General features: G+C 43.8%; 1 protein-coding gene across 1 annotated transcript; it reads left to right on the plus strand.

The window, feature by feature from the left end:
- The first annotated feature begins 1,379 nt into the window (after nucleotides 1-1,379).
- LOC137373256 (ral guanine nucleotide dissociation stimulator-like 1) lies at nucleotides 1,380-59,818 on the plus strand. Its single transcript, XM_068038105.1, has 24 exons — nucleotides 1,380-1,506; nucleotides 2,060-2,141; nucleotides 2,377-2,452; nucleotides 2,948-3,153; nucleotides 5,336-5,392; nucleotides 12,303-12,496; nucleotides 15,598-15,731; nucleotides 18,897-19,112; nucleotides 23,223-23,326; nucleotides 23,416-23,520; nucleotides 26,286-26,358; nucleotides 39,407-39,490; nucleotides 40,107-40,139; nucleotides 42,087-42,208; nucleotides 46,358-46,447; nucleotides 52,191-52,290; nucleotides 53,699-54,022; nucleotides 54,799-54,969; nucleotides 56,394-56,472; nucleotides 57,100-57,126; nucleotides 57,868-58,045; nucleotides 59,002-59,139; nucleotides 59,294-59,415; nucleotides 59,805-59,818. Exons 1-24 carry the CDS (start codon nucleotides 1,380-1,382, stop codon nucleotides 59,816-59,818), a joined length of 2,856 nt encoding a protein of 951 aa, XP_067894206.1.
- Nucleotides 59,819-72,089: the final 12,271 nt, after the last annotated feature.

A 72,089-nucleotide genomic window follows, 5' to 3' on the forward strand; every position in this document is an offset into this window, starting at 1 on the left:
CTTACTGAGCCTTGATCAAAGAAGACTTACTGAACATTTCCTTCAGATTACCCAACTCCCCAAAGAAAGTTTCAGATATTCGGGTGCCAATTTTACCTCTGACAATGGAACTTGTTTAGCCATTGCTCGTGTCACGAAGTATGAAGGAAAAATTCCTGGAAACTTTTCCAGCAACTGTTCTGACATTTTAACTTCACTTGTTTTTTCTCTCCCTCCTGGAGAAGCTTCTACCTTTGCTCTGGCCAAATCATTCCCCAGGAGTAGGTCAACTCTGTCTGCAGGCAAACTATGGACAACACCTACAGTTAGCAGTCTAGACATGAAGTCACACTCCAGGTGCACCTGATATAAAGGTATGGGTATGCACGCCCCCCCCGATACCATTCACTCAAAACTTGGTATTCAATGCGCTCCCTGGTGGAAAAGTCATGCCTTTTTAAAATTCATTCATAGGATGTGGGTATTGTTGGCTAGGCCAGCATTTAATTGCCCATCCCTAATTGCCCATGAGAAGGTGGTGGTGAGCTGCCTTCTTGAACCACTGCAGTCCATGTGGGGTAGGTAGACCCACAGTGCTGTTAGGAAGGAAATTCCAGGATTTTTACCCAACGACCGTGAAGGAATGGCGATATAGTTCCAAATCAGGATGGTGTGTGGCTTGGAGGGGAATTTGCAGGTGGTGGTGTTCCCAAGCATTTGCTGCCCTTGTCCTTCCAGGTGATCAAGGTCACAGGTTTGGTAGGTGCTGGCTAAGGAGTCTTGGTGCATTGGTGCAGTGCATCTTCTAGATGGTGCACATTGCTGTCACTGTGCGTCGGTGGTGGAGGGAGTGAATGTTTGTGGATGATGTACCAATCAAGGGGGGCTGCTTTGTCCTAGATGGTGTTGAGCTTCTTAAGTGTTGTTGGAGATGCACCCATCCTGGCAAGTGGAGAGTATTCCATTACACTCCTGACTTGTGCCTTGTAGATGATGGACAGGCTTTGGGGAGTCAGGAGGTGAGTTACTTGCTGCAGGATTCCTAGCCTCTGTCCTGATCTTGTAGCCACGGTATTTATATCGCTACTCCAGTTCAGTTTCTGGTCAATGGTAACCCACAGGTTGTTGATAGTGGGGGATTCGACGATCATAATGCAGTTGAATGTCAAGGGGAGATGGTCATTGCCTGGTGCGAATGTTACTTGCCACTTATCAGCCTAAGCCTGGATATTGTCCAGGCTTGTCATTGACTGACCCACTGTGTGTTTGTGACATTTTCTGTTCTTACTCAAAATGCGTATAATTTTAGCCACATACCCAGTTGCACTTACTATAGAATAGGTAACAGTGGGGAGATCAGTGGTTTCCTGGAAGAAAAATTGCATGATCCTGACTTTTAGATGAGCCTGTATGAAAAAATAGTTTTAACAGAAACTGAGGCTGATTGCAAGTGCACTAAGAAATACAAGACTGATTACTCGAGAGTAAAAGAGCAAGCTGCAGGAATAAATATGTGCACGATTATTGGTAAGTAATGTGTGATTAATCTGGTGGTGTAAAGTGTTTATTGACTGAAGGAATAGATGTGATTTGACTAAAGCTGGTGTTTTGAGTTTGCAGAAGGCGAGCGACATTGCAATGCACATAACTCCACAATATCTGATTTAGTAAACTGCATAGAGCTCTCAGTACCAGTTCTCCTTCCTTTATGTTGAAGAAAAGACAAAAAAGCAAGGATGGATTTGAAATAAATCACAAATAAATTTTGAATTTTCTGTCTTTCTGTTGATTACTGACATTGAGGAGTCAGCCGGGAGAAGTCGGTGGACATTACTGTGTGAGAGCTAAACTGACACGGACAGTTCAAGTTGAAACATCCCAGGTTAATGGCTGGCTGACTCCAATGATCATTCCATTCCCACATTATCACCTGTAGTAACCCCCCTGAAGACCAATTCTCCTGAAATCACTGTTCAATGAAAAAAAAACTTCAAGGAAAATCATAAAATTGTGAAGATGATTGGAATTCAACGTTCAGTTTGATGTCAAAATTAAGTTCCCCTTTCTGGATGTACCACAGGCCAGCTACCCACTGGTACCACATCCAGGCGTCAGCCTGAATACGGCATTGACAGTCCATTCAACCAGGTGGGGGCGCAGGGGTATTGCAGCAGGTCCAATCCTGGACTTGTCTTATGAAAATGCATACTTTTCAGAGAGAATTGCTGGATTGCAATCACTATGATTCCAAGCTGCTCTTTCTCCCCCTCCCCTTCCCCCCGCCATTCCTGAAGTTAATTGTAATACTGCTATTACTGCTCCAACTGAACAGCTTTGAGCCTGGGATATTCTTGTTCTGTGTCAAGAGGGGAGCTGTTTGTTTTTTCTTTTCAAAAGCTTGGGAGTTAACCTAGAGCTGTTGGTGTACTTGAGTACAAAGGAATGCAATCACCTGAAAACCAGTCATGTGTCTGTAATGTTTCAACTTTAACTGTTAAAGGAGATCATTTCACTAATACATGAAATGACCAGTTCCTTTCCAGTAAGAGTGAAAGGGTCCATATTCTGATGGATTTCCTTCCTATCTCTGTATCCTCCTCCAGCTCTGAAACACACAGGTATGTGATGCTCCTCCAATTCTAGCCTCTTGTGCATCCCTGAATTTCATTGTTGGCGACCATGCTTTCAGCTGCCTTGTCCCAAAGCCCTGGAATTCCCTCACAAAACCTCTCTGCCTCTCCACCTCTCTTCTCCTGTCAGACACTCCTGAAAATAGATCTTTTTAACCAAGCTTTTGGTGATGTGTCCTATTACCTCTTCATGTGGCTTGCTGTCAATTTTTGCCTGTTTCCATTCCTGTGAAGTACCTTGGAATGTTTTTACTATGTCAGAGATGCTATAGAAATGCAAGTTGTTGTTGCGATATCTTTTGTTGCATTGCACTAATTTGTTTTTCAACACCCTGTAGGTGGAAGGAGACCAAGTTCCTCCAGGTCACACCAGCAGTCAGGCAACAAAAAAGATCCGTGCAATAAAGGCCGGCACATTACAACAGCTTGTAAACAATTTGTTGACAGCTTCTGGAGACGGTGATTCGAATTATACCAGAATCTTTTTGTCAACATACCGAGCATTTGCTTCTCCAGAAGCTGTATTGGATCTGCTGCTGGACAGGTGAGAGCAAATAATCTTTGTTTAATGGCAATGACAGGATTCTTCAGTCAGGTTATTTTCATATCATGAATCTACCAATCTGGATAGGAATTACTGAGGACCATCTATTGCAAGTGTCAAAGTTCACTGCTCATGGGCTGGGTGTCCCTCCCAGTTTTTGAGAAGAAGGGCAATGCTTTGCTGCTGGAAGCTCTCCTGGTACAATACCATCTAAACACTTCTGCTTTCAATGCCCTTTCGTGAAATGACGTACAGTCCATTCCTTACTGATGCCTTGCAACAAACATTGGTACATTCCAGGCTGTAGACTCAGTTAGACAGAAGTTATTTGAAGGCTAACAAAAGATTGTGCCCACTACATTTGGTCTTTGCACGTATTTACGTTTTTACCCGAATTCACAAGCAATACACGACTATTCTAGTGTTCAATATGGAAAAATGTTAAAATCTCATAGTCTGTGACTTTCTTTTATATTCTCAAGCATTTGTGTAAGATACTTTTTAAAGAGGAAAAATTTGTGACTGTTTTGGACCCATCGGGCTGAATTTTACTGACCACCGCCGCCCCCCCCCCCCCCCGCCCACCATGTCGGGGGTCATCGCAGGGAAGCTCAAAAAATCCTTCCGGGAGAGGCGCGACATAAACCTCGAATCCGGGAAGGCCCTGCGCCATTTTACCGGCAGCGACGAGGCCTCAGGACGGCCCTCCCTCACCGCTCAGCAAAAAAAACCGCATTAACATATGTAAATAAATTAGAACGGAAGAATAATTACTTACCTCATCGTGACAGCCATCCCACGCCGATATTCTGGTCAACTGACGGAAATCCCACGCCTTCGGATCTCCATTCGGAGATCCAAGGCGTAACACTGGTGTGGAGGAGGGGAGGAGTGAAATTTTCAGGGCAGGAGGGGGTTGGAGTGGGGAAACCTCCGACTATCGGCTGAGGGGATGGTGGGAATGGGATGAGGGTCAAAGGTAACAAAGTTCAGGGCGGAAAGTTTGGTATCAGAATAAAAGTTTGTTTAGGGGAGATCGGGCAATTTATATATTGCGTACTCGTTGGCGGGTGGAAGAGTGGATTCAAAGTGAGATTACAATTTTTATTTTTATTTTTCACACACTGGCACCTTTAAAAATGTAAATGATCTGTCAGGACTTTTTGGCCCTTGAAAAATGGCATTGGCGCCTGCACGGTGGCACCTGATGTCATTGCTGGGGACGGACCATGATATTTCGTGTGGAGGCTCATTAATATGGAGTGGGTGGACCATCCACCCCCTATGACGTAGAGGGTGTGGGCACTTCACCTCCAGCAACGGCATTAAAAACAATCATAAAATTCATTACCTGCCGTCTCCCCCCTCCTCACAAAACACTTACCTTGTGCTCCGACCTTCCCCCCTCCAAAGTTCATCAACTTTAAACTTTACCCCTTCCCGCCAACCACTAGACCAATGAAATTAGTTTTACCCCACTCCCCCCACCCCATCCCCGTCCCGCACTGAGTAACGTACCTGCTCCCACCTCCCCATCAGTGTCCCACCTTACATCACCGGATGGAGATCCGATGGCACCGGAATGGACGGTGGGAGAAAGTAAGTATTTAATTCATGAATTGTACAAAAATATTTAAATTTAGGTTCTATCGCCAATTGGCGGGGGGCAGGGGGGGAGTCGCCTCAAGACCTCGCCGCCAACAATGTCAGATCTATAGTTGAAAAGGAAAACATTGTCGATGTGTGGGAAAGAGTGAGACTAATTGGAAAAGCTGCCTCAAAGAGCCGAGCACAAGTACAGTCGGCTGAATGGCCTCATCCTATACTGTACGATTCAATAATTCTAAACTTGGAAATGATGTAACCATGCTACACCCCACTCCTCTCTCCCCACAAGGCTTTCCATAAATATGTTTTCATGAAGATTTGTGTATCATTGGGCAAACAGGTGCAGGCAGAGTAGGCACATAATCATGTAAAAACTGTGCAAAGGTAATGATATTTCAAGATAGTGTTGTAACATGCTAAGTCAGAGTTAAAGTGAAAAGTTTGAACAAAACTAGCTGATTAAGGTTTGAAATACTGAATCTGTATCTTCAGTGTTTTTTTAATGTTTGACAGCCAATTATGGATCAAATAGTTGTTTAAAATGACTTAATTTATCTTTTATGACCAATTGCAGGTATAGAGAGTGTGACTGGGAGGAAAATGATGAACAAAGGTCTCCTGAAACAAGAAAGTAAGTTCAGCCCGATGTGTGACTGAAGTATGCTTCATTCAGAATACAATAATGTGAAAGGAAATTGCTGGAGAGCCAGCAGTTCCTGTAAATTTATGTAGGAACTTCCTCATGAAGGCATCCCATAGCAGTACAGTGAACGCCCTGCCAGACCATAGCAATCACATTAAAGAAGCTGCTTGACTGCCTCTCTAATATTTACATTATTCTGAAAGATCATAGAGTTAAAAAAATATTGGATCAGCACAAAACATCCAAAACTCTTCAACAGAAAATTTCTTGCCCTTCAATATCAAGGTCTTGAGTTGATTACCTCAGATTGACAATTCTGGACTAAACACCCAGAGTAAAAGAAATGGCTTTCGCTCCTCCTGCCCCCTCGCTTTTTGCATCGCCCAACCCGCTCCCGCCAAGCCGCTCTCACTACGGTGTCCTGCGTACTTCCTGTGAAAGTTTGAAAAAATAAATCGCCATTTAGTGCAATCATATATCTAGAGTGTGACTTGTTCCTGGTATCATGGCTTTGGCAGAACTCCCATTCTGTTGCCATTGAATGTTTTGCATTGTGCCATAATCTAACTTGCCCATCTGGCTCCTGAATTCATGAAGTCAAGTACTTTGTCCAAGTAATGGTTACTCATGTTCAAATTGTGATAGTTAAAAGCTTTCAATGGTATTTGACAGCAGACAGCATCACATCCATGCAATTCTGCATAAATCATCAGAGATGAACAGGAACCCTGGTTAAGTTTTTGCACCCCACAAGATTGCTGTGATCATTTTAGTGCCCTGGATCTGGTCAGTTAACTGAGTAGAGGCCTGGGATTAAACCCAGGATTATTCTGGTCTGTACAGCTCATTAACTAAACTCAGAGCTATTAGAGAAACAGCCCATAATTGCAAATATGTATTCAGCTTCGGTGATAATTGGAGGATGTGCATTGTGAGAAATGCTTGATACATTGGTGTTCTCGATCAAACGTTAAGTTGTGTCTGCGATGCACGTTGCATGAGCAGTGCTCCATAATGAGCTTGATCAGTCATGATCTTATCAAATATGGAGCAGGCTCAAGGGGCCGAATACTCCTGCTACTAATTCGTATGTTTGTATGTATGCATTGGAGATGGAGACTTTAGTCCAGTGGGACTACAGAAGAGTGCTTTGGGCCAAATTTTCTAGACTTCACAGTACAGATTAAATTCTACACATTGTGAGTCAGCAGGGTAGAGCCTCTTTAACTTAGTAATTTATTGTCACCTGGGATGTTGTTCATAGGGTACCGTCTTGGAGTCGTGATCTTTTGAATTGATTTTTCTTTTAAAACTTTTTCTGGAGGGTTACTGGTTGAGTGTTTATTCAAGTCTATGTAATGTGTCCTCCTAAAGAAGTATGAAAATGGTTAAGATAGAGAGGCTTCCTTGACATAACAAATGAACCCTGGCTTCTTCTTCGGGTCATGTTTCCAGTGTGTTTTAACCTAGAGATGCTGTTTTCTTTAACAAAGTTAACTCGCCGCCCAAAAACTTTAAAATTTCCATGGCCTTGCCCTTCTATCTCTGCAGCCTCCTCAAGTCCAATACTGGAATTCCTGTGTTCCTCCAATTCTACCCTCTTGTGCATCTCCAGTTTCCTTTATCCTTCCGTTAGCAGCCATGCCTTCAGCTCTCTGGGCCCTAAGTTCTGAAATTCCCACTCTAAGCTTCTCTCCTTTTCTAAGACACTCTTTAAAACCTACGTCTTTGAACAAGCTTTTGGTAATGCAGCTGTCTTCACTGAAGTGCATACCAATGTTTGCAAGAATTATAGTACTTCATTTCATAATCTGTATGTTTTGATAGCCAACATGATTCAGCAACCTTAAAAATGTGGACCATCAAGGTTTTGGAACTGATGTAAAAGAGTTTTAATCCCTGAATTTAATCTGTGCCATCTGACTTCAATGCTGTTGCACTGAATTCAGATGATGTGAAGACAGTTCCTGCAGTGCAAAATATTTCGACAAATATGAGGCATCTTTTTCTTTGAACAGTGCCAGTCTTTTACTGCATGTGACACTGCAGACTACTGCACCCCCCACCCACCCCACAACATCCTCTGCCTGCTAGTTTAATAGGAATGGAATCAGTTAGTCTCAGTAGAGCCCATGTGCCTGTATGATGGTCCACAGAATATGGAATTGCTGTGTAATTAGAATAGATATGTTATATATGCAACTTTTAAAATACAATTTCATCTGTACCCAGTAGTGGCAAGAGTCTGTAGAAGTGAAACTATGTGTTACTGGAACAGCACTGTCAGTCTCACTAAGTCTCAATTGTTGCAAGTAAATTGTTTGCTAATTGCGTGAAGAATAGTTTGCTTTTGGAGCTTATTCTTGGCAAAATATGAAGTGCCTGTCACATACCCCATCCATAAACTTCATGTCATTTCGAACTCTGTCCATATCCTAGTTTGCATCAAGTCCCATCACTCCTGTGTTCACTGACCTACATTGTCTCCTGGTCCACCAATGCCTCAGTTTGATTTTTTATTGATAATTCTCACTTTTATGTTAAAATCCCTCCACGGCCTCACCCCTCCCCATCTCTGTAATCCCCTGAAGCTCCAAATCTCTCTTGGAAATCTATATTTTCCACCAACTCTGGCCTGTTGTATATTTCTCACTTCCTTTTCCCCACCATTGGTATGGTTTTCAGCTGATTAGGCCATAAATTGCATAATTCCCGTCCCCTGCAAACATCTCCACCTCTCTCCTTTAAGAAGCTCATGACAAATCATTCACTGGCCAAGCTTTTGGTCACCTATCCTAATATGTCCTCCTTTGGCTTGGTATCGGGTTTTGTGTGATTAACCTCCTGTGGGATGTTATATTATGTTAAAGGTGCTATTTCAGTGTTGTCATGGCTTCACTGTACAACTGATGTCCTCTTCTGCTCATTTTTTATGACAAGACCAATTAAACTGCCTGGTAAGTAATGCTATATGGTCACCAGTACTAAACAAGGAGCTGAAAGTGAGTGGCAAGCTGACCATATTGGAGCATCTCATTAGATATCCTTATATCTAATAGGGAGGAATAGGGAGAGAGAGGAGTTGAACACGTGGCTGCAGGGATGGTGCAGGAGGGAGGGTTTTGGTTTCCTGGATAATTGGGGCTCTTTCTGGGGTAGGTGGGACCTCTACAAACAGGATGGTCTTCACCTGAACCAGAGGGGTACCAATATCCTGGGGGGGAGGTTTGCTAGTGCTCTTCGGGGGGGGTTTAAACTAATTCAGCAGGGGAATGGGAACCTAAATTGTAGTGCCAGTGTACAGGATGTTGAGAGTAGTGAGGTCAGGGATATGGTTACAAGGACGCAAGAGGGCACTGGCAAGCAAGAACCTGGTTTAAAGTGTGTCTATTTCAACGCCAGGAGCATCCGGAATAAGGTGGGTGAGCTTGCAGCATGGGTTGGTACCTGGGATCTCGATGTAGTGGCCATTTCGGAGACATGGGTAGAGCGGGGCAGGAATGGATGTTGCAGATTCCGGGATTTAGATGTTTCAGTAAGAACAGAGAAGATGGTAAAAGAGGGGGGGGGTGTGGCATTGTTAATCAAGGAGAGTATTACAGCGACAGAAAGGACGTTTGAGGACTCGTCTACTGAGGTAGTATGGGCCGAGGTTAGAAACAGGAGAGGTGAGGTTACCCTGTTGGGAGTCTTTTATAGACCTCCGAATAGTTCCAGAGATGTAGAGGAAAGGATAGCGAAGATGATTCTCGACAGGGGCGAGAGTAACAGGGTAGTTGTTATGGGGGACTTTAACTTTCCAAATATCGACTGGAAATACTATAGTTCGAGTACTTTAGATGGGTCAGTTTTTGTCCAGTGTGTGCAGGAGGGTTTTCTGACACAGTATGTAGACAGGCCAACCAGGGGCGATGCCACATTGGATTTGGTACTGGGAAATGAACCCGGCCAGGTGTTAGATTTAGATGTAGGTGAGCACTTTGGTGATAGTGATCACAATTCGGTTAGGTTTACCTTAGCGATGGGCAGGGACAGGTATATACCGCAGGGCAAGAATTATAACTGGGGGAAAGGAAATTATGATGCGATTAGGCAAGATTTAGGATGCGTAGGATGGGGAAGGAAACTGCAGGGGATGGGAACAATCGAAATGTGGAGCTTATTCAAGGAGCAGCTACTGTGTGTCCTTGATAAGTATGTACCTGTGAGGCAGGGAGGAAGTTGTCGTGCGAGGGAGCCGTGGTTTACTAAAGAAGTTGAAGCGCTTGTCAAGAGGAAGAAGAAGGCCTATGTTAGGATGAGACGTGAAGGCTCAGTTAGGGCGCTTGAGAGCTACAAGCTAGCCACGAAGGATGTAAAGGGAGAGCTAAGAAGAGCAAGGAGAGGACACGAGAAGTCATTGGTGGATCGGATCAGGGAAAACCCTAAGGCTTTCTATAGGTATATCAGGAATAAAAGAATGACTAGAGTTAGATTAGGGCCAATCAAGGATAGTAGTGGGAAGTTGTGTGTGGAATCAGAGGAGATAGGGGAAGTGTTAAATGAATATTTTGCGTCAGTATTTACAGTAGAGAAAGAAAATGTTGTTGAGAATACTGAGATTCAGGCTACGAGGCTAGATGGGATTGAGGTTCACAAGGAGGAGGTGTTAGCAATTTTGGAAAGTGTGAAAATAGATAAGTCCCCTGGGCCAGATGGGATTTATCCTAGGATTCTCTGGGAAGCTAGGGAGGAGATTGCAGAGCCTTTGTCCTTGATCTTTATGTCGTCATTGTCGACAGGAATAGTGCCGGAAGACTGGAGGATAGCAAATGTTGTCCCCTTGTTCAAGAAGGGGAGTAGAGACAGCCCTGGTAATTATAGACCTGTGAGCCTTACTTCGGTTGTGGGTAAAATGTTGGAAAAGGTTATAAGAGACAGGATTTATAATCATCTTGAAAAGAATAAGTTCATTAGAGATAGTCAGCACGGTTTTGTGAAGGGTAGGTCGTGCCTCACAAACCTTGTTGAGTTTTTCGAGAAGGTGACCAAACAGGTGGATGAGGGTAAAGCAGTGGATGTGGTGTATATGGATTTCAGTAAGGCGTTTGATAAGGTTCCCCACGGTAGGCTATTGCAGAAAATATGGAAGTATGGGGTTGAAGGTGATTTAGAGCTTTGGATCAGAAATTGGCTAGCTGAAAGAAGACAGAGGGTGGTGGTTGATGGCAAATGTTCATCCTGGAGTTTAGTTACTAGTGGTGTACCGCAAGGATCTGTTTTGGGGCCACTGCTGTTTGTCATTTTTATAAATGACCTGGAAGAGGGTGTAGAAGGGTGGGTTAGTAAATTTGCAGATGACACTAAGGTCGGTGGAGTTGTGGATAGTGCCGAAGGATGTTGTCGGGTACAGAGGGACATAGATAGGCTGCAGAGCTGGGCTGAGAGATGGCAATTGGAGTTTAATGCGGAAAAGTGTGAGGTGATTCACTTTGGAAGGAGTAACAGGAATGCAGAGTACTGGGCTAATGGGAAGATTCTTGGTAGTGTAGATGAACAGAGAGATCTTGGTGTCCAGGTGCATAAATCCCTGAAGGTTGCTAACCAGGTTAATAGGGCTGTTAAGAAGGCATATGGTGTGTTAGCTTTTATTAGTAGGGGGGTCGAGTTTCGGAGCCACGAGGTCATGCTGCAGCTGTACAAAACTCTGGTGAGACCGCACCTGGAGTATTGCGTGCAGTTCTGGTCACCGCATTATAGGAAGGATGTGGAAGCTATGGAAAGGGTGCAGAGGAGATTTACTAGGATGTTGCCTGGTATGGAGGGAAGGTCTTACGAGGAAAGGCTGAGGGACTTGAGGTTGTTTTCGTTGGAGAGAAGGAGGAGGAGAGGTGACTTAATAGAGACATATAAGATAATCAGAGGGTTGGACAGTTTGGATAGTGAGAGCCTTTTTCCTCGGATGGTGATGGCAAACACGAGGGGACATAGCTTCAAGTTGAGGGGCGATAGATATAGGACAGATGTGAGAGGTAGTTTCTTTACTCAGAGAGTAGTAGGGGCGTGGAACGCCCTGCCTGCAGCAGTAGTAGATTCGCCAACTTTAAGGGCATTTAAGTGGTCATTGGATAGACATATGGATGAAAATGGAATAGTGTAGGTCAGATGGTTTCACAGGTCGGCGCAACATCGAGGGCCGAAGGGCCTGTACTGCGCTGTAATGTTCTAATAAAAAAAAAACTCGGCCTGACTGTCCTCTATTATAGGGGTGTCCAAGTCTTGGTGATCTAACCCTCAGAGCCCAAGCAACCAAGTTATTTTTATACTTATATTTTTTATTTGCTTGGTTTGTCCTGTTTGAATATTGTTGAAGGTTTATAAAGATCTTTTTGTAACCCACTTCTGCCTTACTGTTGGAGAAAGCCAAATCCGAACCCCAAGACCTGTTTCTATAAGTATCTTCAAATGCATGCAAAATAATTTTATATGAGCCCCAAGGCTCATATATGTAACCTCCAAAGATGAAAACTTGGGAACACCATTACCTCCAAGTCCCTTTCCAAGTCAAACTTCATCCTGACTTGGATTTATATTGCCGTTCCTTCAGCGTCATTGGGTCAAACTTCTGGAGCTCCCTACCTGATGGCACTGTGGGAGTATCTTCACCACATGAACTGCTGCAGTTCAAGAAAGTAGCTCAGCATCACCTTCTCAGGGCAACTAGGAATGGGCAATAAATACTGGCCTTGCTAGTGACACCCTTATCCCAAGAATAAATTAAAAAGAAACAGCCTTAATTTATTGAGTTTAAAATTACAGTATTAGAAGTTTCCAAATTGCCAATTAGAATTTTATTTCTAAACATTTTTGCTTCCCCTGAAAAACAGCTACTGACTCTATCTTGCATGTATATTTCTAGTGCAATCACCTCAGTTCTGCGAGCCTGGCTGGATCTGTGCTCTGAAGACTTCTGCGAGGTGCCAAATTACACGTGCCTGCAGAAGCTTCTTGAACACCTGAGGCAGACAATGCCAGGCTCGGACCTGGAGAAACGTGCCCACCAACTCCTCGAACAATTTCAGCAGCAAGATTTGGCAGCACAGGAGCTGGACAGTAAGATTAATCCTTGTGTAGCAATGAAAAAAGTTGTTTCAATTTTAAAAGCTATGGAGGTGGAGGGTGGGACTGGGGGAGATATGTTCCCCTTTTTTGATGATGGCTGCAATTGCAATTCTGGAGCTTATTTTCAATTCATCACTGAGAAGTTATATTACACCATGCAGGTAGAGTAACATAAGAGCCAGAAACACTCTTACTCCAAATTCCATTCCTTCAAAAGAGAATCTGTTTTTTTACTGTATTGCAAATCTCACCAGTCAGCTTTTGATGTAACATTTAAACTATTGCAGCAGGACAAAGGAACCAGTTAGAAGAGTTTTTTTAAATGACGAGTTATTATAGTGTGGAATGCTTTACCTCAAATAACATCATTTAAGAGTGAATTGGATCATCATTTGAACAATATAACAGGATCTGGGAAGCAGGACAGGAAAATGAAATTGCAGTTGATGGATCCAGTTGAGAGTTAAGGACCAGCACAGACAACTTTGGCCAACTGACTGCCTTCTGTGTTGTAATTTCTGTGTTTCAAAGTGAAGCATCTTTATAAATAGCTTGAATTGCTGCCAGTTGAATAGTTAATTCCATGGCTTAATGGCAATCAAAGGTATTGAGTATTTGAGTCACTATGAAAGATAAGATAATTTAATTATGCAATGGATTTTGATGAAATTAATGAAATTGGTATAATGACATTTTGCCACTAAATTCACCAATGATCTTTTAGATCAGTGTTGTCAAATGGAAATCACCAAGGTGCCAAACATGTGGCTACATCAGCACCATTTTAGCCATTTGTACTAATTATAGTAAAAACATCCCAGTGTTGCAGAATTACCAATTGAATATTGTAACGGCCGAGGTGGGAGGAGTGCACTGTTTATTCTAGTTCCCCTTCTCCACAGGTCACAACATATATTTACATTTTTTCCCACTTTCCGATACGGTCAATCATGGACTCCATTTTTATCCCAGAATAAAACACAGCAACCAGGTTTCTTTAATAAACAACAAAATGATTAGTTTATTATAAAACAAGTCTTAATTAGTAATGAATCAAAGCATAAACACACAGATCAAAATATAAATGCTCGCTTTTTTTATTAGTGCCACCCACCCACCTCCCTCTATCTCGCACACGCACACACACTCACACACTCACACACACACACACACACACACACTCACACACACACACACACACTCACACACACACACACACTCACACACACTCACACACACACACACACTCACACACACACACACACTCACACACACACACTCACACACACACACACACACTCACACACACACTCACACACACACACACACACACACACACACACACACACACACACACACACACACACACACACACACACACACACACACACACACACACACACACACACACCTCTTGTCCAAAAGAACAAAAAAGAATGCGTTGGCCAATAGACTTGCTAACCCTTGAAGAAAAACAGGGAAGATATGAAAAGTTGTCAGAAGTCCTTTTCTGGTTTGGCGTCCCAAATATGGGTAAACAGCTGTCACTGGGATCTTCCTAAAACAGTTCTTGTCAGGCAGCGTTGAAGATTAGTATGGGCAGGCTTTCCAGGGAAACTGCAGTCACAGGTTTCAGGAGGTTTCTTACACTTGCTTCTCAGCTTCTCAAGAGATGGAAAACTGGCATGCTTTTTCAAAGAGCTGGAACAGAGTGAACTGGGTGTTGCTTCCTTGGCAAGTTCCTTTACTCCAACTGCCTTTTCAAACCATTGTCCACATCCCAACTCACAGTCCAAAGTGAAAGCAAAACCAATGTCACAAGAATCAAGCTTCCTGACCCCTATCAATCTTGAGCTGTTCCTCCTTTGTGAATGTCTTTCTCCAAGTCAAAAACAACCCCTGCTGGGTAATTATTTGAAGATAATTCCAGTAACTTTTTATAATCCAGACCTCTCAGTGACCCTTGTTTTAAAAAAACCATACATGGACTCCTTTTCAGTTTTAAAACACAAATCGTCAAAATTTAACAAAAAAATGGAAGCACTCCGAATAATATGTCTGCACAAATGAAAGAATCAGTTCTGAATGGGATAGTGATGCAGCCAAGAGTTCATTTGGGCATGTTGTGTCAAACTTTTCATTTTGAACAGTAATCTGAAGTAAACTAATTCACGACACCCATGAGTTCATGCAGACTCTGTCCAATGGTTTTGAAGTTCAGTTGGGTTTCCTTTTGGATTTTTGAAATTACTTCAGAATTCATATTTCAGTTAATTTGATTAGAAATAAATCATGGAGTGAGTGCTGTGCTGATGTTGATTGGAAGAGGTTCCTTTTTGTCTTTTGTGCCAAATTCTTATTTTCCACTCAAATTTCAACTTTTTGTAAAGTCTAAATCTGTCCAAGTATCGCAGAGGCCCTTCCAACACATCACTGCACTTCTGGAAGGGACCCAAGAAAAGTTTACCTCTCCTTCTCCAAACCCCAACCTCAATTCAAGGGATTACCATTATTTAATACACAAGAGCAAATCCTGCGGAGTTCATCTTCCGCTTGAGGTTGCATTATCGTCTGATTCACAGAATTGTTACAGTGCTAAAGGAGACCATTCAGCCTATCGTGTCTGCACTGGCTCTCTGAAAAAGCAATTCCCTCAGTTCCATTCCCCTGCCTTCTCTTGTAACTTTCTGGGTAATTTCCTCTTCAGCTGTTGCTGTCAATGGTATTATTGTTATACTCTGTGACTTACTGTATTGCAAGGTTATTTTTGAAACAAGAACTGTTAAATCAGTTGGAAGATTTGATCAGGCAGAGATTACTTCCCCGTCCATTGTGTCTGCTTAATGGGGACGCATCAATAAACAAAATTGTTTTCTTGCCACTTCAGTGCTCTCATTAAGAGGCTTTGACTGAAATATTGTACAAGACTAATTTTACCAAATCTAGATTAAAAAATACAGAAGTAAGAACATTTTTAAAGCAGTGAACAATTTCCAATCACGCAAGTTTGAGCCAATTCTTTTGTTAGATGTTTTAGTTAAGTGCTGTGAACTTTGGGCACAAAATAAATGTTCTTTTTTCAATTTGCACAGATAGTTACCATGGAAAGATCATGTTCAACCGGGGTGAGGAGGGCGATGCAAAGGTTGAGGAAGTTGAAGATAAACAGGATATCTTCTCCTTCCCATCAGGCCTAGTTGCAGAACAACTGACATATATGGATGCTGTGAGTAAAGAAGAATTTGAGACCATTTTGTCGGTCCAGTTACTCAATTACTCTAACTGTGATGTTTCAGTCTGCAGTAAGCATTCTGATCTCTCTTCACATCATTAGTACTATTAGTGCTCCATTAGTCTCGATAACTCAGAGTTCACTTCACAATGCAGCGTTCTAAAACTTCAAAACATGTTTGACATGTGACTTCAGTATGAAGATTGGAATGTCTGTCAGTGAAAACTTCAACAGCCTTCTTCGTTTTTCTGAATATGAATGTCATGTGAAATAAGTAGCTTGGGAGAAGACTGAAAACCCCTTATTGTAACATGCAATACTGAGCTTCTGCACGATGGATAAGTAATAGTTCACGATTAAAGCGACAATGTTCAGAGTTGAGATAAAAATTGTAACAAATATGAGCAGGCCAGTGCATTTTTTTTTAAATTTGCAGATAAAACCTGATTCCAGCTTCTGTGAAAAAGCTTGGCAAACGTATCATTACAATGATATAACATGTTAAACATGTCGAAATGCAACCAATCAGTTTGAATGGGATATGATTGTGATGAGGTTGATCTGACAGATTTCAATGGACAGTACAACTGAGCAGGTTGCAAAACCAACCTTTCACCCCATCCCAGCAGTTTCCTATGGGCAGGTTGTTAAAGTCATCACCCATGATCTGCTTCTCAAAGAAAATTTTTTTAGAAATACTTTTCAACAAAACTTTTTATAATCTAAGTTAGAAATATAGTGTAACTGAAACTCTTACTTTATGCAAGTCTTTTCAGATTTCGAGAATTTTGGAAGAGGGGAATTTTTTTTCAATAAAAGCATTCTACAAATTGAGTTCCTTTAACCAAAGTTAGCTCTCCCCCAGATCAGGTAGCTAAGTATCTGCACGTTTATCACCCTTAACCCACTCCCTTTCCTCATCTACATGCTGCCCCATAGTGATATCATCTGCAGACATGAGGGTTAGCTTCTACATGTACGCTAACTCTACCTCCCTGCCATATCTCTTGACCTCTCCACTGCCATTGTGCTGCTAGACTGGTAGTTTATTATTCAGTTGTGCATGAACTGGAAATTTCCTGCCATTGAACATGGGGAAGATTGAAGGCATTGCCTTTCTTCAATAGCCACCTGAAACTGCCGCCTGGCGGAACCAAACTGTCCACATTCTAAGTGTCCCATTCAAACCCATCAAAAAGAGAATTTACTTCCACCTCTAACATTGCCTCCCTTCATTCATACTTCAGCCCATCTTCCACTAAGACCATCATCCATGCCTTTGTCATCTTCGTATTCAACTGTTACAAAGCTCTCCTGTCCAGCCTCCCAAGAATCCAAATTTCTGCTGTCTGTATCCTATCCTGCACAAGGTCTCATTCCCCTATCATCCCTGTCCTCATTGACCAACACTAGCCCTGTCTCCCAATGCCTAGTGTTTAAATTTCTCATCTTTGTGTTTAATTTCTTTCAGTTTGTCCCTTCCTATCCATCTGAGCTCTTTCAACCCCTCACCATTTCTCTAACTCTGGCCTTTACACTGATGTCCCATGCTCAAGTTTCCTCTCTAAACCTTTTTTGCCTCTTTGCCTCCCTCTGCCCCTTTATGACCCTCCTTAAAACCTGCCTCTTCGACCAAGCTTTTAGTCACCCATCCTAAAATATTTTTTTTTGGACGCATCATCCATTTTTTCTGATTATGTGTTTTTGAATCTATTTGAGAGGGTCTCCTATGTTGAAGGTGGAGCCACTGAAGTTCCCTCTTGCCTTATTTTTGGCCTTTCCCAAAGCTTCTGTTCAGACAGTGATCTTGGTTTTCATTTGAAGAGCATGTCTACCAAGTGTATGAAGGATGAGGTGTTCTTTTGCATCTGTTAATAAAGTGATTGTAGTTTGTACTACCAAACATTTTAATTTGTGCATTTGTGGTTTGTGAAGAGTAGGTAATCTGGTCAAAAATAATCTTTGATTTCCCTTTGTGCACATTCTGGGCAGAGATTTGTCTCGAATGGTGGCACAAAAGGTGTGGTATTGGATCGGCCACCCGTGATACATAGCACCCAATATTAGCGGGCAGCCAATCCAATAGTGCACATTTTGTGCCACCAGCCAAGGCAAATATCTCCTTCTATATCTATGTGGTCATCATAAACTTGGTCGCTGTTAAACCATGTCTTTTAGCTTTAACTATTATTATGACCCAGTGAGAAATGTCTCGGGGTCACTCTCAGCCTTCACCTGGTCTTACCGTAACAGGGTTTAATTTTAAAAACACTTTTTTTAGCTCCCCCTTGGTGAATCCTTGTTCACTGCTTTCCAATTATAAGGCAAAGAAACTAGCACAAACAGGCTTTCTCAGGTTTAAAGAAGAAAAGTTGAAATTTCTGAAACTTAAAAATGAACTCTAATTCAGTTAACGGCTATGGCTACATGACACACCCATGCTAACATGCATATGCGATACACACATGCAAATAGAGACAGAAAAGAGTAGAAGAAAAATAAAGTGGAAAAGTTTGAGGCAATATCTGAAGAGTTGTTGTTCTGGTTCGTTGAGCTCACTGCAGAGTCCTTGACTGTAGGCAGATCTTGCTTTTTGTTGAGGCCCAGTATTCTTCTTAAACCTTGTTCGCTGTCGGAGACTTTTCTCTTTTGGGGTTCATATGTCTTCAGTGGATTCAGAGGCTTGTGAGAAAGAGATGGGAGCAGATAGGAGAGAGATCTTCTCAGTCCAGGAACAAACAGACACTCTGCCTTCAAACTCTCTGTGGCCAGTTCAAAAGAACAAGCTGGAATAGCGAGAGAGTCACGTGACCAGCTGGTCTAACCAGTCCTGGCCCTTGTGGATTGCATCTTCCTTAGCAGGCCCTGGAATGCACTTCCTCACCTTCGATGTCTGTTAGTATGTAAATGTTTTTTTTCAGCCACGACTGATCTGTTTAACAAGTTATTTCCTTGCTCCAACAAGTTATAAATCAATGTTCTTGACAATATTGATGTACCTTATTCCTGGCAGGTGGGGGCCTAGTATGACATTATGTTATTGCAAAGCAGCATGGCTATTTGACCTTTAAATGGATAATTTTTGTTTGTACTGCAGTGTTTAAGTGGTCCATGGTACTGGAAACATCTTTAGTCTTTGTCTTTTTCACTTTTGATCAGGAACTGTTCAAGAAAGTAGTGATCCACCACTGCCTGGGCTGCATCTGGTCACAGCGCCACAAAAAACAAAATCAGCACCTGGCGACAACCATCCGGGCCACAATCACACAATTTAATAACATCACTAAATGTGTGATCAGCAGCATCCTAAAAGACCGAAATCTGAAGCCAGACCAGAGAGCCAGGTTGCTTGAGAAGTGGATCACTATTGCTGAGGTACTGCATTGTTTATCGATGAGACTATATGAAAGGCCAAAGACTACAGTAAGGGAAGCCACCAAGGTGGAAGAGAGCCTATAAGTCAAGACCAAGCAGCTCAGGAATCGGTGATTAGATGTTAAGCTCAGGTTTTGAAAGCCTATTAGTAGATTGTAGGAGAGGGAAGATCTGAGCAAGGGAGGTTTATGAGGAAGAAGAGTTTGAATGCTTCTGTAGAATGGTGAATCCTGGCACTATTTCCATTCTGCTAAACTTTGTCTTTGCCCTATACCTGAATATACGCACATTCCTACAGGTATGATTGGAAAGAGATAAAGAGTGGGAATTTTGACTGACTTATTTTTCTCTCTGCCTCCATTGGGCCAAGTGCATGGAGGACACTCTCGCTGCTGTCTTGGCTGAGATTAGCTAACTCAGTATCAACAGTTTTATTTTAGTCCAAACGTAGCAAATAGAAGTGCATTTGGTTTTCTGATTTTTGTATGCTTTTCTTTAGATGGTTGTCTTGTGCTGCCAGTCCTGCCCATCAGCTCGTTACACTAGACATTACAATTTATTATTCATCAGCCAAATACAATGAACAGGAAGGCTTCCCCCTCCCCTCTTCCCCCCCCACATTACGATGTCCCAGACACCGCCATCACCATCTCCGCGTATGTCCTGTTCCACCGGCATGACAGACCTAGCAGAGGTGGCGGCACAGTGGTATACAGTTGGGAGGGAATTGCCGTTGGAGTCTCATGGCATCAGGTCAAACATGGGCAAGGAAACGTCCTGCTGATTTCCACCTACCACCCTTCCTCAGCTGATGAATCAGTAGTCCTCCAGGTTGAACAGCACTTGGAGAACCACTGAAGATGGCAAGGGCACAGAATGTATTTTGGATAAGGGGCTTCAATGTCCATCAACAAGAGTGGCTTGATATCACCACTCCTGACCAAGCTGGCCGAGCCCTAAAGGACAAAGTTGCGATACTGGGTCTGGGGCAGGTGGTGAGGGAACCAACAAGAGGGAAAAACATACTTGACCTCGTCCTCACCAGTCTGCCTGCTGCAGATGCATCTGTCCATGACAGTAGGGTAGAAGTGACCACCGCACAGTCCTTGTGGAGATGAAGTCCCATCTTCGCGTTGAGGATACCCTCTATCGTGTTGTGTGGCACTCCCACTGTGCTAAATTAGATAGACTTCAAACAGATCTAGCAATGCCAAAGTGAGCAACCATGAGGCACTGTGGGCCATCAGTAACAGCAGAACTGTACTCAACCACAATCTGTAACCTCATGGCCCAGCATATCCTACACTCTACCATCAAGCCAGGAGACCAACTCTGGTTCAATGAGGAGTGCAGGAGGGCATGCTAGGAGCAGCACCAGGCATACCTCAAAATGAGGTATCGACTTGGTGAAGCTGGAACCCAGAACTACTTGTGTGCCAAACTTCGTAAGCAGCATGCAATAGACAGAGCTAAGCGATTCTATAACCTACGGATCAAATCTAAGCTCTGCAGTCCTGCCACATCCAGTCGTGAATGGTGGTGGACAATTAAACAAATTACTGGAGGAGGAGGCTCCACAAATATCCTTATCCTCAATAATGGGGGAGCCGAGCACAAGTGCAAAGCTAAGGCCCTTCAGCTGCTTGATCAATGTAGAAATGTGTAGAAATGCAGCAAGACCTGGACAGTATCCAGGCTTGGGCTGATAAGTGGCAAATCACATTTGTAATAATCTTCAGCCAGAAGTGCCGAGTTGATGATCTATTTTGGCCTCCTCTTGAAGTCCCCAGCATCACAGATGCCAGTCTTCAGCCAATTCAATTCACTCCGCATGATATCAAGAAATGACTGAAGGCACTGGATACTGCAAAGGCTATGAGCCCTGACAACATTCTGGCAACAGTACTGAAGACCTGTGCGCCCAAGCCAAGCTGTTCCAGTACAGCTATAACACTGGTATCTACCCGACAATGTGGAAAATTGCTCAGGTATGTCCTATACACAAAAAGCACGACAAGTTCAACCCGGCCAATTACTGCCCCATCAGTCTACTCACAGTCATCAGTAACGTGATGGAAGGTGTCATTGACAGTGCTATCAAGCAGCGCTTGCTTAGCAATAATCTGCTCACTGACGCTCAGTTTGTGTTCCGCCAGAGCCACTCAGTTTCTGACCTCATTACAGCCTTGGTTCAAACTTGGACAAAAGAGCTGACCTCAAGAGGTGAGGTGAGAATGACTGCACTTGACATCAAGGCAGCATTTGACCGTGTATGGCATCAAGGAGCCCTCGCAAAACTGGAGTCAATGGGAATCGGGGGGAAAACTCTCCACTTTTTTTTTATTAATTCATGGGATGTGGGCATCATTGGCCAGGCCAGCATTTATTGCCCATCCCTAATTGCCCTTGAGAAGGTGGTGGTGAACTGCCTTCTTGAACCGCTGCTGTCCCTTTGGGGTAGGTATACCCACAGTGCTGTTAGGAAGGGAGTTCCAGGATTTTGACCCAGCGACAGTGAAGAAATGGCGATATAGTTCCATGTCAGGATGGTGTGTGACTTGGAGGGGAACTTGCAGGTAGTGGTGGTGTTCCCATGTATTTGCTGCCCTTGTCCTTCTAGTTGGTAGAGGTCACGGGTTTGGAAGGTACTGTCTAAGGAGCCTTGGTGCATTGCTGCAGTACATCTTGTAGATGGTACACACTGCTGCCACTGTGCGTCGGTGGTGGAGGGAGTCATACTTAGCGTAAAGGAAGATGGTAGTGGTTGTTGGAGGCCAATCATCTCAGCTTTAGAACATCATTGCAGGAGTCCCTCGGGGTAGTGTCCGAGGCCCAACCATCTACAGCTAGTTCATCAATGACCTTCCTTCAATCATAAGGTCAGAGGTGGGGATGTTTGCTGATGATTGCACCATGTTCAGCATCATTTGTTACTCTGCAGATACTGAAGCTGTCTGTGTAGAAATGCAGCAAGACCTGGACAATATCCAGGCTTGGGCTGATAAATGGCAAATCACATTTGAGCCACGTAAGTGCCAGACAATGACCATCTCCAACAAGAGAGAAACCAACCATCTCCCCTTGACATTCAATGGCATTACGATCGCTGAAACCCCACTATCAACATCCTAGGGGTTACCATTGGCTAAAAACTGAACTGGAGTAGCCATGTAAATACCATGGCTGCAAGAACAAGTCAGAGACTGGGAATCCTGCGGCGAATAACTCATCTCCTGATTCCCCAAAGACTGTCCACCATCTACAAGGCAAAAATCAGGAGTATGATGGAATACTCTCCCCTTGCCTGGATGGGTGCAGTTCCAACAACACTCAAGAAGCCCAACACCATCCAGGACAAAGCAGCCCACTTGATTGGCACGCCATCCGCAAACATTCACTTCCTCAACCACCGACGCACAATGGCAGCAGCGTGTGCCATCTACAGGGTGTACTGCAGCAACGCATCAAGACTCCTTAGACAGCACCTTCCAAGCCCGCGTCCTCTACCACCTAGAAGGACAAGGACAGCAGATGCTTGGGAACACCACCACCTGCAAGTTCCCCTCCAATCCACACACCATCCTGACTTGGAATTATACTGTCATTCCTTCACTGTCGCTGGGTCAAAATCCTGGAACTCCCTTCTTAACAGCACTGTGGGTGTGCCTACCCCACATGGACTGCAGCAGTTCAAGAAGGCAGCTCACCACCACCTTCTCAAGGGCAATCAGAGATGGGCAATAAATGCTGGCCAAGCCAGCGATGCCCACATCTCATGAATGAACAAAAAGAACACCCCACCACTCCCTAAAAGAGTCTGTGTCTGGGTCATGCTCATTCTGAAGTCTCCTTTGGTGTCAATCACCATAGCTGTAGACCACCCATCAAAAATTGACAGATGATGAACTGAAGAGGTTGTTATAGCATCAAAATAAGTGAATAGCAAACTGTGAGTTGTCAAGAAGTGTGAAAATGTTTTTTTCCATGAATCTGATTTTAATGCTGTTATTTTCACAGCTGACCTTTTTGGTAGAACAGTTCAAAGGTCTGAGGTATCAGGAAACTAGCAGGCACTGATATTTACAAAGAACTCTCTTGTTGTCCTTCTAGAAATCCAGAACAATTAACAATTACTCCTCACTCCGGGCCATTGTTGCAGCCCTGCAGTCCAGCCCAATTTATAAATTGAGGAAGACTTGGGCTGCTGTGTCAAAGTAAGTTCCTTTTCCAAAGTAGCCATGTAATGTTTGTCATAAAAATGTGGTGATGAGTTGCAGATTCTACCCTGAGCTTCCTTGCACAGTGAGCTTCAGATTCTAGATGTGTTGGCAGGGCTACCAGAGACACTATGGTGCACCTCTAACAACTGGCTCATTGCCAGAAGTCTGTCTTCCTTTTGCTCGAGAATGTGAGTTACTGAGCAGTTTTCTTCAGTCGAATAATAAAACTGTTCAGCAACTTAAACTTTAAAGTACTGTGTTCCAAAATTGATCTGCTGTTAGATGTAACTGGCCATAAAATACTCCCTCTGTGGATATGTTGTGTCCAGTAAAGGGCTGCTACCTGACCTGAACCCAACAGGACCCGACGACATGTGTCGGTTTCGGGTCGGGTCGGGCTCCTCTTCCAGGTCCGGCTTTCAGGCTCGGGTCGGGTGGAGCCAGGCCGAGTCCAGGTCGGGCTCGGCTCGGGTCGGGTCGGGTCGGACACAGGCGGTAAGTGCTCTGCAGGTAAGTATTGAAATTAAAAAACTTACCTAAGCTGGGAGATCGGGACGAAACTGAGTCTGCGCAGTGAGCGAGTGACGTCACCATGACATCATCACGCATGCGCTGCAGCTTCCTGAATTAAGTAAAGGGATGGTCAGGTTGGGCTCGGGGGGGGTCGAGTTGAGGTCAGGCTTGGGTCGGGTCGGGCTCGGGTCGGCTGTGGTTCGGTCGGGTTCAGGTCGGGTTCTTTTTCCTCACCTGAGTAGGCCTTTAATGTCCAGTGATGTACGATGGTGGTTTGACACAATCTTTTATCTCCTGAGGAAGTGCACTAAATCCTTTAAAGCACGTTGCCTCAGACAATTTGATCCTGTCTGAATTTTTAGGTTTCTTGAAAGTTCTGCCAGGAGATTTACAAAAAGCTAGCTAATGCCCTGCATTGCATTTAGTTCTGAGAAATACTTAAACCCTTTTCAACCCCCCATTATCTCTGATTAAGAAGGGGAAAATAGAGTACGAGAGCAAGCTTGCAGGGAACATAAAAACTGACTGTAAAAGTTTCTATAGGTATGTGAAGAGAAAAAGATTAGTGAAGACAAATAAAGGTCCCTTACGGTCAGAAACAGGGGGATTTATTATGGGGAACAAAGAAATGGCTGACCAACTAAATGCATACTTTGGTTCTGTCTTCACAAATATCATACCAGAAATGTTAGGGAACACAGGGTTTAGTGAGAGAGAAGAACTGCAGGAAATCAGTATTAGTAGAGAAATGGTGTTGGGGAAATTGATGGGATTGAAGGCCGATAAACCCCCAGGGCCTGATGGTCTGCATCCCAGAGTACTTAAGGAAGTGGCCCCAGAAATAGTGGATGCATTGGTGGTCATCTTCCAAGATTCTATCGACTCTGGAACAGTTCCTACAGATTGGAGGATAGCTAATGTAACCCCACTATTTAAAAGGGAGATAGAGAGAAAGCAGGGAATTATTGACCAGTCAGCCTGACGTTGGTAGTGGGGAAAATTCTAGAGTCCATTATCAAAGATTTTATAGCAGAGCACTTGGAGAACAGTGGTAGAATCGGACAGAGTCAGCATGGATTTACGAAAGGGAAATCATGCTTGACAAATCTACTAGAATTCTTCGAGGATAAAACGAGTAGAATTGATGAGGGGGAGCCAGTGGATGTGTTTTGTTTGGACTTTCAGAAGGCTTTCGACAAAATCTCACATAAGAGATTAGCATGTAAAATTAAAGCGCATGGGATTGTGAGGGATAGAAAATTGGTTGGCAGACAGGAAACAAAGAGTAGGGAACAATGGGTCTTTTTCCGAATGGCAGGCAATGACTAGTGTGGTACCACGGGGATCGATGCGAGGACCCCATCTATTCAGAATATATATTCATGATTTAGATGAGGGAACTAAATGTAATATCTCCAAATTTGCAGCTGACACAAAACTGGGAGGGAGGGTAACTAGTGAGGAGGATGCAGAGAGGCTTCAGGGTGATTTGGACAAGTTGAGTGAGTGGGTAAATGCAAGGCAGATGCAGTATAATGTGGATAAATGTGAGGTTATTCACTTTGGTGGCAAAAACAGGAAGGCAGATTATTATCTGAATGGCTATAAACTGAGAGAGGAAAATATGCAACGAGACCTGGGTGTTCTCGTACACCAGTCGCTGAAGATTAGCATGCAGGTCCAACAGGCGGTAAAAAAGGCAAGTGGTATGTTGGCCTTCATAGTGAGAGGATTCGAGTACAGGAGCAGGGATGTCTTGCTGCAATTATACAGGACCTTGGTCGTGCCACACCTGGAATATTGTGTACAGTTTTGGTCTCCTTATCTGAGGAAGGATGTTCTTGCTATAGAGGGAGTGCAGCAAAGGTTTACCAGACTGATTCCTGGGATGGCGGGACTGACGTATGAGGAGAGATTGAGTCGGTTAGGATTATATTCGCTGGAGTTCAGAAGAGTGAGGTGGGAATCTCAGAGAAACCTATAAAATTCTAACAGGACTTGACAGTGTAGATGCAGGAAGGATGTTCCCAATGGTGGGGGAGTCCAGAACCAGGGGTCATAGTCTAAGGATACAGGGTAAACCATTCAGGACTGAGATGAGGAGAAATTTCTTCACCCAAAGAGTGGTGAACCTATGAAATTCATTATCACAGAAAGCAGTTGAGGCCAAAACATTGTATGTCTTCAAGAAGGAGTTAGATATAGCTCTTGGGGCGAAAGGGATCAAAGGTTATGGGGCGAAAGCAGAAACAGGTTACTGAGTTGGATGATCAGCCATGATCATAATGAATGGTGGAGCAGGCTCGAAGGGCCGAATGGCTTACTCCTGCTCCTATTTTCTATGTTTCTATGTTTGCTGCTACATGTCTGAGTCTTTGACAGCCATTGATTAATCTGCCTCTATTCTCTCATGATTAATTTGTCTCATTCTCTTGATTAGGAGCAGCATGGGATTGTTCGAGGAGCTTGAGGAACAATGCTGCCATCGAATTAATTATCATCTGGGTGAAGAGGTAAGATGTTGCACTTGGTCCAGTTTATCCATATTCATCGGGTGTTCAGTGTTTAAAAATAATACCTGCAATGTGTTAAACTGGTGGCTGACTGCATATGGGTGTTGTCAATCGATCAGGCAGCTGGCGAAATGTAAACTGTGTACTCGGTGGTCTGGCTTGGCTCAAGTCTTCAAAGCTTCTGTCAGTCTCGATACATATAATGGAGGTAGATATTATAATTAACTATTTAAATAAACATACTTCTAACAAGGGTATGTTGACAATGATGTAAACTCAGTAATAAACACAGAAAGAGAATCTACCTTTAAAATTTGAACTCTTCAACAAAGTTTAAAGTGGGATTTGTGCCAATGATTTTTCCTTTTGCTTTGTGCAGTGGGAGGGCCTTTTAAATGCAAGGTGGGGCACTTACACATTTAATTGGTTCCCATAAGTAATTATTAGTTGAATGATCACCTGTTTTTCTTCCTTTTCCTGTTTGTTCTGTATAATAAGGATAAGTAACTGCATGGGAACTGGGACATATTTAGAATATTGCTTTGTTCGTTGAATACTTCAGGCTATGATTATCTAATTTCAAATAGTTTGTGCCAAAACAGACACAAATTAGAGCATCTTGCATCTTCTTCAGTAAGTTCCAGAGAATACTGAATATGCCATATGGACTAAGACCACTTTCAGAACAACTCTTGTTCTCTCGTGTGCATAGCAAAAACATTTGATGGATTTTTGGTGGTACTATCAGAATATTTTGAAAGCTCTGAAAGACAACTACGTTTACCAAAGTTAGAGTTTTTAAAAAAAAGGCCGAACTGGGAAAACACATTGACCACATTTTGAAATTGACATGTAACACCTGACCCTTGGGCCAGCATTTAATCTGGGCAATGGGGATCTCGACGTCCAGCAAAAGTGCGAGTGAGAACCCCATGTCGTTCCTTCTGAGGGAGGCCTGCCGAATCAAGTGCCAATTAGGTACTTAACTGTACAAAGACGGGCCTTCCACTGGGTCAAGGACCCTGGTGACGGACGTCCCGCCCTCTGAGAGCTGCCAGCCACTCAGGCCAGCAGCTGTTTAACTGAGCAGCGCCACCACAGAGGCTGTTGCTGCTGCCAGTGGAGCACTGACCCGAGGCCTAGGAGTAGCACTGGACCCAGAGCACAGGTAGGTCAGGGCGGGAGGGGTCTCGTGGTATGGGGGTGTGGGGTAGGGCAGTGTATGGGGTTTGGCAGAAAGGGCATGGGGGTAGCTATCAACAGGCCCCCCAACCTGATGCCAGGTCCCTAATTCAAGCCCCCCTCCTCCGCCCTGGAGCCGGAAAGCATCCCACATGGTTTTTCTTACTGTGCTCCCCAGGGCCGCCTGCCGCTTGGCTGATTGCGATGGCAGTGGGATGAGGCCATTAATTGGGCATTAATTGACGGTGGAGCAGGAAGGCCGTTCACAGGCCTTCCTATCCCACACTTAATTATGGCGGAGGTGGGGAGGCAGCGGGGACCCACTGGCCACCACCCCACCCGATTACATGGTCTCCCCGTCTCCAAAGCCGTCATGGGGGAGAACATAAAATTCCCTCCTCGGTGTCTGAAAAAGAGCAAAATGTGTTCAATCAAATTGAGAGGTTTGAAAGGCTTGCCTGCTGCTGTTATACAAAAAAATGAGTTGATGAAGTAACTTTTTTTGCCTTACTGTGTTTGGCAGTCCAACAACAAATCAGTTTCGCCAAATTGTATTTGTGTTTTTATCCAAAAAAACATGTTTCACCTCGAGCACATGTTTTTTAGACTTCTAGGAATTACAACAACTCCATTCTTCTCTCCTCATCCTACTCAGAATCACAGAATAGTTACAGGACAGGAGACCATCTGACCCATTGAGCCCTTGCCGGTTCTACAAGAGCAGTTTAGTTCGTCCCACTACCCCACCCTTTCCTGTAACCCTGCAATTTTTTTCTCTTCAGGTTCTTATCCAATTTCCTTTAGAAAGTCATGATTGAACCTGCTCCACCACCATTTCAGCTGCTGCATTCCAGATCGTAACCACTTACTGCCTTCAAAAAAAAGTATTTCCTCATGTCACCTTTGGTTCTTTTGCCATTCACCTTAAATCCGTGTCCTCTGGTTCTCGAGCATTCTGCCCAATGAGAAAAATTTCACTCTATCTACTTTGTTTTGACCCCTCATGGTTTTAGACACCTCTATCAAATCTCTTCTCAACCTTCTCTAAAGAGAACAACCCCAGCTTCTCCAATCTATCCACATAACTGAAATCCCCCATCCCTGGAACCATTCGCCTAAATCTTTCCTCACACCCACCACCACCCAACCCACTGCCAACTCCCCCACCCCCCTGCCCCACCAATCGACCTTGCTACCACCAAGCTGTTGTTCAGTACTTGGCTCCATGAGGAGAATTTTTTTTACCTCCTCCAGACTTCCCGTTTTTAAACACATTAATTCAAATCAATAAAGTGAATAAAATGTTCAATAGGATTTTAAATAGAATGATTGGGCTGAATGGCCAACACAGTCGTTATGAACATGAAGAAAGTCTCCCATTCGTATAATGGCTTCTCTGCCAGTTGTAGCAAGTGTTCACTGTGTCTTGTGTGTTTTAGGAAACATTAGGCACCTAACACACTCAACCAAGTCCTCTGCATAGGGTGTAGTATCTGGCATCTTTATCACCACGATGATACCGAGAAGCCATGGTTTTTGGCTTCTGCTGTAGCTTCCTTCCTTGCTTAGATTGAACTGGACTGTGAAAAGTCTTTATATACTGTTTCATCTCGACCTAAACGTCACATCCCCTCCATCACCAAGACCACTTGCTTGTGCTTTTACATCATCACACGCCTCCACGCCGACTTCTCTCCATCTCCCTGGGACCTTTAAACCTGTTTTTGATGCCTTGACTAGATGTTTCCTACATCTTCCCGTCATTCAGCCTCCATAAATTTAAACATGGTTCACACCAGCCGGTACACAATCCTGCGAGTCGATCATTCCCACCACTGACCTTCATTGGCTCCCTATCCCCAATGTACTGAACTTAAAATACAAATTTTCAAATCTTTACAGCCTTGTTCTGCCTATTTCCTGAAACTTCCTGCTTCCACTCCCAATCCTTCACCCATCTCTATTTTCTTTTACATACACCCCCTCTCTTCACTGCACCATTGGTTGCAGAGCATTCAGTTGCTTCAGCCCAACTTTGGAACTCCTTAATTTCCTGACCGCCTCCACTTCTCTCCAGCTTCAAAAACCTTCTGAAATCCCATCTTTGCAACCAAGTTTTCAGTCATCTCTCCTAACTCTCTCATCATGCTCATTGTCCATTCATTTTTTATCTATTTCATTCCTCCACTTGCAATTAATCCTGATATTGGTTAGTTATAAAACTCTTTGTGCCAAATTGCCACAACACTGCTCATTGTTACAGTCAGAAAATAGTCAAAGCATGGGTTTTCTGTCTAATTCCTAATTGATTTTAAATGTAGCTTTTTGTTCTGTATTTGAAATGGACTAAATGTAGTATTTTTGTTAGAAAGATATGAATCTGAGTTCTAAAAGCAGACTGTCAGATGCTCAATTTTTCTGAACTCTAAGAAGACAATGTGAAATGACGTATTTCTGAAATACATTTGCAGGCTGGATGGAAACCTTTGGTGGGCCAATTCTGGCCCTTAGGCTGTATGGTGGAGGTGGTGGCGTAGTGGAATGTCACTGGACCAGTAATCCAGACACCCAGGCAAATGATCTGGGGAAATGGGTTTAAATCCCACCATGGCAGATAGGGTGAGATTTGAATCCAATTCATAAATCTGGAATTAAAAGTTAATCTAATGGTGATGGTGAAACCATTGTCAATTGTTGCAAAGCCATATTGTTCACTAATGTCCTTTAGGGAAGGAAATCTGCCATCTTTATCTGGTCTGGCCTACATGTGACGCCTGATCCACAGCAATGTGGCTGACTCTTAAATGTTTTCAGTGGGCAATTAGGGATGGGCAATAAATGCTGGCCTAGCCAGCGTTGCCGACATCCTATGAACAAATAAAAAAAATGTTTGACAACCTTGATCTAGACAAAATAGATCATTCAGAGAGGCATCACAGCTGTGGCAGACTAAATAGATTGGTTCCTGGGATGAGAGGGTTGTACAGATTGAGTAGTATGTTATGACCGGGTGAGAAAGAGATCGAGGGGTTCCCTCTCAGCCTTTGCCTGGTTCAACCGTAACACAGTTTAATTTTAAAAACACAGTGTTTTAGCTCCCCTGTTCACAGCTTTCCAATTGTAAGGCAAAGAAATCTTAGATTTAGAAAAGAAAGGTGGAAGCTTATTAACCATAAACTCTAATCCAATTAACAACTACAAATTTGCGATGTGACCACGCTAGCGTGCATACGTGATAAACACACACACAGATACAAACAGAAAAAGTAGAAAGAATAAAGGGAAAAAGTTTGAGGCTGGGTGTATTTACAGTCCTTCGACTTCAACGTGGAGTCTTTGATTGCTGGTAAGTCTTGTTGTTCGTTGGGGTCCAGTGCACACTTTAACTTGTTTCGATGTCGGAGTCTTCTCTCTCTTGAGGTTTAAGCGACTTCAGTAGGTCTAGAAGCTTGTGAGAAAGCGAGAGAGAGGCAACCAGCAGAGAAGCTCTCTTGCTCCAGGTTCAGTTGCAATCTGCAGTCTGTCTTCAAACTGTCCTGCGCGTCCTTCAAAAATGCTTGGACCAGCAGGTTCGTCATGTGACCAGCTGGTTTAACCATGCCTGCATTTGTGGATTCTATCATCTTAGCTGATCCTGGAATGCGAGTTTTCTTTCACTTTCAATGTCTGATCATCAAAATCCATTTGGGTTAATTGGACAAGGGAGTAGTTGCTTTGTCTCCACAAGCACTGTCTTTTAGTATGCAAATGATCCTTCAGCCAAATATTTGTTGATCTCTTTAAGCAAGTCATCTCTTCACTCCAGCAACAATTCAAAATTACTGTTCATATGACAAAATTAATGTGCCTCATTCTTGGCAGGTGGGGGTCTTCGACACCTCCATACCCAGTGGAATGAGATACGATATTTTTTTAAAAGAACATTTCATGAAAAGGGATCAGAGAGAAGATAAGTCCAGGAAAACACACATGCATCTCTCTCATTCATTCAGAATTCCTAACAGTTGTTACAGCCTATTTCTTCTTGGTAGCAGTGCTGCTTTAACCTGCCCTTTTTGGCATCCCAGTAAACATGTGATTTTTGGGGAAGTTTTTCAGTTTGCGCATTTCCATGACTGCCTAGGGTGTCTTTGTTCTTGTTAGGGTCTGCAGGGGGAGAGTTAGATTTAATTAGCTCTAAGTGGGAGTTCCGCTTATGTGCGTCGGCAGTGGGCGGTTCTACTTTGAACTCTCTTTCAGTGCTTTGAGGAGTCATACAAGGGCTTTTCACCTTAGGGGATGGTTGGTTCCCTTTTCCCCTGACTGTGGGGGAGGATTCCTTGCTAATCTTTCCTTTCACATCTGGTACACTCCTGATTGCAGGTATTTGTCCAGATTCTGCTGCACTCCAATGTGGCACCTCGACTTGGTGAAGCATCACCCTCATGGTTTCTCTGCCCTCTTGAGGACTTTCTTTGTCTCTGCAGGTTCCTGTAAATGCTGTTAGCATCTCTGGTGGGGTGCTTCTAGTGTCTGCATTTACATGGGAGGATGTGGGGTCTAACTTTTTAAATATTTTGGGGTTGGCTGACCGGACGGTAGGGGTTTCTATTTGGGATTTCTTTAACCTGCCCTCTTGGTTTCTTTGCCCCTTTCGCCAGCTGTGTGCCTGCCTGTGCCCTTTTGTTCTCGACAGGGTTCCCTTCCAGTTCACCAGCCCTCTGCTGGAGGGTCCTACAAACACCAATAAAGGACTTAGGGATGCTTGGGTAATGATCTGGCAGGGTCAGATTTCACTGTAGGTTGGGGTTTACCCTCAACCTGGCACGTGTGACAACTCCAACAGTATTCCACCACATCTTTGTGGCGTTTTAGCCAGTTAAAACACTGTCTTATATGGGCTTTGGTATTTCGTATACTGATATGTACAGCCACTGTAATCTCGTGTGTCCTTCTTAATATTTCTCTCCGGTACCTCTGCGGCACCACTAACTGATGAACTACTGTCTACTCCTTGCTCTCAGGTCTGTAAGGAGAACTCTATTTCCTCATCAGTACCTCATTCTTTAAATAGTAGCAGTTACGGACTCCCTCTGCTTCAATTTCAGACTGGGCAGCCTGTGCTAACTCTCGCAATACTGGGTCAGCTCGCTGAGCCTTGGCTAGGGAAGATTCATTTAATTCATTCCTGGGTCTTCTAACTTTCCAAAGAAAGTCTCAAACAGACAGACCTCATGGTCATCTGCCTGCAGTGCCAATTCAGTCTCCTCTCAGGGAGCTGGTTTGCTCATGGCTTGATTCACTACACATTCAGGGAAACTGCAGGGGTCACCTTCTGCCACTGCCCTGTCTTTCTGAACTCCTGCAGTCTGTCTTTCACTACTGGGGAAGCTACCACCTTCATCCCTGCCAGATCATTACCTAGGAGCAGGTCAACCTCATTCACAGGCAAACTAGGGACAATCCTTACAGTCACTGGTCCCGAAACTAGGTCGCACTCCAAGTGCACCCACTGTAAAGGTACAGGCATACACTGCCCTCCAATACCATTCACCACCATTCTGATGTTTATTGCACTCTCTGGGGGAAAGGTCAGGCCTTTTCCCAGTAAAAGGGATCTAATGGCCCTTGTGTCCCTGAGGATTACTATGGGCTTGCTTTTCCCACTCGAGGGGTGTGGGGTTACTCTCCCTTCAGACACAACACCCTGATAACCTTCTAAAATCCTATTAAATTTTCCTGCACTTGCAGCGGTAGGCTTCCTGGGTCTGATTCTTACTGCAGTTAAAGCCACAGCTTGTTCTGCTGTTCTTTCCATCAGGGTCCCTTCTCCTTCACTGAGTGGCTATGCCCTGATTAACCCTACAGGTTTTCTCTTTAGTCTCCAGCAGTCAGCTCTCAGATGCCCTGCTTTATTACAATGGAAGTACACAGGTGCTCACTCCTACTTACAGCACCTTCCTTTTTGGCTGGAGGAGAGGCCCCTGTGTCTCCTGCTTTTCTTTCCCTCTCAGGATTGCTTGGGCTTCTATCACCTTCCCACCCTTTGTCCTTTTCAGATTTGTGGAGATGACGAGGAATGGTTTTCCCCTGGAGAACCAACTGATAAATGAGAGCAAATTCATTAGCCAGCACTGCGGCTTGCCGGGCTCTTTGAACCTTCTGTTCCTCGACATGTGTCTTTATGGAAAGTGGGAGAGAGTTTTTAAATTCCTCGAGCAAAGTCACTTCTCTGAGATTTTCCTTGTTGAGCTGCACTTTCGGAGCCCTCAGCCACTGGTTCAAAAGCCAGCTGCTTACTTCTCTCAAACTCCAGGAAAGTTTGATCAGCCTGCTTCTTGACGGTTCTAAACTTTTGGTGGTAGGCTTCCAGTACTAACTCATATGCCCCAAGGATAGCATTTTTTTGCCAGTTCATAATCTGATGAACTCTCATCTGGCAACATGGAATAAAGCTCATGGGCTTTTCCTATTAACTTGCTTTGTATCTGCCGCGTCCAAGCCTCAACAGGCCACTTTAACTGCCTTGCCAGTTTTTCAAAAGTAACAAAAATCACTTCCACGTCTCCCTCATTGAATTTTGGGATCAGTTGGGAAAATGTTTTAATAATTCTGAACCCAGCCCTGAATTACGGTTCTCCATATTGGCCATGATTTCACTGGGGTTACTCTGTCGCACCCTAGTTAACTCAAGTCGCCTCAGCTCTCTGTCTTCGCATTCTTTCTGGAAGGCTCTTTCTTTCTCTCTCTCCTGTCTCTCTCTCTCTTTTTCTCTTTCCTCAAATTCAGGTTTCCTCTGTTCCAATTGTCGCTTTGCTCACAATACCCTGTCAGGGCTTAATTCTAACCCAGTTTCTGCTTCTTCAGATTCACAGGAAAAATGTTCGGCCACTAGTCTTAGGAGTTCAGACTTTCTAGCCTTGTCATGGACAGTGATCCCACACTGCTCAGCCATTTTTCTCAACTTTTCCAGACAGTGCTTTTAACTTATCACAAGTTACTTCACCCTGGCTTGGGGAACGACTGGCTTCAATCGCAGACAAGTTCGTACACTAGCACACACAACCACAAGAAAACCTGGATTGAAATCTTTTCTCTTTTTGATTGGGATCAATTTGACTTCCCACTTCCAATTTCCTCGCTTGCCTGTGGATCAATTCCAGATGCTACCACCCAAATTTCTGTTATGACCAGGTGAGAAAGGGGTCCAGGGGTTCCCTCCCAGCCTTTGCCTGGTTTGACCAGAACAGGGTTTAATTTTCAAACACGGGCTGAATTTTACCGGCCCCTTGATACCGTGGGTCGCAGTACAGGGGCTGGTAAAATTCTGCAGGGAGAGGCCCGCCTCAACCTGCGACGTCGAGAAGGGCCCACCACAAATTATTGATGGCGGGGGGACCTTGTTGCGGCCCATCCCCCCTGCTCCCCCCACCCCCGTCGCTCGGTGGCGACACCCCAATGAAGATATGTAAAACGGTACTTACCTCTGCAGATTATGCAGCCCACCGCCTCTTCATGGACACTTCCAGATTTTAAATTGAACAGGCAGCTATCACGTGCCATCATGTTCTGAACAGAAAAGCTGACGGGTTTTCAGAAGCAGATGTTTTCACGATGGAAGGTAAGTTCTGTTTTCAGGGGTCTCACTCTGCATTATGGAAGGGAGGAGGGAGGGGGGATTCGAGGAGTCTCACTCTGCATTATGGAAGGGAGGAGGGAGGGGATCTGGGACTACTCTGGGAAAGCTCTGCAGGCATGAAAGGAGCTACTGTGTACCCTCCCTCCGTAAACAGTGTACACGCTGCGTTTGTTTGTGTTTGTGAAGGAGCAATGGCACTCTGGTCATCCTGTGCGTGGGCAGGGTACCAGAAAGGGTAGGAGCGTTAAGATTATATTGATGGTAGGGGCAATCGATGCAGCTGGAAGATCTTGATGTGCTCATGCTGTGCCACTCTTGAGTGTTGGCCAAGATGAGCAATGCCATGCCACAAAGTTGATCCATGAAAGCACCTGATGTACCCGTCAACACCAATCCCTGCCCTCCTTGGAGCCTTCGAATAAATGAAGGGGTCAACTTTATTTATCACATGGAAATAGGTAGGCTCATCCTACATTGTGTGATGCTCTGCTCCTGAGGATCCATATGCGCCTGAGGCAAAATCAACAGGCAGGTGCGATCCATGTAGAGGCCCCCGGTCGTGAGCAGCAACCCCCAAGGGGAGCTTGCCTTTATGATTGCTGTGCATCGACAGGCTCCACATGACATGCCATCAGATGTCAGAGCACCAGTGTCAGATGCGATTGCGCATGTAGAGAGGGTGGTGACATGTCTCTGTGCCCTGTTCAAAGATGACCTGCAGCCCATCGGCTTTGGTAGACATCCTATCCCTTTCGTTCTCATAGTTTCAGTGGTTATCAAGCTTGACACCTTTGCAGCTTTTCAGGGGCCCACCAGAGACCTTTGTGGGATCACACAGTCAGCAGTGCACTGCTGCATCAGGGAGGTCACCAATGCCCTGCACCAGAAGGCCAGTGAGTATGTCCGCTTCAGGACAGTCTCTCACAGCTAGGCTAAGAGAGCCATCAATTTCGGCACCATTGCCGGAGAACCATAGCTTGTAACGTTCATAGACTGCATTCGTGTGGTCATAAGGCCTCCCGCCAGGCTACTACCTGAAGACGTCACCATTAAAGGATCCCTCTCAATCTGGGTGAAGCTGGTATGTGATCACCAGAGATGCTTCATGCAAATCTGTGCCTGCTTCTCAGGCAGCTGCCATGACCCCTGGGACCTGCGCTAGTCCCAGCTGCCACCGCTGTTCACTGAACTGGCTTAGATGGAGGGGTGGCTTCTTGGAGATCAGGGCTATCCTTTGCAGACATGGCTCCTGACACCAGTGACAGATCCCACCACTGCTGCAGAGAAGAGATACAACGCCAGCCACTGAACTGCAAGAGCTGGAGATCAGCATGCTGAAAGAGCGTTTCGAATTCCTGTACAGATAGGATGATGCCCTGTATGGGCTGAAAAGTCCAGCTCCTTTCTTTGCTGCTGTGCACAACTATGCACCCAGTAGGGACCAGGCCTGTCTTGATGAGGAGAGACATCAACAGCATTCCTCCTCGGACTATGAGGACGCTGAAGACCTCCAACATGAAAGGCGCATGGGAGGGCAGAAGGCACCCAAGCTCTGCACGCAGGGCTAGCAGTGAGCTAGGGATGTACGGCAGTGGCTTATCAGACAAAGGCTTTCTGCTCCAGAAGAACCGGCATTAGCTCTGCAAGTCACACATCACCCTTGCTCACCTGCTGTGCACCAGTCCACATCTGCAACAACCCTGTGTAAATCATCAGAGGCAGCAGCTGAGCGAGTGAATGTCCATATCACTGGAGACGTTCATGAGTAGTGGTGGCATAGCAATGATGTTATTGCATACATTGGTTCTCCTGAAGGGCTGATGGTGCAAAGGGATGTGACATTGGCGCTAGGTGCTGGCACACATCATTCACACAGAGAAAAGGACACAGATGTTGGCGAGGAACATTAAGTGAAAGACGTATTTGCATTGCTCTGTGAATTTGGTCAAGTTAACTTTGCTTCACTCTCCACAGATGCTGGCTGACCTGCTGAGTTTCTCCAGCACTTTCTGCTTTGCTGCCAGATTGACTGCAGCCCCACTCTTCAACAGTGAGCTAAATATTACTTTGACAGCTGTCAGGAAATGGGTGCTGGGACGCATTAAATAGGCCCCAGCACCCGCTACACAGCTGTCAAAAGGTCTCTCACTGCGCCCAATGTCACACCTCTCCCCATGTAATATGGGGGTTGGGAGGGTGGTGCTCAGCGCAGTGATGCTAATGAGCCCCCGCATGAAATATCACCGGGGCTTTATGGCAGCAGCTGAATGCAGGCACCCCACCAAGTTTAAAGGGAGCCACTGCACAGCGCGGCACCCAAATAAAATTCCGCCCACTGTGTTGCAGCTCCCCCCTCAGTGAATCCTTGTTCACTACTTTCCAATTGTAAGGCAAAGAAATCCATCAGGTTTTCTCAGATTTAAACAAGAAAGGTGGAAGTTTATTAACTTTAAACTCTAATCCGGTTAGCGACTACGAATAGGCTACGCGACCACGATAGCATGCTTATGTGATAAACACACAAGTAGATAGAGACAGAAAAAGTAGAAAGAATAAGGGGAAAAATTTGAGGCAATGGCTGGGTGTATTTACAATCCTTTGACTTCAATGTGGAGTCTTTGATTGCCGTTAAGTCTTGCTCTTCGTTGGGGCCCAGTGCACACTTTAACTTGTTTTGATGTAGGAGTCTTCTCTCTCTTGAGGTTTAAGTGACTTTAGAGGGTGCGGAGGCTTGTGAGGAAGCGAGAGAGAGCCATCCAGGAGAGAGGCCCTCTTGCTCCAGGTCCAGTTGCAATCTGCAGTCTGTCTTCAAACTGTCCTGTGTGTACTTCAAAAACGCTTGGACCAGCAGGTCAGTCATGTGACCAGCTGGTTTAACCACTCCTGCGTTTGTGGATTCTGAGCAGACCCTGGAATGTGAGTCCTTACACCTTTAATGTCTGGTGATCAAAATCCATTTGGGTTAATTGGACCAAAGGAGTAGTTGCTTTGTCTCCACAAGCACTGTCTCTTAGTATGCAAATGTCCTCCAGCCAAATGTCTTGTGATCTTGTTAGGCAAGTCATTTCTTCAGCAACAGTTTAAAATTAATGTTCATATGATAAAAATTAAATGCCTCATACTTGGCACATGGGGGTCTTCATGACAAGAACTAAACTGTCTTGAGTTTAGAAGAATGAGAAGTGATCTCATTGAAACACAAGATTCTGAGAGGGTTTGGGAGCATAGGTGCTGAGAGGCTGTTTTTCCCCTGGTTGGGGAGTCGAATGCCCTGGGGCACAGTCACAGAATAAGGGGTCAGCCATTTAGGACTGAGATAAAGAGAATTTTTTTCACTACATGTTGTGAATCTTTGGAATTCTCAACCCCAGAAAGTTGTGGATGTTCAGTTGCTGACTATATTCAAAGCTGACATCAATATATTTTTGGACCCCGAGGGAATCCCGGGATGTGAGGATCACTCAGGAAAGTGGAGTTGTGGTCTGAGATCAGCCATGACCCTATTGAATGGCAGAGCAAGCTCCTGGGGCTGATACGTTATCTTATGTTTTTCTGAACACCCTTCTTCTGTATTGTAAAATTATACAAAACTAGCTGAGTTCCTGATAGCTGTCCATTAGCTCCTGCTGGAAAGTTGCATATCTGAGTATCAGATGAGGAGCCAAATGAGCTCAGCGGTGATGCCCTCTAATGGAATAGGCTACAAACAGTCATCACCTAGGTTACCAAATGAAGGATGGCCTCTGGTTGTACCAGGTTCCAGCCATTAATTCAGTCAATTTTAGGAGATGAGGAGAAAAAGAAGAAAAAAAAGATAGAGGACAATATAATGTTTTGCCTGTATTTACAAATAAGTGAACTGCCTGTGGTTTAGGGTTGAAAGAGACAATATTGTATTTAACCAATGCTGTTTATGTGCATTATCTTTGTATATAACTGAAGTGTTCACAATAAGCAAGAATGGTTAATGTTATTTATAACAGTAACGTGTGGAAGAGCTCACATGACAAAGTTACCCAAAGATTGAGATGGTTAACACAGTACAGACTAGGAATCAAACTTTCCTGGTCTATGTGGATCAAGCTTTGTAACATTATACCATTCTGTATTAAATGTTCTGAATGTTCTGGTTGCAAATTGATTTTGATGCATACTAAAGGGAACAAGTTAATTATGGGTAGTATGTTTAGGAAATGTGGCAATTAACACATTCAAAATGGGTTGAACAAATTTGCCTCTATTTTATAGGATGTGATGCAAGGAACTGTGCCTTACCTGGGCACATTCCTCACCGATCTCACAATGCTGGACACTGCACTTCCAGATTATGTTGTAAGTCTGTTTGTTTTACCACATGTTGGGATTCCTGTTTTGCTGATGGTTGCTATAGTAACCGTATCAATGCAGGTTTCTTGAAGATGAGAATAAAAGCAACAATAAAATAACTACTGAGATTGATCAAAGGCAGACATGAGAAAAAGTATATGCATGGCTATTGTAATTTAATGCTTTGCACTGTGAATCAAACACTGTAAATGAAGCGCACGCTAGTTGCTACGCAGCTGGTTATGAATATAGCCCTATTTTTTCCGTATCCTGAAAATTTTGCATAAATTGCCCAATTTTATTGTGTGCAGGTAATTTTCAGTTAATTGGACATCACACACCATTTCATTCTCAAATAGCTGCTGACTTATATAATCAAATTGGTGTTGATGAATTTGACTGCAGAGAAGGACTTGTCTATTTTATGAAATAATGACTTGGCAGTGCATCTATTACACCTTTGGTGTTGTATACATGATTGAGTTTTGACCGCATACTAATTTGGAGCCAAGTTTACAGGGTTGTATTTCGCTCTTGACCATTCAAGCCCATAATTTTGTCGTACAATCTAACCTTTCTACAAATCGCATTCATGTTTTTTGTCCTTGTTTCTCTCCTGTAGGGTGATTTGATCAATTTTGAAAAGAAACGAAGGGTTAGTATGAATTACTACATTTTGAAAAACTTTCAAAGTTGTGTGTGTGGGGAAAACATGCCCTTAAATGTTATTGGGCTTTCTTTTTCACTTGGATAGTGGTCGGGGGTTCCAAAACTAGGGGCCGTAAGTAGTTACTAGTAAATCCAATAAAGAATTCATGAGAAACTTCTTTACACAGAGAGTGGTTAGAGTGTAGAACTTGCTACCTCAGGCAGTAGTTGTGATGAATAGCATAGATGTCTTTCAGGGGAAGCTAGATAAGTGCATTTATTTATTTATTTAGAGATACAGCACTGAAACAGGCCCTTCGGCCCACCGAGTCTGTGCCTACCAACAACCACCCATTTATACTAATCCTACACTAATCCCATATTCCCTACCACATCCCCACCATTCTCCTACCACCTACCTACACTAGGGGCAATTTACAATGGCCAATTTACCTATCAACTTGCAAGTATTTGGCTGTGGGCATGTGGGAGAAAGAAATAAAACGATATTCAGATCAGGTCAGATGAAGTCGGTGGAAGAAATATAAACACTGACACAGACCAGCTGGCCAAATAGCCTTTTTCTGTGTTGTTAACTTGATGTAATTTACCTTTCAGCAGTTATTGCCGGTACAGCCTGTACCCAGTGTTGATACGTGATTGAGATTATTACTGAATTATGTCTCGGTGCGACTGCAAGTTTTTCATTAATCATGAAAGCGGATGAATAATTTCTCAATATTTCACACAGTATTTTCCTTCAGAAGATAGACATCAGTTACATTCATGACACATCAGAGATTCCAAGTGCAGCTCCTAGGTTATCACCGGTGATGGGCATTTTTCCTTCATATTTCTGATGTTGCTGGTACCAACTTTTCAAACATGCATTTATTGCCAAGGTTTTTGTTGAGGATATTTGAAGCAATTTCATTTCATGTCACAGCATTCTGCAGAGAACCTGAAAATGATAACATGATAAGAACTTGACGATGTGGAAAGCAGTGAAATTTCATTTCTAAAAGTGTAACGTGAGTTCCAATTTTAGCCTAGCCCGGGAATTGAGTGGGTTCAGGTAAGATGCAGTTTACACCCTGCTCAGTTTGACTTCAATAGATCATAAAATCAACTGGGATGCAAAATGGGCATCTGTCCCAAACCTGTAAGATTCCAGTGAGGTGAATAGGTTAAAATTGGGGCTATAAATCTATCAAATGGCTGCTCTAAGCAGTGGATGATTATAAAGTGTGCATATTTTAATGGGCCTGATGAATACTGGCTTACACTTTATATCCCAACAGTAACATGCTGTTGTCAACGTTTGATAGGAAAAGTCTTTCCCTTTTATCTGTCAAACTGTCACTGAATACAAGATGTAGCAGAGAACCCACAAGTCACAGAGTCGTAGAGTTATACAGCACAGAAACAGGCCCTTTGGCCCATCGTAAGTGATCAAAAGAAAACACTGCAGTGTTGTGGTTCAGAATATTCTAGCCGCTTGCAGTCTACAAAGTTCACTCTGGTGCAACATCTTGGATCAATAACTGTAGATGAGCTTCTACTCATCAGAATTTCTTTCAAATAAGCTCGCAATCTTGAATAAATTTTCTTCTCTCCCAGTCCTTTACCAGTATGATATTGTTCTAAAATGAATGTTTGATTAATATTTTTTCAGAAGATTCATCTTTCAGGCACTGCTTTGAGAGGAATTGTAGCCTGAAAGCAACCTTGGATAACCTGTATAGATTCATCTCTTTGGTGCCACGTCTGTGCCATTTTTTCCCACTGCAGTGAGACTTTGAGGCATGATTTACTGTGCATTGAGTATCCAGCAAACAAAACGTATTTAAAGTAGTTTTTGGTCAGGAGTTAAAAGTACCAGTGACCAGGTGTAGCAGTAGCAATGCTTTGTGTATTTTTTAAACTTTTACTGTTTCTTTCCATGCTCTTTCAGGAATTTGAGGTGATAGCACAAATTAAACTTTTAAAGTCTGCATGTAACAACTACTGCATCACCTCAGTCCCTAAGTTTCTTAGGTGGTTCAACAATCAACAATATTTGACCGATGAAGAAAGGTGAGTGGTATTGCGAGAATGGATGTTCATATTGTGTTGTCTGTGTCATCTTCTATGATTTTAATGGCTGTTCAATGTTTGTGAGCCTGTCAGTTCAATTAGTCTCTTCCCGTCACTGATTTCAAATAATTTTGTAATGGAATCTGACTGAGCAGGATAGTGCTCACAACCCATCACAAGAGTTCTATCGTTGTATCAAAATGGGTTTTATTAGTATATAGTAACACACACCATGACAAGATTGAAAATGCTGGTCCCTTTAATGAAACGGGTCTCATTTCAGTGTTAATAGGGAGCAGGTGATACTCATCATAGTTATGAATTTGAGGGCTGGGTTTTTGCCCAGTTGGGGAGTTGCCTCTGGACAAAGAGTTAGTCTAGAAATTGTAGAAAACATGGAAATCTAGACCAAAGCATTCCACATATAAAATTTAATCAAGACAAGAGAGATACATTTTAATGGTTGAAAATTAGAGGGAGAGAGTGAGAAAAGAATACAATGTAACAAATTCAAAGAAAAATCAACTTATTCACTTATTTACCAATAATTGGTAGTATTTAAAATACTTTCCTTCCAATCGTGGAAAAAGTCACTCATTTGGATTTCTTGAGTGGAAAGATTGTTTCAAACTTGTCGAAAAACTCTAGTTTGGTTAGAGCTTCGGAATTCGAATTACAGCAGCCTTCGGAACACCAACTTTGTTTGAATCTGATCAAGCTAGTGGTGATAAGAGATAGATACACATAGATATTGGGAAGGAGAGTGGATGGAGATACAAGGAAAATTGAGGAGATGCCAAAGGCAACAGCAAATGAAGCCAGACATTTCAGCATGGGCTGGGGGCAGACATTACAAAATAGGGAATGTGGAATCTGGCCACGCAAGAAGTTTGAAATCAGATTGTTCAGATCACCACTGAGGTGAATACCTTTTTGACTCTTCCACTAAAATGGACGGGGTGGGAGGGGGTGGGTGCGGGCTTGGTGGTGCAAGATATTCTTTGGATGTGCCCACTGTCATTTTGTAGATGACAATCAATACATTAAAAAAAACTTAGTGGTGAACACTAGTACAAATCAGGAAGCTGTATAAAATGCGAGTCAGGCCACACTGGAGTACTGTGTACAGTTCTGGGCACCACACTATAGGAAGGATGTGATTGCCCTGGAGCGGATGCAGAGGAACTTTACCAGGATGTTGCCTGGGCTGGAGCATTTCAGCTATGAAGAGAGACTGAAAAGGCTAGGGTTGTTATCCTTAGAGCAGAGAAGGCTGAGGGGGGACATAATTGGGGTATGCAAAATTATGAAGGGCACTGATAGTTTAGATAGGAAGAAACCTTTTTGCTTAGTGGAGGGGTCAATAACCAGGAGGCATAGATTTAAGGTAAGGGGCAGGAGGTTTAGAGGGGATTTGAGGGGGAAAAAAATCACTCATAGGGTGGTTGGAATCTGGAATGCACTGCCTGATGAGGTGGTAGAGGCAGGTGAAATGCCATAGCATTCCTGGCTAGGGCCAAGTGCTGGAAAATGGGATGAGAATAGTAGGTGCTTGATGGCCGACACAGACACGATGGGCCAAAGGGCCTGTTTCTGTGCTGTATAACCCTATTCCTCTATGACTCTAAGAGTGGGAACTGATATTTGGACTGAACTATGAATTGGCAATAAACAAGTTGTGGATCAGAGACTGTCATCAGCTTCCTCATTTTGGTGAATGGATATCTGCCTATTTAACACATCATAATAATAAGTCAACAAATACAGGAGAAATACAAAGACTTACTGAGAGACTGATACAGAGAGCCCATTTTGAAAACCTGGCCCAGAGTTTCCACTTTGGGCACAATTGATATTCCAGATGTAAATTTCAGCAGTTTTTGAGAAGTATTTCTTTTTCTCTCAAAAGCAATACTTCAGATTTGATATGCAAATATGTTTTTGCATATCACAAACATAAAATTTGCAATAGCCCAACACAACTGATCAGCTTTTTCGAAAGTGATTTTAAAAATAGGTTTGCCTCAAAAAATATTCCTTGATCTAGTGATAATATGGTGCAGTTTTATTAATACAGCTGAAAATGGATGTATTACAAAAATTAAACATTTTAATCAGTGGCTAGTCCACCACCTGTGAGTAAGTAGAGTTTAAAGAACTAAAAATTACTGTAAAAAATGTTATGACCAGGTGAGAAAGGTGTCTAGGGGTCCCTCTCAGCCTTCACCTGGTCTTACTGTAACAGGGTTCAATTTTAAACACACTGTTTTTTTCTCCCCCCCCCCCCCCCCGGTGAATCCTTGTTCACCACTTTCTAATTATAAGGCAAAGAAATCAGCACAAACAGGCTTTCTTAGGTTTAGAGAAGAAAAGTTGAAATTTATTAAACTTAAACTCTAATTCGGTTAACGCCTACAGATACATGCGCACCCACACTAGCGTGCATACGCGATACACACATGCAAATAGAGACAGAAAAGGGCAGAAGAAAAATAAAGTGTAAAAGTTTGAGACAATATCTGAAGAGTTTTTGTTACGGTTCTTCAAGCTCACTGTAGAGTCCTTGATTGTAGGTAGATCTTTATTTTTGTGAGGGCCCAGTATTCTTCTTATACCTTATTCACTGTCGGAGACTTTTTTCTCTTGAGGTTCATGTGTCCACAGTTGATTCTGAGGCTTGTGACAAAGAGATGGGAGCAGGCAGACAGGAGAGATCTTCTCAGTCCAAGAGCAAACAGACACACTCAGTTCAAACTGTATGTGCAATTCAGAAAACCCCAGGTCGCCAAGGAGGTTAGTCATGTGACTAACTGGTCTGACCATGTCTTGGCTCTGTGGATTGTATCATCTTAGCAGGGCCTGGAATGCTCCTCTTACAGACAATACCTGGTGATTAAGGTCCATTGTGGGTTGAATGTGTCAGGGAATGGTCCTTTGTTCTTCCAGTCATCATCTGTTAATATGCAAATGTCTTTTCCAGCCACAACTGATCTGTTTAACAAGTCCTTTCCTCACTCCAGTAACAGTTTAAAATCAATGTTCATGACAAAATTAATGTGCCTCATTCTTGGCAGGTGGGGGCCTAGCAGGACAAAAACAATACAAACTATTTACTTGCTACATTAGTTTGCAGACGGTGGTTTCTTAGTAAATGGGAAAAGAGTTTTTGAGATGTGCCTGTTAAGTATTCTTGCGCCTTTTTATGAAATAAAAGGCTTAATTTTAAGCACCTCCTTGGGCCACAAATCCACTTGACTAGCGGGTACCCACAATGATGATTAATTTGATCTGGGGACATGGTCAGTTTTGTGGGTGGGGCCAGCTTCTAGTATGATATTTAAACGAGCGCAAAGCATCACAGAAACTCAGTTTGCACTGAACATAAGTTGCACTTCAAATTCTAAGATTCCTTTGGGCAGTTTTGGATGATTTTCAATGAATTTCACTGAAGATTCCAGAGCCATTTAACATTAACTCTTGCTCCTATGTTTTGTCTTCTCTTTACTGCTGGTTAACAGGACCCGCTCCCTCATTTTAGTATCACTGGACCTAGCATGTTGATTGTTCGCTACCTGAGGTGACTGATCCTCCTCTTTCTTTCATTCCTTGTGAAATGTCCATTCCCAGCTGTGTGCATTCTCATAGCAGTGCAGTTGACGCCAGGTGCTTGCTTTGTTTGTTGTGAATCTGCAACTTTTTCTATCACTCGAAGCACTGGAAGTTCAACTTCCAATTCTAACCAGTACACTTTCTATAAGCCCAGTGCTTATTAAATTTCCTCCATCCAATGTACAGGTTGCACCATATTTCTGCTCCCTTCAGTGTGTCCTGCAAAAAAGCTGTGAAGGGTGATGGCGGCTGCCCTCTGAGAATGTCTGACACGTGGAGTTACATACTTCTCTTGCTGCTTTTCACACAGCAGAAAAGATTGTGGCTGCAATAGTGAGAACCATTCTGGTTGTTGCACCTGTCAATCATTAATCAAAGTAATATGAATTATTCTCTAGCCTGAAAAATAAGTGCCTTTTGGAAGTAAAATAATCATTAGTGTGAAAAATGAATTCTCAAAAATGACAAGAACATTAAACAAGAACATTGTTTATTTTTAGTTGCACCTTGTCTGAAATGTGCTTATCTGCCATCCTGCAGCTATAATGTGTCCCGTGAAATAGAGGCAGCCCCCGAAAGCAGTCCATCATCACCAAAGGACAGAAAGAGTTTGGTGAAGTGCCTCAGCCTGTAAGTATCACATAATAAGCAGAGGAGACACCTCATCTGGTTACTTCAGAGGACAGCATCCTTTATTATAGGATCAGTGAATAGACATGATGTGCAACAGCTGCACCGTGAATGGAGCCTTTTGATGTGTAGCCATTATTGTTTTACTGTCTTGGGAAGATTTGGTGGTTGATACAGTTTGAATAATTTGAGGCATGTGATAAGTGTAGCATAATTGGGAAGAACAAATGACTTTGGACTCAAATCGCTCCAACACTGGGGTTTCCTCACCTCATACCTATATCTGTTGTAGACTAATTGATAGAGATTGAACACTATGTCTAGTCAACAACTCCATTATCATTGTATCATATGATTATTGGGATGGTAGAAGGTGAACCAGATGGGCTTTTCATGTCTAGTGATTTCTATGTGTTATTCCTCTCCCAGTATCCATTGATTGCAATTTATGCACCGTGGTTAGATTCCACCTTTTTAAATGTCTATGTAGAAGATGGAAAAGAAAAAGGCTGCGTTTATTGACAACAGAACCACCAGGTGGTGTAGTACTGGCACATGTACAAATGCAGCCTCATCAACTGAAACGTCACTATCTGTGATGTCTCAGACAGCTGCCAGTAATAAAAATGCTGCTGCTCAATTGTCACAAAAAATTAAACCCAAACTCTATCAGTGTCTGTAGTCACCACCTCCATCACATCCCCAACAGTATCCCACTCCCTCCCACCATTGCACTTCTCTTCGTCGCTCCATCCTGCACCCGTCTCCTCACTGCTCACTACCTGCCTCGCCACTGCCTCCCCTCAGCTACCCCCTCCGTGCCTCGCCGCTGCCTCCCCTCAGCTACTTACTCCACCCTCAGCAACCTACTGCCAACCATTTCTTCAGTGGTGCCGCGGAGAGCGACTGGCCGGGGACGGAGAGGTGATAGCAGGGAGCGAGCAGCCGGGGTGGGGCGTGGTAGTAGAGAGCGGTTGGGGTGGGGGTCAGGGGGGCGGTAGCAGGGAGAGAGCGGTCGGGGTGGGGGGGTCAGGCGGGGCCGTAGCAGGGAGCGAGCGGTCGGGGTGGAGGGGTCAGGGGGGTGGTAGCGGGGAGTAAGCAGTCGGGGTGGGGGTGTCAGGGGGCGGTGGTCGTGGGGAGGGAGCAGTCGGGATGCAAGTCGGGGGCGCTAGCGGGGAGCGAGCGGCTGAAGCGAGATACTGTTGGGATAAATGGAGGCAGTGATTGCAGCCATTGAGGGGGTGAGGCAATGCGTCTGTTGTTATTGGTGGTGACGTCACCGTGTGCATGTGCAGATTCATCCTGGCAAGCTGGCAAATGTTCAGATGCACTGATGACGTCAGCGATCGCTCTGCGCATGCTCTGCATTGTCAGGAAAGACTCCGAAAGAAAACATGTATTAAAATGAAAGGATTTTGCACTTAGTTGTGAGCGTACGTGATGGAAATTAAATATTTGAACTATTTGAATGAAAATCAGATCTGCGTTCCACTTTGTCAGAAATTTAATCTATTGTCATGTGGGTCAGCAGCAGCAAAAAAGAACTCTACCTTGCTACTTTATCTTTAGGAATTCATGTTTGAAGCTTCACTGCAGTAATCAGATATGCTTTTATGTACAAGGTAACATAGAGCCGTGTTTGTGTGTGTGTCTGTGTGTGTTTGTGTGTCTGTGTGTCTGTGTGTTTGTGTGTCTGTGTGTTTGTGTGTCTGTGTATGTAAGTGTGTATGTGTCTCCGTGAATGTCTGTCTGTGTGTGTCTCTGTGTTTGTGTATGTGTGCGTGTGTGCGCATGTGTGTCTGTGTGCAAGTGTGTGTGTCTCTGTCTGTGTGTCTGTGTATGAGTGTGTGTCTCTATGTGTGTGCCTGTGTGTGTGTGTCTGTGTGTGTGTGTCTCTATGTGTGTCTGTGTTTGTGTGTGTGTCTCTCTCTCTCGCTCTCTCTGTCTCTATGTGTGTCTGTGTTTGTGTGTCTCTATGTGTGTGTCTGTGTGTGTGTGTGTCTGTGTTTGTGTGTCTCTATGTGTGTGTCTGTGTTTGTGTGTGTGTCTCGCTCTCTCTGTCTCTATGTGTGTCTGTGTTTGTGTGTGTGTCTCTCTCTCTCTCGCTCTCTCTGTCTCTATGTGTGTCTGTGTTTGTGTGTCTCTATGTGTGTCTGTGTTTGTGTGTGTGTCTCTCTCTCTCGCTCTCTCTGTCTCTATGTGTCTGTGTGTGTGTGTGTGTGTGTGTGTCTGTGTGTGTCTGTCTGTGTGTGTCTCTATGTGTGTCTGTGTTTGTGTGTGTCTCTCTCTCTCGCTCTCTCTGTCTCTATGTGTGTCTGTGTTTGTGTGTCTCTATGTGTGTGTCTGTGTGTGTGTGTCTGTGTTTGTGTGTGTGTCTCTCTCTCGCTCTCTCCGTCTCTATGTGTGTCTGTGTGTGTGTGTCTCTATGTGTGTGTCTGTGTGTGTGTGTCTCTGTGTGTGTGTGTGCAGGTAAAAAAGCTTCGAAGTTATTAGCCTGGATTGTTGTCCTGTTGCCAGGAGTGGCAGCGGGTGCAGAAAATGGTGGCCACTCTGCACTTTGTATCTCGGACATTTCTGTGTTCCCCTCTTAACTCTGCAGTCTAATCCTCCAAAGGACCAACATTCACTTTAGCTACTGTCTTCCCTTTCATAGACTCAGAGTAGCTTTTGATATCCATTTTTATATTTTGCGCTCGTTTTCTTTCTTAATTTATCTTTGCTCTTTTTATTACCTTTTTAGTAACCCTTTATTGATCTTTAAAAGTTTCCCAATCTTCCAGCCTGCCACTGGCCTTTTCAATATGGTATGCCTTAGTTTTTGTCTTTATGTTATCCTTAACTTCCTTGCTGAGCCATGGATGTTTTTCCCCCTCTTAAAATCTTTCTTCCTCTCTGGAATACATTTTAGTTGGGAGGAATTGAATATCTCCTTAAACATCTGCCACTGCTCATCAACTGTCCAACCTTTAGTCTTCCTGCCCAGTCCACCTAGGGCCAAATCTGTCCTCATGCCTATGTAATTACCTTTGTTTAACTCCAGAACACTAGTGTGGGTCTCCAGTTTCTCGCCCTCAAACTGAATTTGAAATTCTAGCGTGCTATGATCACTCTTCCCTGGAGGATCCTTAACTATGAGATTAATTAATCCCAACTCATTACACAATACCAAATCTAGAATACCCTGCTCCCTGGTTGGTTCCACAACATATTGCTCCAAAAAACAATCTCTAATACATTCAATGCACTCTCCCTTGAGGCGACTCTTGCCAATTTGATTAATCCAGTCGAAATGCATATTAAAATCACCCAAGATTATTGCCGTACCTTTCTTACAAGCCCCCAGTATTTCCTGGTTTATACTGTACCCCATTGCGGAACTACTGTTTCGGGACCGATAGCTAACTCCCACCAGGGACTTCTTTCCCTTGATATTTCTTATTTCTGCCCAGGCTGATTCTACGTCTTGATCTCCAGTCCCGATATCATTTCTCACTACAGCACTGATCTCTTTCTTTACTAACAAAGCTACTCCGCCTCCTTTTCCTTCCTGCCTATCCTTCCGAAATACTGAGTATCCTTGGATATTCAATTCCCAAACCTGGTTTCCCTGCAACCACGTCTCAGTAATCGCCACTAAATCATACCCATTCATCTCTATTTGTGCCGTTAACTCATCTATTTTATTACGAATGCTTTCTGCATTCAGATACGAAGCCTTTAAGTTTGTTCTTTTATCAAAGTTCCCTACTCTTGTATGATTCCTTGGTGCAATATGACGTTCACACACTCTGTGGTGTGGCACATGGCTGCCTTGACCATATGTTATATAGAAACCAAGAAAGAGAAGGGAAACACTTCATTCACTGCCTGGTAGACTTCTCTCACTATTACGATATGGTTTTTATATGTGGTTTATGTAGGCTAATGTGGCTTCATTGTTGCCACGATCTAAGAACCCCAATGTACAGTCTAGTGTATTTGATCTACAATATGAGATTGCAAACTGTCTGTTCTTATTCCCCTGCAAATGTCAGCATGAGGGATTTAAAGTGCTCAATTATCATTTTGTTTGCATCATCCCATCTGTGCCAAACAACTGGTTTACTATTTATGCTTATTTCTGTGGATCAAGCTGCAAGGACTGGAAAGCAGCCAGTGGGGCTAATCAATTATTCCCTCAGAATTGCAGATCCTTACAGTAAATCATTAGTTGATGCTTCACTTTATTTCAAGTGACTATTCAGAAGTCATTAGCTAATTTGACTGTTGCTGTTCTGTAATTAGTTACTCATAGAGAATCACAGAGAGATACAGCACTGAAACAGGCCCTTTCTCTGAAAACAGGTGCCTTCCAGTAAAGGTGTGTTTGGGGTCTTAAATGGTCAGGAGAGAGGAGGTAAAAGGGCAGGTATTACACCTCCTGTGATTTCATGAGAAGGTGCCGTAGGAAGGGGACGAGGAGTCCGGGGTGATGGAGGAATGGACCAGAGGGTCGCGGAGGGAACGATCCCTTCGGAATGCTGACAAGGGAAGGGAAGATGTGTTTTGTGGTGGCATCACGCTGGAGGTGGCTGGAAGACCACGATATTCCGCGCATCTGTGAACTCCCGAAGTTGCTGTCAGTCTCCGTGGAGTAATGACGGCAAATATTGTTTTGCTGTTAATACACCCATAAATATTGGGTCTTTGTCTTTTACTTAAATATGTCACAACAAGCACTTGATAAATCTTTGGCCCAGTTCTGTGCTCCTGGACAGAATCGGCATCAGTTTCCTGTCCTTTTCAGATGGCATGAATTTGCTACGTGTACAGTACCTGAATTTGTGAATGAAATGTTGTCGCAGCTTCCTAAACTACTTCTAATGCTGCTCTCCACCATGTTCCCATTTTGTGTAAAGTCAAAGTATCTGCCTTAACTTGTACATTCAATTCAAATTTGGCTCTATTTCTACATAGCTGGATTTGTGATGGGTTCCTGTCTGTCTGTTTTGTACGGGCCCAAAGAGATAGGGAAAATCTGCTCAGTTCTGTTTTATGTTGATGGATTTGTGCTTTAATCTACCAATGACAGAGCAGTGCAGAGGACAGACATTTCCCGTACTATGAAGCCTGCTAGATTCAAATCAACAATCTCATTGGGTTTTAATCAGGCACAGAAATCAAATACCTGTGCATTGAAACTCTACTGCCTTCAATGCAGACAGTTCTATACAAAAGCATTGCCAGATTCAAAAATGCTGTTAACATAAAAATATACCCTAATATCCCCATGTGACTGGGTGACAAAATTTATGGCCTGACACTCCTGTGAAGCATCTTGGAATATTTTATGATGTTAATAAAAGCTAGATAAATTAAGTTGTTGATTATTACTGTTACTACCTCTGAAAGAACCTTTTTCAAACGTAATTCTTTGTGATCAAAATATAAATGGGTTAATGGGTTCTAATGAAAGATCACAGACATGAAACACTAACTCAGTTTCTCTCTCCAGAGATGCTGCCAGACTTCCTGAGTATTTTCAGCATTTTCTGTTTTTATTTCAATAAGTTGCATTACAGGCCCAGGATGGAATAGAGCAGGTGATTCCAATAAATTTCAAAAACTATTCATTATATCGGGCCATTGTTGAGTGACCAACTACCAAGTGCTACCTGAATCAGCAGTAAACTCTTTCTGTACAGTGTAGCAACTTTAGTATTCTTTCAGTGTTTCAGCTGATGAATCCCTTTCCCTCATGCAGGCTATTTCACGGGACAGAGGTCGCAGAAAGGACTCCAAGCAAGAGCAGTGACCAGCCGAAATCCCCTCGGATCGGGAGCTCGGGGGAGAACATGGACTCGGTCAGTGATTTGATTTATGTGAAATACAAGCTTGGCTTGTTTTGTGTAATATTTTATATCCTTTAAATATGTTCGAAGGAAGCTTTGCGTGTTAAAACATATTGTCACACTAATAACCAAAATCTTTAATTTTAATTCTTTAAAGGTTATTAATGACTTCATGGTTGACCATAAAGTTAGCACCTGGGCTGTGACTGTAGCAGCTTAAAGTGCATAGTCCATCAAAAACGGTATTTTGGGATCAAATCTAGTAAACTGCTGCCCAAATCGCAACAACGTAATACACCTTCCTGCATGCACACCAGATTCCCTCTTGAATGCAGGCTTTGTTTTTTCTATAGTTGACCTTTAGTTGCTATTCAGCATCTTCTCTACAGAAGGGTGGTGTTTCCTGGAAGTTTATCAGTAAGCTGGTATCATTGATTTTAGTAGAAAGTGTCTCTCACCTGTTCCCTGGAAATGTCAGCAATTCAGTCTTTTAGCAGTTCAGTTAACCATTATTATATCTGTTCTGCGTCTTTAGGGTCCTATTTCTGTTTTAAAATACCCTCCCTATTTATGGATTCTCCTCTTTTGATCCTGATACACCCCCTCTTCAGTGCCTTTATTGCCTCTTCATTACCAATATTCTGCACTCACCTGGTAAGAGCTACATCCGAATGACCTGAGTGATTTGACTCCTAATTTCCTTCCTTCTAACTCTCTCTATTTCTAGTTCTTGCTATCTCTTTCTGTCTCTCGAGCTCTTGCCTGTATGTGCGCTGGCTGGCTTTCTCATTCAGGCAAGCTCACCAATACTTTTTTGCACTCATGCTCTTTCTTGACTTGTTCAAGCCTAGCAGCACCACAGGATGTGTTTCAACTTCATCCTATATAGGTGGATGCTGCAAAGTTACAATGAGTAACTGGGTGAGGCAGGCAAGTAAACATCTGCATAGATATAGGAGTGTTCAAATACTGAGTGTTCAACTGAAAAGCAAAGGGATTATTTGATAACTTAGAGTTAAAACACTAGCAGAAGTGTTCAAATGTAATGGCCGTGATGAATTTGTGCATGCCATGTGCTAACAATCTAACTGGGTAATTTACAAACGTGCTAAATGATGAACTGTCAATGTTGGCTTATCAACCAGTGGATGTGAGATGGCGGCATCATTCTTCGGAGCAGATTTTGGCTGAGCGAGGGAGGAAAACCAATGGAAAGATTTCACAGTTTAACTATCATGGAATCATGCATTACTTCCCCTTCTCAAGACCAAGCTGTTGTGTCCACAATGCCTCCATTTTTTGTTTTGGCGGGGGTGTGGTAAGTGCCAGGGAGTTTCATGGCACAATAGATGTAACTGGGAAGAGGGAACTTTCTGAGATATAACCATTGACACACTTTATCAAAAATAAATTTCTGCAGTCATCTGAAGTATCGTCTCATTCACCCATTCGCCCTGTGGACACTGTCTCCTCGGGAGTATCATCCTCGCTTAGTAGTGTGTCGTCATCATCATCATCATCGTCCCACACTCCCAAGGTTCCCAGGCGTTCCATCTTCGCAGCCGTCTGCAGTTGGATTCAGAAGCGTTCTGTTAGAACAACTTCCGGCAATTGGGCTCTCAAGTGTTCGGCCTCAGTGACTGCCTGCATTTCAAAAGTGGCATTTCCTGGGTGCAGGCAGAAGAATGGCCACGATAACATCGGAATCAGGCAAGAGGATGACGATCTGTACCAAAGCACTTTGGTAAGTACATGGATTGTTTCTATTAGTCATGTTCATGCTGCTTAATGGCTGTTGCTTCGGTCAATATATTCACAGACATTAAAAAAAAGTTCCTCTTGTATTGAAGAAAAAAATTACCTCAGACCATTTGTTGCCATCTCGTCATATTGAAGATGGCGGTGTGGCTGCTATTAGTGCTAATTCGCAATGTCTAATTTCCACATTGTTGATATCTTTTCTGTCTCTTGAGTATTTTGGCCATCATTTCAACTTTCTTTTGGAATGTTGCAATACTGTTTGAGTTTTGCTGACATTACTCATTAAATATACAGGCCACACCAAGGTGTGGCACACTCATACCCTTATTCAGGGAATGAGCTGAAATCTATTAATTTCTGATTTCTCCCCATCCTTGTACCTGATTGCAACAATGTCCCAAGCAGTTACAGATTGAACGCTGGATTCTAGAATGAGTGTGTAGCTAACCACAGGCACCTCTGGCACCTCCTGTTAGTTAATTGAGTAATAATAGCAGAGTTCTTGAACATTTTTTCTTCCTTGGCCTTGGCTCACGTGAAGTTTCAAAGGCGGGAAGAGAGCAAATGAAAAATAGGAGTGGAGAAAGGTACAGTCCAAAATAAAATTGTCACCATGTGACTGATTCAAAAATGACTAATCAAACCTAAACATTATTGGTCACATGGGTAACACGCTGGCCATATAACTTAATGACCCACTCGTATATTTTATGTTGGGAAAAATTATTTCAAGCCTCTTTGATTGTGGTTTCTAAATAGCTCAGTGTGATTTTTGGAAACTTTCTTCTGATATTTAAGCATCATAATTCAACACAACCTCTGGATGAGTTCTGGCAAAGAAAATATTTGTTAGCTAAATGTTTAGCTTTACTAGGGCAAGCTAGCATTCAGACAGTAAACTTCTGTACGTCAGAGTTTAATAATTACCAGGTGAGTGTTGGCTGAGTGATGTCAATGAGTTGGAGTGGGCCGGGACTGGGCAGGTCTTAGAGCAAACATTTTATAGCAAACAGAATCTATTTAAACACAACATTTGCCAATTACTGCAAACTGAACTCATGACCAAAACTATAGCAAAGTCTCCTGATAGAAGTAGGATTATTTCTGCAACAACATGCAATGAGTGGAGGATAGATATAAAATTATAGAATGATACAGCATAGAAAGAGGCCATTTGACCTATTGTGTCTGTGTAGCCTCTTTGAATGTGCGATCCAGTGCGTCCCTCTCCCTTGTCCTTTCCCCATTGCTCTGCAAATTTTCTTCCTTCAAGTAATTCACCAATTCCTTTTTGAAGGTTGTTTTTGAATCTGCATTTACCGCCCATTCAGGCAGTGCATTCCAAATCATAACTTGCTGCATTTAAAAAAACCCTCTTCCTCTTACCACTGATTCTTCCACCATGACATTATTTTTTTTTTAATTTTATGTTTACTGGCCCTTCTGCCACTGGAATCAGAGTAAATAAGGAGAAGTTATCAAATTCTTCATGATTTTGAACACCTCCATCAAATCTCCCCCTGACCTTCTAAGCTCTAACAACAACCACCCCATAACTGAAGTCTTTCATTCTTGGTGCCATTCTAGTAAATCTGGTGGCGCAATGAATAAAGATGGAAGCTACTTCTGTTTCAAAGATAACGTCACTATGTTGTGCTGTTTATTACACCTCTGTCTTCTGCCATATGCCCCAAGTTCACATAGCTTCAAGGCCTCCTTTGTTAATCCCTTGTGTCGATTTGAAAACATGGAATCAGTCCATTGCAAGATATGAAATGGGAATTTTTAATACAGCAGAGTGGGTGTATAAAGGCAACGAATGGTCAGAATTTTCATCTTATTACTGATCTAATCAGCCTTTACAACCTGTATCAAATCTTCACATCACCTTCTCTGCTGGACGGAGAACAACCACAGCTTTGAGTTCGAATTTCAGGTGAGAAAGGAGGAATGAGAGGAGAGGGAGAGAGAGAGTGCTTTCCAGAGGGAAAAGTTTGAGAAGGAATTACAAGCACAAAAAGACAGTGAAATCAGACAGATTGAATTGGTGAGGGAAAAATTGTCATTGCGTAGTGGAGAAGCCGCTGGTAATTCGAATGATCCTAGTCCAGAGACAAGCTGTGATTTCTTACACTGTTCCCGATTAGTATCCAAATTTGAAGAAGATGACATTGAAGCCTTTTCTCATATACTTTGAGAATAAGTTGCTGAGACAGAACACTTGGGAACCTTGCCTTTTGGAAAGGTCTTGCACTTTTCTCTCTCTCTCTATATATAAAATATATTCATGAAAAGTAATTAATTTTCTATTTCTTCATGTTACTGACCAAGATAGGACACCTGTTATTTTGCAGAGAGCCTCATCCAAGCAGACCGTGGAAACAGAACCTCCTGAGGATTCTCAGTTCACACAGGCCATTTCACAAGATCAAGGTGAGGGGTGAAAATTGTCTCAATTTGATAAATCTATCCCAAAAGATACATAAACCTCTGCCAGCAGATTTATATTTTCTTCTGATTTCACAAAAAGATGGGAAAATCCAGATTCTTATAATTGAACTTACCCAACTGCACTCAGCAGGATCCAACTTGGAGTCATTTAGCTTCACATTACTCAGTAACAAGCTATTTGTCAGCACCTAATGAAAGCATAAAGCCTCCTCCAGTTTAGTAACTCATGTCAGCTAATCCCTCGAAAAGCTATATTGTGTCATGGGGACAAATCTGGAGTTGATTGTGGATTTAACTAAAAATAATTCAGAATTTATCAGCATTATTCTGGTTTCTTCATTGTAATTCAAATTGATTATTCAACAATGCATTAAACATTTTATTTTACTGAAATCAAGAACCATCTTTTTTCAGTTGGCTGCAGAGCACCTTGACGATGAAGCAGGAAAATTCAATGGGGTCCTCAGCACCTAATGTGCTAATCAGTGACACCCTCCCCACCACCTTTTCTGGTGAAAAGTGGAGACCAGAAAAAAGTTGAAGACAGGATCAGCCTTCATGGCTGTGATTCTCTCATGATTAAAAATCCTGTCAACTCTCACTGTCCAGATTCCACCAAGCAGAAGGCCTCATTAGGTGAGGATTCCCAGTGCCTGTGGAATGATATTCCAGTCAGGGTTTAACAAAATTCTCTGGATACAAGCTTCACTGGTAAAGCTGTCATTTATTGTTCATCCCTCATTGCCCTGAGAAGGTGGTGGGACAGGCCCTATCATTGAGCCGCTGCTGTTTTTTTGATGATGGTGTTTCCCCATTTTTATTAGGTAGGGAATTCCAAGATTCAGACCCAACAATGAATGAAGAATGACGTTTGTCAATGTTTTGCAGTGGTAACTCAATAGCTGTTTAACTGTTGGACCAGAGTAAAAACCCAATTGTTCATTCATGTTCTTTAAGAAAGGAAACCTGATATCCTTACCTGGCCTGGCCCATGCATGGTCGACCCTTAACTGCCCTCTGAAGAGGCTTAGCAAGCCACCTAATTCTATCAAACTGTGACGAAAAAGGCAGCCAGTACTGATCTTCTCGGGGGGGTAACTAAGGACAGGGAATAAATTCTGGTTGTGCCAGCATATCCTGAGAATAGATTAAAAAATGTTTTTCTTTTCAGTTATTGGGCCTATGCAATAATGGTGTAAACCTTCAAACTTTTCACTTGTGGGTTTGTGATATATTCTGAATCCTTGCAACAAATTATAATCCTATTACTCTCAGCCATTCATAATTCTGCATCTAGATTATAGTTGTATGCTTTATCCAATCAACACTATAAAAATGAATGTGTAAATACCAATCTACATTTCTCCTGCTTTTCAGAGTTGGTGATATCAGAGAAGGCCAATGTGTTCCATGCTTGGTACCCTGCGAACCTTGACCTTCTCCTGAGAATTCCTAACTCAGACGAACAGACTTGGCTGCGAACGCAATCGTGCTCAACACTACCCAGAGCACCCAAAGAGGGAACCTTGACGCGCACACTAAGCAGGATTACAGTGTGAGGAGACGAACGTTTTGTGCAGGTGTGACCTACCACTCAGTCGTGGAATAGCCCTTGAGATCTTTAGCAGACCTTTCCTGCCTTCTCTTATTTTTCCAGTTCTTCAATCTCTTCTGCAGGCACAGAATCAAACTTATCTACAACAAAGGACAGCTGCTAGAAATTAGGAAAAAGTTTATGATTGCCATGATGTTGCAATTATTTTGAATTCATGTTCAGCTTTATATTTTACTGTTATTTTGTATACATTGTTATGACTAAGTGAGAAAGGTGTCTAGGGGTCCTTTTCAACCTTCACCTGGACTACTGCAGCAGGATTTAATTTGAAACACACTGTGTTTTGAACTCCCTCTTGGTGAATCCTTGTTTACCGCTTTCCAATTATAAGGCAAAGAAATGAGCACAAACAGGCATTCTTAGGTTTAAAGAAGAGAAGTGAAATTTATTAAAACTTAAACAAAAACAAGAAATGCTGGATTCACTCAGCAGGTCTGGCAGCATCTGTGGAAAGAGAAGCAGAGTTAACGTTTCGGGTCAGTGACCCTTCCGAAGAAGGGTCACTGACCCGAAACGTTAACTCTGCTTCTCTTTCCACAGATGCTGCCAGACCTGCTGAGTGAATCCAGCATTTCTTGTTTTTGTTTCAGATTTCCAGCATCCGCAGTATTTTGCTTTTATTAAAACTTAAATTTGAACTCTAATCCAGTTAACGCCTACGGATACACGTTGCGCCCCACGCGAGCACGCATACCTGATATGCACATGCAAATAGAGACAGAAAAGAGCAGAAGAAAGATAAAGTGGAGAGGTTTGAGGCAATCTCTGAACAGTTTCTTGTTACTGTGCTTCGAGCTCACTGTCGAGTCCTTTTGTAGGCAGTTCTTGCTGGAGGTAATTCTTGCTTTTCGTTGGGGCCCAGTATTCTTCTTAAATCTTGTCTCTCTCTCTCTTAGGGTTCCTGTGTCTTCAATGGATTCCAAAGATGGGGAGAATGAGACGAGAGGAGACAAGATCGAGATGTTCCCAATCCAGGAGCCAACAGCTTTCTGTCTTCAAATTCACTGTGGCGAGTTCAAAACCTGCAACAACTAGTCCGTCATATGACTAAACTGGTCTGATCACGTCTTCTGTGTATTGGGAGAAGGGACTGGTTCCTTTGTTCCAACATTGTCTGCTAGTGTGCAAAAATGTCTTTCCGGCTAGGGGCCTGGCAATTCCTTGTAATAGACCCTCTTTTCTTCCCAGCAACAATTTGAAGTTGAATGTCCATGTGGCAAAATTTATGTGCCTCATTCTTGGCCTGCACAACACCTTCACACCCAGCGGAACGAAATGCGATTTGAAAAAAAGACACATTTCATTAAAAGGTATGAGAGAAATATAGAGAGAAAGAAAACCATGTATTTCTCTCATTCATTTCCATGCATTCATAAATCTTAAAGCTTATTAACATTGTCTTTTCTGGGTGCTGCTTTAATTTCCCCTTTTTGGCATCCCAGTAACCAGGTGGTTCTTTGGGCAAGCTTTTCTTCAATTTGCCTAATGCCCAATGACTTCAGTGGATGGGTGGTTCCCTTTTTCTCTGACTGTGGGGGATGATTCTTTGTTAATCTCCCCTTTGTTCTCTGAGACACTCCTACCTGTAGGTAGTTGTGCAGACATGACCGTATTCTCCTGTGGCACTTTGGCTAGGTGAGGCATCACCCTCATGGTTTCTGTGCCCCCCCTAGAGGTCTGTCTCTCTTTATCTCTGCAGGTTCCTGTAAATGATGTTAGCAATTCTGGTGGGGTGCTTCTAGAGTCTGCATTTACGTAGGAGGATGTGGGGTCACACATTTCGGGGTTGGCTGACCAGACAGTAGGGATTTTCTTCAGGACTTTCTCTCGGGCTTCCTGCCCTCTTGGTCACTTTTTCCCCTTCTCTTTCTAAACTTTTGCCAGCCTTGCACATGCCTGTCCCTTTTTGTTCCTGGTCAGGGTCCCTTACAGTGCACCAGCCTTCAGATGGAGGGTCTGCCTAACACCAGTACAGGACGTAGGGGGTGCATGTTTCATCGTAGGTCGGGGATTCCCCTCATTCTGCCATATGTAGCAACTCCTGCAGTACTCCGCCACATCTTTGTGCAGTTTTACCCGGTAATCAGGTACAGTTATACACTGCCCTCCAACACCATTCACCACCATTTTGGTATTCACTGCACTCTCTGGGGGAAAGGTCAGGCCTTTTCCCAGTAAAAGGGACCTAGTGGGTCCTGTGTCCCTGAGAATTACTATGGGGTTGCTGGCCCCACTTGAGGGGTATGGGGTTAATTTCCCTTCAACCACAAAACCCTGATAGCCTTCAGGAATCCTATCAACTTTTCCAGCACTGGCTGTAGTAAGCTACCTGGGTTGCATTCTTGCTGCAGTTAAAGCCACAGCTTTTTCTGTGTTTTGCACCAGGTCCCCGTCTTTACTGAGCAGGTGTGCCCTGATTAACCCTATCGATTTTCCCTTTAGTTTCCAGCAGTCAGCTTTTAAATGCCCTGCTTTATTACAATGGAAGCACACAGGTCTTCGGGTCTCACTCTTGCTCACTGCACCTTCCTTTTTGTCTGGAGGGCCCCCTGTGTCTCCTGCTTTCCTTTCTCTCCCAGGATTGCCTGGGTGGAGATCACCTTCCCACCCTTTGTCCTTTTCGGATTTGTGGGAGTGATTAGGAAAGGTTTTCCCCTGGGAAACCGACCTATAAATTAAAGCAAACTCATCAGCCAGAATGGCCTCTTGCCAGCCTCTCTGGACGCACTGCTCCTCTACATGGGTCTTTATTGAGAGTGGGAGAGATTTTTAAATTCCTCCAGCAGAACTACTTCCCTGAGATTCACATAGCTGTGCGGTATTTTAAGAGTCCTCAGCCACTGGTCAAAAGCCAGCTGCTTACTTCTTTTAAACTCCAGCTAGGTTTGATTAGCTTGCTTCTTGAGGGTTCATATGCCCCAAGGATAGCTTTTTTGGTCAGTTCATAATTTGCTGAACTCTTATCTGGCAACAAGGAATAAACCTCATGGCTTTTCCAGTTTGCTTGCTTTGTAGTAAAAGAGACCAGGTCTCAGCTGGCCGTTTTAGCTGGCTTGCCAGTTTCTCAAAAGAGACAAAAAAGGCCTCCACATCTTCATGGTTGAATTTTGGAATTAGTTAAGTGAGTTTTTGCAATTTTTTGCCCAGCCTGAATTCTGCTCCATATTGGCTATTATTTCTCTGGGGTTACTCTGTCACCCCTGAGTTAACTCAAGCTGCTTCTTTCTTCGGATTCGTTCTGGAATATTCTTTCTCTCTCTCGCTCCTCTCTCTCTTGTTCCTTCTCCTGTCTTTCTCTCTCTCTCTCTCCTGCCTTTCATTCTCTTCTCATTCCTTTCTGGAAGGCTCTCTCTTTCTCTTCCCGTTCTTTTTCGGAAGGCTGTCTTCTTCTCCCACTCTCTTTCCTTCTCCCACTCTCTTTCCTCAAAGTCAAGTTTCCTCTGTTCCAATTGTACCTTTGCTAACAATATCCTGTCAGATTCTGCTTCTGACCCTGTTTCTGCTTCTTCAGATTCAAGGAGACAATGGTTGGCCACTAGCCTTTGGAGTTCAGACTTCCTAGTACTGTGATCCCACACTGCTCAGCCGTGTTCCTCAACTCCTCCATAGACAGTGCTTTTAACTTATCCCAAGTTACTTCACCCTGACTTGGAGAACTGCTAGCTTCAGTTGCAGACATGTTAGAATTCAATCACACATGACCAGGAGGAAACCTGTATTGAAAACTTGCTCTTTTTGATTGGGAACAATTAGGCTTCCCATTTCCAATTTCTCTTGTTTGTCTATGGGTAAAATTACGGACACAGGCACCCAAATTTCTGTTTTGACCAGGTGAGAAAGGTGTCTGGGGATCCGCTTCAGCCTTCAGCTGGTCTTACTGTAACAGGCTTTACTTTTAAACACACTGTGTTTGGAGCTCCTCCTTTGGTGAATCTTTGTTCACCGCTTCCAAATATCAGGCAAAGAAATGAGCACAAACAGGCTTTCTTAGGTTTAAAGAAGAAAAGTCAAATTTATTAACATTTAAACGGTAATTCGGTTAATGCCTACGGATACACATCACGCCCCACGCTCTGTAGGGTGTTTCACATCGTGTGAGGTTCATTCAGCCTTGCTGGTCATGACTGAACCCACTTATTTACAGTCGAAGGTCTGGGCTTACCTTCATGAATCACACAGAAGGCTGATGAATGATGCAATTGACACAGGTTTCAGATTTTTCATAATGAAAGTATGTTCAATATGTACTGCGGATCTCAATATGGCAAAACCCATGCTAATGTTCCTATATGACGAACAACAAATAGATTACTTCCCCTTGGACTTCTTAAACTAAGCCCCTCTATGTTCCCTAACCCACAGTCGGTTAACTGCGAACACTACACTAACCCCCTTTTCTAAGGTTTGTTCGGGACATGCAGAGGTAACTCTCCACATGGCTGTGAGTTGAGTATTCTGCAGGTTGTGGATGAAATGCTCACCCTGCTGACTTTGGATGCCGGGTCGTGTCTTCTACGATCGAAGTCCTTGGAGCCGTAACCATTCCTTAGGGCATGCGACTTCCTTTGGTCCTGGTTGTAGAGGGAGCAGCGTGCTCTGATCTTCTGTCCTGTAGAGCTGTGTGGCTGCTGTCCATTTGACATTAACTGTTTAATCCTCTCCTTCCTCAGGCTGCTTCACTTCTACTGATCAGCGGTCTTGCTTTTTCCACCAAAACCGGAATGTTCCCTTTTTTTCTGACTGATCTTGTCAGACGATGGAAAATGCTTTGATTGGTCCCTGGAGAGAAAGCTTTGTTTGAATCTGTAGTATTTTCCCGCCTCTCATCTAGCTGGTTTCGTTGGGGGAGCGGGGGACAGACAGTGGCAACTGTTGGTCTTGCATCATCTAGTTGAGTACTATACGAGGTGTGAACTGTTTCCGATGGGTTCTGTTGTCCGATTGACTTGATTATATATAAAACCGATGGATTTCATTGTCTCCTTAGCCAGCTTGGAGCCAGTGATGATGTGGGTGGCTGGCTGAGAGCAGAAGGCAATGTCTCTGGTGCGTGGAGTGAGTTTTGGTTTAGCATTTGAAAAGCTTGTCCTTCCTGGTCTGAGACCAACAGCCTGTCCTCTGGTAACTGTGTTTTAATCACTGTCCTTTTTACAGCCATTTTCCCCAAACTGGGGTGTTACTCCTGGCGAATAAAGTCTTGGATTAAAATTTTTTTTTTTTTATTTCCAAAATATACTTTATTCATAAAAATCTGTAAAAATTACATTGCCAAACAGTTTCCAAACAGCACCAAAAAATACAAACATTGCAAGGGAGATCAGTTTCCTTCAATACTGTCATGAGTTTCTTCCCAACCCTTCCGTTTCACAATTGTCATGTCAATTACAGTTTTACATTTACAGCAATTGAGAATATTAACGATACAGTTCGAGGGGTTTCCCATTGATCCAGCCCCTCAGTCCAGCTTGGTGGGGGAACCTTACACTGTGGTCTTTCCCCATTGAGCCTTTGCTGCGGCTGCCCCAAGCTTTAGTGCGTCCCTCAGCACGTAGTCCTGGACCTTGGAATGTGCCAGTCTGCAACATTCAGTGGTGGACAACTCTTTGCGCTGGAAGACCAGCAAGTTTCGGGCAGACCAAAGGGCGTCTTTCACCGAATTGATAGTCCTCCAGCAGCAGTTGATGTTTGTCTCGGTGTGCGTCCCTGGGAACAGCCCGTAGAGCACAGACTCCTGTGTTACAGAGCTGCTTGGGATGAACCTTGACAAAAACCACTGCATCTCTTTCCACACCTGCTTTGCAAAGGCACATTCCAGGAGGAGGTGGGCGACCGTCTCTTCCCCACCACAGCCAACGCGGGGGCACTGTGCGGAGGGGGCGAGACTTCGGGTGTGCATGAAGGATCTGACGGGGAGGGCCCTTCTCACCACCAGCCAAGCTACGTCTTGGTGCTTGTTTGAAAGTTCTGGTGATGAGGCATTCCGCCAAATGACTTTGACGGTCTGCTCGGGGAACCATCCGACAGGATCCACCGTTTCCTTTTCCCGTAGGGCCTTGAGGACATTCCGTCTTGGATTAAAAATGATAATCCTTTAGTTGCCCCTACGAGGATCTTCTGTCTACCGAGACTGAGACCCCTCGCACAAATATCTTCCTTCGTCCTCTTCTTGTCGTGTGTGAGCACCCCTCATGTTCAAATCAAACCGTATCCTTCCCCGTTAAACTAAACTCTGGGGAAACCCTCCCTCCCGCTTTAAACAAACTTACTATTGCTAAAACACATACAAACAAGACAGTACATTCCTCTTGTCAAAACATATAGTCTTGGCAAAAACTCTCCTCTCTTATGCCACACAGAAACTTCACTTTACAGTACACAGAAAAGAGAAAAACCTTTGTACATACAAGTACTGGTTTTATACAGTCTGCAAAAACAACTCTTCCCTCCCGACCCAAATCTTTAAAATCACAATTTTCTCTCGCTGAGAGCAATCCATTGACGTCGGAGGGCTTTCTTGCGTTTCTGCAGTCAATAAAAACCAAGTAACACACTACTCTAGACTGTGCCACTGCCAGGAGGTGAAACATCAATTGGGATCTCTACATTTAAACTGAAATCCCACCATGGAGGGGACGTTATGTCTTTTATTTCTTCCACCTTCTCCCACCTTCTCTCTGTTGCATTGTTCGAATGTGTAAAAATGTTTTTGGGACACCTCCACTTGTTTTAGGAGTTTTTTGAGATGTACGGGCAGGGCTGGTATCTCATACCCGTACGTGGTGATGTAACTCTGTAGATTGTCTACAGAGTTGTTAATGTCGAGGTGAACTGTGGTCTCGATTGTGGGAAGAATTCTGAACCTCTGTGCGGGGTTTAAAGCAGAAGGGCTGCTTGTTCACAGGACACCAGGTGTCGTTGTGAACCCTGTCGTGGTCGAGGCGAGTCGTCACACAGTATGTTCCACTGCCAGAATATGCTACCTGAGGTGACACGTGGGCCAGGACCATCACCTCCATGGTGCAATTGACTGGCTCTAAGCCTTTGTATTTAAACCTACACCTGGCAGCCTTTGAGGTCACTGTCAGTCATGGCGTGCTCCCACCTAACCACGTACAGTGGGACCTCACGATAGTGCACGTATACCCCAACTCAGATGACGCCAATGCTCTCCACGTGGTACACCGGCGCAGGCGTTTGGGTCTAGCTCAGTACTGGCATCCGCAACACTATCCCCATAATCATATGGTTTGACTGACCACAGTCCACAGGAACCGGGTAGGCTTCTGAAGCCAGCCTGAGCTGACACGGGCTCAAACGGTTGCTGTACAGACTGAGGTGCCTGTTACTAACCCAAGAAGGAACGTGACCTTCCCTCAGGTCCTCCAATTACTGCGTCCTTCATTTAGCAACCAGGCCCCATAAAGTACACACGTGTCATTCCTTGCAGTCTGAGCCGAGGCATTCCTATCCTCCTTGATTAACTCGTTAATGGAGTGTGCCTGAGACTCCAACTGTGCTATGACCTCCCTCAAATGGATAGTCATAGCCTGGTCTTCATGCAACTCCCCTGCCTCGACCGCGTTCCCCTCTCCCAGGACCTTTCGTAACTGGTTCTGAGGGTATTGACCTGAATCTGCAATTCAGCATCATCTAAACTATTGATGGCTGACGTTCCTGTGCCGAAAGCGGTCGCAGCATCATTTATCAATCCCCATTTGTACCTTATAGAGCCAACGCTGCTCTCCTTATCCTGTGTATACAATACATCTAACTGTACATCCCATTAACTTAACTCATTAAATTGATGGTACATTTCACGGAGCAGGGTTTCATACAAATGCTCCGTTTCCACCAGACACCATTCTGGCTGTTGCACACAGATCAGGTTTAAAACAACTGAAATGACCTGATGGTGCACCATGTGGTACAGTATCTTTCCTGTGGGGACTAAAACCAAGCCATTCCCTGAGCCCGGTGTGGTGGCGGGGCAACCGATCTCAGCTCCCCTTACCAGTGGGGCTGTGGACAGAGGCTTTCTTTCCTGGGCAACAAGTTCTGTGGCATTTACTGTGTTGGGATGTCTCAGGGTTTCCCCGGAGACCATACTCCTGTGCCAACCCACTCCTGCCCTGAAATCCTCCCATTGCCTTATAAACGCAATCGACATTCCTTTGGGGCAGGCCCTCAGAGACCCCCCCACACACACACACGTAAATGCCCTGTTCCTCCTTCCACCACTTGTTCCAGCACACCTCTACACCCCTTTCTACCCCGTGATCATCCGTTATGTGTCGTTCCTCAGTCATTCCCGGTCCGTGGTCTGGTTCCCTTTTACTGGGTCTAACTTTCTCAACCACCACCAAATTCCCGGGGAATGTTCCCTTCACGTCTGAGATAGACGCTCTTCCCTTCAGTCACCCTAACCCTCGTGGCAGTAACCTTTATTTTTACACACGGCATGGAAGCCTCCCCGAAAGTGTAGCCAGCGTGGTTCATGTGCCTGGCCGAATTCGACCCCACCCACCCTGGCCACCTTCCCTTGTGGAAATAGACCCTCTGTCCGTCCATCACCCCTGTATCACCTTTAGTCACAGTGGGTCCGTGTCCTCCAGAGCCCCCGCACAGAATGGATGCTTCAGTGTCTCCCCTTCTCACCCTGCCGGTCTATACGGCCATCAATAATATGAATTCCCATCGGGAGGTCTGCATCGTTCATTCTTCTGATGTTTCCCTGCTTGAAAACAAACTGACAGAATGCATAATCCTCTGTGAGAGGTTTGATCCTCCACTGGTCCAACTGCTTATTTACAAAACATGGTAAAACTATCTACAAAACTCCACTGCCTTACTTGAGGCACCCACGGCCAGATGGTATCCAGCCAGGGCCTCTTGTGTTTCTGCACTGGCTCGTAGGGAGACGGCAATGGAACTCTTGGCCTTGAGGTCCTGTTGCTCCTCCTTACAGCCCCGGATATTGGGTCCTCGTCATCGTCCCAGATGAACAGTGACAGGCCCGTATCCACCAGACTCATGACTGGGCCTGGGCCCCTTTTGACCGTTACCTTCCCTTCCTCAGGAGTAAACAGTTTACACTGGTTGATGTGAAACCATTTTGTCCACCTGGGAAGCTTCACTGCATAGACCATGGGGCTCACCTCATCAACGATGTTGTACGTCCCCATGTACAGTGGTTCGAAAACCCCTACCCGGGCGTAATTCCTCAGCATCATCATGTCTCCTATCTTCCATTCCTGGCAGCACTGTGGTTCTTGCAGCAACTGGCTCTGGCGATGCTGCTTCCCCAGATTGCTGACAGCCTGTCAGTGAATGCTCTGGAGTGTCTCGTACAGATTCTGCACAAAATGATCCTGGGTGACCTCCCTCACCTGTAGCTCTGATAGCCCTGGAGCTGTCACATGTATGGGAGCTTTCATTACTCTTCCCGTCATGAGCACATGCGGGCAGTACCTTGTGCTTTTAGAGGGACTGGATCGAACTCCCATTAGAATCAATGGAAGGACTTCATCCCAGCACTGAGGGAACAACCCTATCTCCTTCCTCAACCTTTCTTTTAAAGTTTGGTTCATACGCTCCACAATCCCTGAAGACTGTGGATTGTGAGACACATGCCACCTTCCGTGTATTCCCAAGAGTCTGAGGGTATTCCTCCTGACCTGGCCTGTGAAATGACTCCCCTGGTAGGATTCCACCACATGTGGCAATCCCCACCAGGATTACAACTCTCTCCCCAGCAGCCTCACGGTTGCTAGTGCGGTGGCTGATCTACAAGGAAAAGCTTCGACCAACTTGGCGAATACATCGACCAAGCAGTACTTGTTCCCAGCCTTTGTCCTCGGTAGCAGTCCAATAAAGTCGATCTGCAAAGACCACCATGGCCCCTCTACCCTTCTCGCGTGTCCTAAGGGTGCCTTTCTTTTCTGGGGATCAGGGTTGTTCACCGTGCACACCAAACAGTTCACACAGAACTCCCAAACCTCTTCCCTGAGCTGGGCCCAACACCCTACCTCCTCTACCCTCTTCCAGGTGATTTCTGGCCCTGGCTGCCCTGTTCCCAGACCCACGTGGGCCAACTGAAGAAATTGTTCCCGGTGCTGTTCGGGAACTACCCATCGATCCCCCCTAAAGAGCATACCCTCTTTGACAACCACGTCCGCTGCCCCGACCGCACCTTCAACCTTTTCTTCCCTCACCAGCTTTTCTCGGACCGCTCTGATAGCCGAGTCCTCTGTCCGGACCTTGGTTAGGTCGGGGGCTATCACTGTCTCCTGGGTCCCTCCTTTGTCCCAAAGTGCTGTGAACGGCCCTGCCTGATAGGGATCCCAGAATTCTCTCTCCCTTGTTCCCTGTTTTTCAAGCTCATTGGCCTTAAAGTTTCCCTGCCACCTCGGCTCTGACCTGGAGTGGGCTTTCACTTTGTGGATGTAAAAGTCCTCTCCACTGCCTACGGCCGCAAGGATCATTTTCAACAAAGGGGCCGTTGTAAGGGGTTTCCCGTCTGCTGCTTTAAAGTCACGGTGGCTCCAAATCGCCAGATATTCGGTACACAGGTTGCAGGTGAACATCAAGTCCAAACAAATGGTGTAAGGAGGGGGGAATTCATAAATATCAATATGGCAAAACCCATGCTAATGTTCCTATATGACTAACAACAAATAGATTACTTCCCCTTGGACTTCTTAAACTAAGCCCCTCTGTGTTCCCTAACTCACAGTCAGTTAACTCCCAACACGACACTAGCCCCCTTTTCTAAGGTTTGGTCGGGACATGCAGAGGTAACTCTCCACATGGCTGTGAGTTGAGTATTCTGCAGGCTGTGGAAGAAATGCTCACCCTGCTGACTTTGAATGCCGGGTCGTGTCTTCTACAATCGAAGTCCTTGGGGCCGTAACCATTCCTTAGGGCATGCGACTTCCTTTGGTCCTGGTTGTAGAGGGAGCAGCGTGCTCTGATCTTCTGTCCTGTAGAGCTGTGTGGCTGCTGTCCATTTGACATTAACTGCTCAACCCTCTCTTTCCTCAGGCTGCTTCACTTCGACTGATCAGCGGTCTTGCTTTTTCCACAAAAAGCCAAATGTTCCCTTTTTTTCTGACTGATCTTGTCAGATGATGGAAAATGCTTTGATTGGTCCCTGGAGAGAAAGCTTTGTTTGAATCTGTGGCATTTTCCCGCCTCTCATCTAGCTGCTTTCGGTGGGGGAGGGGGCGGACGGACAATGGGAGCTGTTGGTCTTGCATCATCTAGTTGAGTACTATACGAGGTGTGAACTGTTTCCGATGGGTTCTGTTGTCCGATTGACTTGATTATATATAAAACCGGTGGATTTCATTGTCTACTTAGGCACCTTGGAACCAGTGATGATGTGGGTGGCTGGTTGAGAGCAGAAGGCAATGTCTCTGTTGGGTGGAGTGGGTTTTGGTTTAGCATTTGAAAAGCTTGTCCTTTCTGATGTGAGACCAACAGCTTGTCCTCTGGTAACTGTGTTTTCAACACTCTACTTTTCACAGCCATTTCCCCCCAACTGGGATGTTACCCCTGGCGAATAAAGTCTTGGATTAAAAATGATAATCCTGCAGCTCGCATGCATATGTGATAGGCACATGCAAAGAGACACAGAAAGAGCAGAAGAAAAATAAAGTGGAGAACTTTGAGGCAATCTCTGAACAGTTTCTTGTTACTGTGCTTCGAGCTCACTGTAGAGTCCTTTTGTAGGTAGTTCTTTCTTGTAGGTTATTCTTGCTTTTCATTGGGGCCCAGTATTCTTCTTAAACTTTGCTCACTGTTGGAGACATTTCTCTCTCTTGGGGTTCTTGTGTCTTCAATGAATTCCAAAGCTGGGGAGAATGAGATGAGAGCAGACAGGAGAGAGGTGTTCGCAATCCAGGAGCCAGTAGCTTTCTGTCTTCAAATTCACTGTGGCGAGTTCAAAACCTGCTACAGCCAGTTAGTCAGGTGACTAAAATAAAAGCACAATACTGCAGATGCTATATTATAATTATTTATTACAGTCATGTGACTAAACGAGTCTGACCACGTCTTCTGTGTATCGGGAGCAGGGACTGGTTCCTTTGTGCCAACACTGTCTGCTAGTTTGCAAAAATGTATTTCTGGCCAGGGGCCTGGAAATTTCTTGTAAGAGGCCCTCTTTTCCCAGCAACAATTTGAAGTTTAACGTGCATGTGGTGAAATTAATGTGCCTCATTCTTGGCTGGTGGGGGCCTGCATGACAATGTATGTATATATTTGTAAATGTAAGCCTTTTTAGGGAAAGAAATCTTCAAAGGATGCAGAGGGGGGACCAGATCCCTGAGATATGAATACTTTTACACTTATTTTTGTCCCTCATTTATCCTTATTTGTGGTCAATTACTTGGAACTGCCATTATCCCGTGTGGGCTAGCCTACAGTGATCTGTTAAAAGAATAAGCAATACCCTTTGTGAGTGAAAGTGCAGGGGCCTTGATGTTCAAGATCCTAATCAGACACTAATTCCTTGACCTCTTCATTTTAGTGCAATCACTTCACAGGTGTAGGATAGCATTGATTCTGTATGTTCACTCAATAGATTTATCCAAAACAAAATCCCTTCAAAGTAGCAAAAATGCCAAGAATGTCTTAACAGTATATGAGACCCTATCAAATTCAGTTTTGCACTATGTGTAAATTAACCAGCAGAGAAAGCAAGTGTTGAAGCACTTTAACATTTCTAGTGTCTTCCACACACACTGTTCCAGTGTCCTTTCCCAATCTGAATCTATGTGCTGTGATGAGGAGGGTCTTTATGGAGCTCATTACCCTGGTTTTGGGAGGCCAATGTATTTTCTTTCCTCCTCCTGTCCATCACTTGGTGCCCTGTAAAGGATTTACTAATCAGACACAATTACAAAAAGCCACTCACTATAAAAAGGTTCAGAATCTGGGCTATGCCAACAACAATAGACACAGATATTAAAGGAAATCATCTGAGTTATTTGTGACATTTTCTAAGTGTACATTTTTGTAAATATTTTCCATATTCCTTTTATATTATGTAATTTGTTTTAAAAAGTTACTAAAATACATTTCAGTGCATAAATGTTTTGTGATTTTATTTTGAAATGGAAGCAAAGTTCTGGTATGATGTGAGTACTTCATATATAAATAATGTTACTTCACTGCCCATAATTACTGCCATCTGCATGTTTCATGAATTGAGAGCTCACCTACTTGAATGAGACCATCTGACCTTTATTGATAGCCGTATCCTCGTAACCAAGGCCAGTGACTGGGTAACAGCAGTGTTACCATGTTTTTACAACAGCTGATCAAAACAGAGTAACAAAACCACATACACTTCAATAGTCTAGTCGCTGGCTGGAAAACAATATAGTGAACGATTTGAATTCTTCATATGCAAGGTCTTTGTTTTTCCTCCTGATTTGTACCAGTTTTCCCCAGTAAGTATTTTTTATTTTTGATCATCAGCTGGAAAATGACACTGGGCATATCTACAGAATATCTGATGTGGTCAGTATGACTTCCAACATCAGCCCACACCTCCAACCCCCCACCAAAACCCTCCGAGATATCTGCACTCCTCTAATTCTGGCCTCTTCTGCATCACTGATTTTAATCGCTCCACCATTGGTGTCCGTGACTTCGGTTGCCTCGGCCCCAAGCTCTGGAATTCCCTCCCTACACCTCTCCGCCTCTCCATCTCACTTTCCTCCTTGAAGATACTCCTTGACCAACTACCTCTTTGACCAACTTTTGATCACCTGACCTGATATCTCCTTATGTGGCTCGGTGTCATATATTATTCTGCGGCTGTGAAGAAGTTTGGGGCATTTTCTTGTGTTAAAGGCACTATATAGAGTTAACTTGTTGTTGTTTTTGCATGCTTTGAGCAGTATTCTGGACAGGAGTCAGCCCTGCCTTTTACCCTGATTTCTCAGTCATCATTTATAACCATTCTGGTTTGATCCCT

Source organism: Heterodontus francisci, chromosome 8 (genome assembly GCF_036365525.1).
Source record: "Heterodontus francisci isolate sHetFra1 chromosome 8, sHetFra1.hap1, whole genome shotgun sequence".
Classification (NCBI taxonomy): Eukaryota; Metazoa; Chordata; class Chondrichthyes; order Heterodontiformes; family Heterodontidae; genus Heterodontus; species Heterodontus francisci.

Excerpts from the sequence above, each read along its gene's own strand:
- LOC137373256 (XM_068038105.1), top strand. The coding sequence starts at position 1,380 with ATGAGCCTGTATGAAAAAATAGTTTTAACAGAAACTGAGGCTGATTGC. Across the intron at positions 52,291-53,698 it reads CGGGGGAGAACATGGACTCG|TCATCTGAAGTATCGTCTCA; the intron begins GTCAGTGATTTG and ends AAATTTCTGCAG. Across the intron at positions 58,046-59,001 it reads ACACTAAGCAGGATTACAGT|GGTTCCTGTGTCTTCAATGG; the intron begins GTGAGGAGACGA and ends TCTCTCTCTTAG.